Source organism: Brachyhypopomus gauderio, chromosome 8 (genome assembly GCF_052324685.1).
Source record: "Brachyhypopomus gauderio isolate BG-103 chromosome 8, BGAUD_0.2, whole genome shotgun sequence".
Classification (NCBI taxonomy): domain Eukaryota; kingdom Metazoa; phylum Chordata; class Actinopteri; order Gymnotiformes; family Hypopomidae; genus Brachyhypopomus; species Brachyhypopomus gauderio.
The window spans coordinates 1,801,404-1,873,194 of NC_135218.1; the positions used below are offsets into that span (position 1 = coordinate 1,801,404).

At 41.0% G+C, this 71,791-nt stretch overlaps 4 protein-coding genes and 1 long non-coding RNA gene across 10 annotated transcripts; 3 read left to right on the plus strand and 2 right to left on the minus strand.

Annotated features, from left to right (window-relative positions):
• Positions 1–16,813: 16,813 nt before the first annotated feature.
• cyc1 (cytochrome c-1) lies at positions 16,814–21,396 on the plus strand. The gene is made up of 7 exons (XM_077013754.1): positions 16,814–16,971; positions 17,926–18,116; positions 18,501–18,627; positions 19,457–19,614; positions 19,939–20,099; positions 20,264–20,364; positions 20,918–21,396. Exons 1-7 carry the CDS (start codon positions 16,891–16,893, stop codon positions 21,020–21,022), a joined length of 924 nt encoding a protein of 307 aa, XP_076869869.1. The 5' UTR covers positions 16,814–16,890; the 3' UTR covers positions 21,023–21,396.
• Positions 21,397–25,374: 3,978 nt separating this feature from the next.
• On the minus strand, positions 25,375–39,998 carry LOC143521005 (uncharacterized). The gene is made up of 5 exons (XR_013132582.1): positions 39,768–39,998; positions 27,228–27,396; positions 26,000–26,143; positions 25,596–25,747; positions 25,375–25,467 (listed from the first exon to the last, which is right to left on the minus strand). It is a non-coding gene; the product is annotated as an uncharacterized LOC143521005 (long non-coding RNA).
• A 68-nt stretch (positions 39,999–40,066) lies between these two features.
• Positions 40,067–51,882, plus strand: ergic3 (ERGIC and golgi 3). Of its 5 annotated transcripts, none has more exons than XR_013132685.1 (15): positions 40,067–40,226; positions 40,478–40,548; positions 40,676–40,763; positions 41,588–41,707; positions 41,933–42,026; positions 43,592–43,757; positions 43,851–43,908; positions 46,664–46,678; positions 47,065–47,096; positions 47,186–47,282; positions 49,140–49,204; positions 49,722–49,858; positions 50,061–50,116; positions 50,462–50,592; positions 51,124–51,882. XR_013132685.1 is itself a non-coding variant. In XM_077013756.1 (15 exons), exons 1-14 carry the CDS (start codon positions 40,139–40,141, stop codon positions 50,558–50,560), a joined length of 1,167 nt encoding a protein of 388 aa, XP_076869871.1. In that variant the 5' UTR covers positions 40,067–40,138; the 3' UTR covers positions 50,561–50,592; positions 51,124–51,882. The 5 variants fall into 5 exon arrangements, 4 of the variants coding, with proteins under 4 accessions (XP_076869871.1, XP_076869873.1, XP_076869870.1 ...); XM_077013756.1 differs by having other exon boundaries at positions 50,481–50,592; XM_077013758.1 differs by having other exon boundaries at positions 50,462–51,882.
• On the minus strand, positions 47,486–49,067 carry romo1 (reactive oxygen species modulator 1). The gene is made up of 3 exons (XM_077013759.1): positions 48,907–49,067; positions 48,070–48,200; positions 47,486–47,959 (listed from the first exon to the last, which is right to left on the minus strand). The coding sequence occupies exons 2-3, from the start codon at positions 48,198–48,200 to the stop codon at positions 47,851–47,853; spliced, it is 240 nt and encodes a 79-aa protein (XP_076869874.1). The 5' UTR covers positions 48,907–49,067; the 3' UTR covers positions 47,486–47,850.
• An 8,390-nt stretch (positions 51,883–60,272) lies between the features above and the next one.
• Positions 60,273–63,797, plus strand: mych (myelocytomatosis oncogene homolog). Of its 2 annotated transcripts, XM_077013760.1 has the most exons (3): positions 60,273–60,440; positions 61,106–61,666; positions 62,045–63,797. In XM_077013760.1, exons 2-3 carry the CDS (start codon positions 61,117–61,119, stop codon positions 62,569–62,571), a joined length of 1,077 nt encoding a protein of 358 aa, XP_076869875.1. In that variant the 5' UTR covers positions 60,273–60,440; positions 61,106–61,116; the 3' UTR covers positions 62,572–63,797. The 2 variants fall into 2 exon arrangements, with proteins under 2 accessions (XP_076869875.1, XP_076869877.1); XM_077013762.1 differs by lacking the exon at positions 60,273–60,440 and having other exon boundaries at positions 60,529–61,666.
• Positions 63,798–71,791: the final 7,994 nt, after the last annotated feature.

The window sequence follows — 71,791 nt, forward strand, 5'->3', positions numbered from 1 at the left end:
ATGTCAGTCCTAATACGTTTGCGAACCAGCTTAGCTAGCTTAACTCGGGCTAGCTAGCTAAGCCAGCTGGCTAGAAATAGTGCATCTAGCTAGAAAATATGCTAACATGATGTAGTATACTTGGAAATAGTCACTTAAACAAGAGGGTTTATTAAATTATCAAGCTAGGATGATACCTGGCAGTGTAGTCTGAACAAGTAAATCATTTAACAAGTAAACAATGAAACAGTTGAGTAACCTAACCTACCTTACTTGTGAACAAACAAAGGTATATATACAAATAGAGAAGTGCAGACAATACACGGACTAGCTCTCAGTTTGAAACACAACTGCAACGTTCCACTTCACGAGCTGTTTCACGGGCCACAGCAAACCCTCTCTTAACAGTTCACTCTGTTTTCCCCGCCCTCTTTTGGTTACTCGTGTACACGCCAGAAGTCAGCCGAAACATCTAACTTTTAAAAAATCTAGCTGTCGGCAAAAGCTTGGCCAACATGCGGCTAACTGATGCCGAAAGTGAACCGATAGTGCCAAATGTAAGCCAGAATCGGCCCAGATCCTGTTGCTATCTGGGGTAGAACATCCAGGACACAGCAAACAACAAATAAGTCTGTTAAAAAACAACCTTTAAAGTGTGAACAATACACGTCTCTTTATGTTTCAATAAATAATTTAAATAGTTTTAAAAACGCATTAAATCTTCGCATTTTTTTAGTTCGCATGCAAGCGAACTAAAAAATGAAAGGCTGAAAAAGTAGCGTAAACAATTAAACATCGGAGTAATTTTTGTACATTTAATCCTCTGCTAAAACACCTGAGCTTTACAGCACAGTTAGTCACAAGCACACAAAGTTAACTTTAGTTAGAGAAACAAAACCAACCCGGATAATAACGTGTACACATCTAGTAAAGGCGATAACCCAGCAGCAGACTAATGCGTGATTTCGTTGATTTCGCGCATGCGCCGTTTGGGGGGAACAGGGGGAACTGAATTGACCGTAACAACGGAACTTCCCTGAGTGCGCGCACGGACAAGTAGGGAGAAGAGGAGCGTCTTGCAACTCACCTACCTGCCCTGTCTGCATCAAAAGGCTCCAGATAAAGAGATTCCCTGAGCACACCCGCACGTGGGACACATAAAACCAAACTACCCGGGTAGATGAACATTGATGGACTTTATTTATTCGTTTCATTTTATTCAGAGCTCTGATGTTTTTTTTTTCAGACAATTGTTTTCTCACTTGTTCTTATTGAAATAAACGCCGGCAATGTTTTTCCACCTTTACTAACTGGTCAAAAATGTTTTTGTTATCCTCCTCCTTGAAAAGAACCATAGATCAAAGGCGCTCAGTCAATATCTTTTGATAACTTCTAAAGAGCCACCCACACCCTTACATTATTTGGCGAGCCAGCCCAGGAGGTTGGATATATTTATTTATTTTTTTGACTATTTTTATTGCCGGTTGACTGATAAGATACATTGCACTACTTTTTTTTTTTCCCCCCATTTTCTAAGTCTAACAGTGAATTGAATTTACATTTTCTGGGTAACTATGGATACTGAGAATGTAAACTATGGATACTGAGAACTGTAAACTATGGATACTGAGAAATGCTGTGTATATAACGGGTATTACATTGCATGACACTGACGAACAGATTACAGAATTTTGTTCCGCTTTTGGGACGGTGAACAAAGTACTACGTGTCAGAATGACAGGACAAGAGAATGGCATCAAAGCCCTGGTGGAGGTTCAATCAGAAGATTCAGCTAATCTACTGTCTGAAGCAATTGAATACTCTTCCAGTCCACGAAATCCTGAGATATTGTGGCGTGTAGATAAGGCTAATAGAATGACTCCCGCCCCTAAGAAACCCCCCAAGGCCGAACCCCTTCAGTTAGGTAGCGATACCAGCTCTGATAGTGAAGCTGGCTCTGATGACAGTAGCACTTCCCTAGTTCATAGTAAACACATTAGTGCATGTTTGCCTCAGCTTTATTCCTTTGAACGCACCCATAAAAGCAATCACACTACAGGACATTCATTCCAAATTCCCCGAAGAGTATTCAGTGAAGACATCGTCAACCCTTCAGATGTACAGAAGATAATAGTAGAACATGTAATTAAAAACAGCAATGTTGATGTTTCAAACCAAGGATTCAAGCGCCTTCGTCCCTTCTCAGGCAAACTTCCCAAACCTGCTAACGAAGCAGATTTCCAGACATGGTCTCTCCACGTGGAACTCATGATTCAGGACAAAACCCCCCTTGACATACAACGGCGTCAAATCATAGAAAGCCTCCTCCCCCCAGCTTCCGATCTAGTGAGACAGCTAGGCCCACATTCAGCCCCCTCTAATTATGTGAAGCTTCTTGAGTCGGCTTATGGACTTGTGGAGGACGGGCAAGAGGTTTTTGCAAGATTTCTCAGCACTCATCAGAACGCAGGAGAGAGAGCCTCAGAATACCTGCAGCGGCTGCAGGTGTTGATTACTACAGCCATAAAGAGAGGTGGTATTGCCAAAGCTGACGCCAGCAACCAGGTGCTGCGGCAGTTCCAACGTGGATGCTGGGACCAGTCTCTTATTCTGTCTTTACAGTTAGGTCAGAAAACAAAGATGCCCCCAGATTTTTCCGAATTTCTGCTTGAAGTGAGAACGGAAGAAGACCGTAGAGCAGCCAAGCAAGATCGTATGCACCGCCATCTAGGCAGCACAAAGCCCAGATCCATGAACATGCAGCTTGTGGAAGAAACATGTTTCTCTCATGACCTGAGCTCCAATGTTCTCCAGACATACATTAACGAAACTGAGGTTTTACGCAAGCAGGTTGCTGAACTAAGAATGCAGCTCACAAGCAAACGAGAACGGAGAAAGCAAAAGCATGCTAGGCAAAATCCCCAGGCTACAGTCACTGGAGCCCCTCCAGCTAGTGCCGTAGCTGCAGTTCAATCCCATCAGACACTTCCAAAGCCCATGCCGAAGCCCTGGTTCTGTTTCAAGTGTGGCGGAGACGGTCACTTGGCGAGACAGTGTGAAAATCCCACAAACAAACTATTGGTGGACCAGAAATACAGAGAACTGAAGGCTAAACAAGATCAATGGCAAACTCAGTACGGGCATTTAAACTTGACAGGGCTGCAGTAGAGGGACTCACTGCACCCCCACATGAACCAAAACGTCCCCCAGAACACCAAACAAGAGAGACTGCATTATGTGAAAGCCATTCCCCAAGCCAGCCACTGGGTGGCGCTCTTCCAGTAGGTTTAATAGGGCCAAAGTGTACCTCTGCTGTCATCATCGAGGGTGTTCAGTGCGATTGCCTCCTAGATTCAGGTTCTCAGGTCACCACAGTTTCCCAATCCTTTCACACAGCACACCTCTCACGCCTGCCCATTTACCCCATTCAAGATTTATTAGATATAGAAGGGGCTGGTGGTCAAGAAGTGCCCTATTCTGGTTATATCCAAGTTAGCATTAATTTCCCAGAGAACATCATTGGGAAACCTGTGAAGGTCCACACCCTTGCACTTGTGGTGCCTGATCACAGAACCAACATGCATGTCCCCTTGCTAATTGGCACAAACACTTTGGACCCTCTTTACGAGAACTGTGCACCCACCCAGAATGAGAAACACAGAAGCAATAGAGGCAACTGTTCCCCGCTTATAAAGACTCTGTACAACAGATTCAAGATGAACCAGCAGAATGGACGAGTAGGGACTGTGAAGTTACAGAGCAAAAAGTGTGTCATCATTCCTGCTGGAGAAAGGTTGGCTTTGAATGGATATGCCAGACATGTCCCTGTGTCAACTAACGCGACCCTCTTAGTTGAACCCCCTCAGTCCAGCCTACCTGCCGGCCTCCTGTTCTGTAGCTACGTTATGACAAGTCCCTCAGTCCCCTCTTTTAAGTTGCCAGTCTTAGTTAAGAATGAGACTGCACATGATATCAGACTTCCCCGAGGCCATGGCATAGCAAAACTTTCATTCCCCACGGCTGTGTCATGCTTACCTGCGCAGAGCAAAAAAATCACCCAGAGTGAGCCATCACGTCCTCTGCAACTTGCAACACCATGCATGTGTCTGATGGTGGCAAACTCACCTTTGACTTCGGTGACTCTCCTCTGTCTGCAGAATGGAAGGACAGAATCACAAAGAAACTCAATTCAGTGTCAGATGTCTTTGCACTCAGTGATCTCGATTTTGGTCACACAACTGAAATCAAGCACAAGATACGCTTGTCAGATCCAACTCCATTCAAACAGAGACCCAGACCAATCCATCCTTCCGACTATGAGGCTGTTCGGAGACACCTGAAGGAACTTCAAGATGTTGGTGTGATACGAGAGTCCGAGAGCCCTTTCGCCTCTCCAATTGTTGTGGTAAAGAAGAAGAACGGTGACATCAGATTGTGCATAGATTACAGGAAATTAAACAGACAAACCATCAAAGACGCATACGCTTTACCCAACATTGAAGAAGCCTTCTCAGTCCTCACCGGGTCGAAGTGATTCTCAATCATGGACCTCAAGTCGGGCTACTATCAAGTTGACATGGATGAGGATGACAAGTGTAAGACAGCGTTTGTGACACCAATGGGGTTCTGGGAATTCAATCACATGCCTCAAGGAATCACTAATGCCCCCAGTACATTTCAGCAAGTCATGGAGAAATGTATGGGTGGAATGAACCTGAGAGAGGTCTTAGTTTTTCTCGATGACGTCATCATGTTCTCTAGGACGCTTGAGGAGCATGAAGACCGTCTACTGAGAGCTCTTCAGAGGTTGAGAGAATTTGGCCTAAAACTCTCGCCAGAGAACTGTCAATTTTTCAGAACATCTGTGAAGTACCTCGGACATGTTGTGTCTGAGAATGGAGTAAAGACTGACCCCCAAAAAATTGCTGCCCTGACCACGTGGCCCCGGCCTTACAATATGAAAGAGCTGAAATCATTCCTTGGATTTGCCGGATATTACCGGAGATTTATAAAAGACTACTCCAAAATCGCAAAGCCTCTGAATGACTTGACCGCTGGATATCTGCCACCAAAGAGGAAGCTTGTCTTCTCACACAGCAGCTCTCATCGCCCCTCGAGTGCTGATTACAAAAAGCCCTTTAATGAGAAATGGACACCTGTCTGTGAAGATGCATTTAAAACTCTCATTCAGAAACTCACCTCAGCTCCAGTTCTTGCATTTGCTGACATGAAAAAACCCTACGTTGTACACACTGATGCAAGCACTCATGGACTTGGTGCTGCATTATACCAAGAGCAAGAAGGCAAATTGAGAGTAATAGCGTATGCGAGCAGAGGGCTGAACCGTTGTGAGCAAAGATACCCTGCACATAAACTTGAATTTCTCTCTTTAAAGTGGGCCGTCACCGAAAAGTTCTTTGACTACCTTTACGGAGCGAAGTTCACTGTCATCACAGACAACAACCCATTGACATATGTTTTGACATCTGCCAAGCTCGACGCTGCAGGCCATCGCTGGTTAGCCGCCCTCTCCAGTTTTGATTTCAACATCCAGTATAGGGCTGGGAAGAGAAACCAAGATGCAGATGGTTTGTCAAGGCGACCCCATCCTCATAACCACTGCCATCCTGACCCCACTCCTGATGATGAGGCAAATCGTATCCAGCGTTTCCTTGCACAGTTCCTCCTTCAAGATAAAGAAAATGATTTCCCATCTGAGGCTGTGAAGGCAGTTTGTCAGAGGCACCAGCACTTTTTAGCGCCAGACAGTGGGTCAGACCCCATTCATCCACCTGTCCCAATCGAGTGTTTGGCGATGGAGGTTTCTGCTATCCCCGAAGAGTTCTCTCAGACCAATATACCTGGATCCTGTACATTGCCACGGATGTCTCTTGAAGATTGGGCCCGTGAGCAAGGACAGGATCCAGCCATCAGTAGAGTCATTGACATCGTGAAGGAAGGAAAGCGGCTCTCCTACAGAGCAAAGTGCCGTGAAGACAAAGAGGTCCAGTTGATGCTGAGGGCAATGGACCAGTTCGTCTTTTCAAGTGATGTCCTGTACAGAAGACGAGTGAGCCAGGGTGAACATTCTCATCAACTTGTCCTTCCAGTGAAGTACAGAAAAGTTGTTCTGGAAAATCTCCATGATGCTGTCGGACATATGGGCATTGAAAGAACACTGGACTTAGTCCGTGCCAGGTTCTATTGGCCCCGTATGTCTGTTGATGTGAGCGAGAAGATCCGAACATGTGAGCGATGCATCCAAAGGAATGCGCAAGCTGAGAGGAGTGCTCCCCTTGTGAACATTAAAACCAGTCGTCCCTTACAGTTGGTCTGCATGGACTATCTGTCATTAGAGCCAGATGGGAGAGGCACTAAGAACATCCTAGTGATAACAGACCATTTCACTAAGTACGCAGTGGCGGTTTCTACAGCTGACCAAAAGGCAAAGACTGTGGCAAAAGCTCTCTGGAACAACTTTTTCATCCACTACGGTTTTCCTGAACAGTTGCATAGCGACCAAGGACGTGACTTTGAATCAGCTTTAATCAAAGACCTCTGTGAATTGCTCGGTATCAAAAAGACGAGGACAACCCCCTACCATCCCCGTGGGAATCCTGTTGAGCGGTTTAACAGGACGCTGTTAGAGATGCTTGGAACGCTGGAAGAAGGGGATAAGGTTAGGTGGAAGGACTTTGTGCAACCCCTTGTACATGCATATAACTGCACAAAAAACGACACCACACGCTACTCTCCTTACCAGTTGATGTTTGGTCGCCAGCCAAGGCTTCCACTTGACATTGCATTTGGACTTACCCCAGAAGGTCCCAGTAAGATATCCCACACAGAGTATGTCAAAAATCTGACCGAGAGTTTAACAGAGAGCTACCGACTTGCAACCGAAAATAGTCTGAAACATGCTTTGCAAAACAAACACAGGTTTGACAGCAAGGTGAGAGAGTCCACACTGTTGCCCGGAGACAGAGTCCTTGTGCGCAATGTTGGCATCAAAGGGAAGCACAAAATTGCTGATAGGTGGAGTGAAATCATTTACAAGGTCGTCAAGCAAATTCAAGACTCCCCTGTCTATGTCGTAGTCCCTGAGCACACAAATGGACCTGAAAGAGTTTTACACAGAGATTTACTTTTGCCATGTGGGTTCCTCCCATGTACTGTCAACGACGAACAACCTAAAAAAAATAAGTTCCAACAGAAACATGGCAACTTACCTGACAACTTTCCTGCTCCTGAGCCCGATCAACCTGAAGATGAAGAGGAATCTGACAAGGACAAAGAGGTATATTATACCCTCTATGATCAACTGTTGAGGGAGTCAAATGTTCAAGCTGAACAGGAAAGACAGATCCCACAAGTTGAAAGACATGAAACTGACCAATCAGCCAAACGTGACACTCAGCTGAGTGTTGAACCGACGTTAGTTTGAGTTCTGAAAAGTCTGTGCTTGATCCTGAAGCTCCAGCATTTGAGCCTGCGAATGATGAAGCAAGTCTGTCTCAGAATCTGTCTGAATCCAAGTCCGTAACAGCTGAAAGTGTTCCTGAAGTTTCTATAATAGATCTCAGTGAGTATCATAGTCCTGGAAGTGGACGAGAAGATGCATCACCACGGAGGACCAGTGGAGATGTGCTGGGACGGACGGAGGTAGAAGACGCAGAAATCGCCCCCGACAGTGAGGTGCCACCGAGAAGATCTGCTCGAGAGCGAGTAGTCCCCCAAAGACTTACGTACCCCACTCTAGGAAACCCCCTACTCACTGTAATGTATTCCATCTTAGCTGGTTTAGACCAAGCTATCTCCCAGACCCTAGTTGATGCCCCTTACATATGCAACTTGACCCCTCTACCCACTGATATAGTGTAGGGTACACTTTCAGTGTAGTGTAGCGCATGCAAGGATGCATGCAGATTAAGGAGGGGAGGATGTAACCCACTCAAATTTTCCGGTTAACCACAGTTGACAGTTTCCACTATATTTCCTATGTGTAGTTATCTATGTACTTTAAATTCAGTTCCCATCCACTAGGGGCAGTAAGTACACTGTTAGGAAGGGAGATTCATAGATGAAGAGCGTATAGCGTATAGGTTGCTATAGGAACGGAGCGAGGTGCAAAACCTGAAAGGAACATTTACATTGAAGAAGTGTTGAAAGTTGCTTTAATGTGTTAACTTAATTTAATGTTTTAATTTCATGAGTCAGAGGGAAAAAAATAAATAAAAAATAAAGACCCGGACAGCATTATTACTGTGTTTTTACTTCTCCTTTACTCCGGTGAGTTGTATTTATTTATTTTTTCTTCCCGCACTAGACGCGAGATTAGTTTACATTAGTTTGATTCATGGTATTTTGGAAAAAAAAAAAACAAACTGAACATGTAAGACTTATCTTATGAAGATGTATTAAGTTCATGTAGTTGTATGATTTCGTTGTGCAAGCTAATTTTGAGCAACTTTGATGTGTTTCGACCGTAAGTTAAAAAAAACCAACTGGAGTTGAACTGAACTAATGAGCTGCCTATGTTCGTGAATGCCGTTAGAATCCATGTTATTGAGCTAATAAGCTAACGACTGAATTTCATTTTCGTGCAGTTATGGACTGAATCGACTATTACTTTTGAAACACTGCACTTTGAGTTAAGATATCGTAGAGTATGTTTCAGATCTGATAAGAGTGATTAAGAAGAATATTTATAGTACTGTTATCCTGCTATGCAGGTTGGTTTTTTTTTTAGAGATCGATTTTCTTTTCGTACGGAACTTCCCTGAGTGCGCGCACGGACAAGTAGGGAGAAGAGGAGCGTCTTGCCACTCACCTACCTGCCCTGTCTGCATCAAAAGGCTCCAGATAAAGAGATTCCCTGAGCACACCCGCACGTGGGACACATAAAACCAAACTACCCGGGTAGATGAACATTGATGGACTTTATTTATTTCGTTTCATTTTATTCAGAGCTCTGATGTTTTTTTTTACTTTCTTATTGAAATAGACAATCGTTTTTTCACTTGTTCTTATTGAAATAAATGCCGGCAACGTTTTTCCACCTTTACTAACTGGTCAAAAAAAATTTTGTTATCCTCCTCCTTGAAAAGAACCATAGATCAAGGGCGCTCAGTCAATATCTCTTGATAACTTCTAAAGAGCCACCCACACCCTTACATACAGAATTGTTATTATTTGATCTATTATTTGATATTAAAACAAAGTTGTCCTCCAAAGATGGGGGGGTGGAGGTGGGCCAAAAAAAAAAAAAGGGAATAGATCAAAAAACAGTGTATTGGAGAATTAAGGTTTGGTATACACACAACTAAACAGAAATGGCAACACCTTGCAACCAAGTGGCGTGTGTGTGGACAATATAAGGGGTTGAGAATTTGCTGCAAGTGAAATCAATATTCCTGTGACATCGATCTCCTATGATGCATAGATCTCTGGGTAATGGAGTCCAGGGAACTAGGTTAGTGTGACAATATGCAATATAGTTCTGCTGATGGCAGCTTCACGAATGTGCCCTTATGTTGTTTGTTTGTTTTTGTTTGTATCTTGCTCTACTGCATAAATTCATTTAAATAGTGCAATTACTTCATATTCAGTAACTCACCTTAACCATCCTGGTGGAATCCCATACCTCCAGTCAAAAAACCATACCAAAAATGAAAAGAGCAAGGTGATATATTTCACTGTTGACACCTGGAATGTGCATAATTTGAAGGACATATCTGGAAGATACACTTATCATATCTGGAAGACCAGGAAGATACACTGATCTTAGGTGTGGATATTTCTGCCCTTAATGAGACCCAGTTTGCGTGATGGAACACCTGACTGAAGTGCCTGCCATAGGGTATAAGACCCTAAAACTCTCGTTCTTGGGTAAAATAGGGGTGGGTCCTACCATCATTAGTGCCTTCGCTCCTACCATGACCAACTCTGGAAATATCTGCTCATAAGCACAGACTTCCAAGTGCAAAAAGTCCCTCATGGATGCATCCATGTTCTCATCACTGGCACTTGATTGACTATGTAATTGTGAAGAGGAGAGATTGGCACAGTGTCAGATTGACTAAAGCTGCATATGGTGCTGTGGGACTGTCAACTGCCTTCCAGTGGAAAATTGGTTTCTTTAGTTGAGAACCTGACCGATCTCTTCATCTTTTTTAATCAGAAGCCATTCCCCAGGAGTTCAAGGATGCTTTTAAAATCCATCTAACAAGAGGAAAGACGATTGGCAGGCACATGGCAGAAATTATTAAGAAAGTGGCCTTGCTTCAACGTCAAGTCTGTCTAAACAGTAATGAATTCAGTATGACCTTTCTTTATGGATTTAGAGCTTATCACAGCACAGAAGCCTGTGCTAGTTCTTATTGATCTCAGCGCTGCATTTGACACATTGTATACTGCTAAACATCTAAGAGACTTGGTTGGCCTAGGTCTGCTCCAATTCAAATCATATATTATCAGCTGTACATATAATAGTGTTGTGTGACACTGAAAGTCGATCTAAACCACATGCACTATCCTGTGGTATCCTACAGGGCTCACTTTTTGGTCCAGAACACTTTTAAAGCGTGGATGACTTGACCGTGAATCGCTAAAGCTGAGATAGGTTGACCGCAGTAACTAAGACATGTATTATTGTGACTGTATGCAGGAAAAACAACTACGCCGCTTTTATTAAAACTTTTGTTTTTAAATGTGCGTCTGTCCATTGAGTTTACTTATGCACCTTCACTCAGATGTGTCAGCAAAATGTGTTGGACAGCTTTCAAGAAATTAGCTCTTAGCTCTTAGATATGTTAGTGTTACAAGTAAGTCTAGGCGATGAGGTGGAGGTGGGTGTTTGGCTAATAAAAGAAAAATCACAGAGACCCCGCATGGATTCATTCAGTGTATTTGTCCAATCGACTTGCACCAAACCAACAAAAGAATAACAGGCCGTTTCTCCGGGGGATAAGCAAGGCCAACACAACAAACAGAACCCAACACTAACTTCAACCCAAACACTGACTTTACCTACAAAAACAGTCAACAAAAAGACAAGAACCCAGCCTGGCTCCCTAACTAAGCCAAAACCAGGAGAAAATCAGAACAAAACTGGCGCTTACCCCCTTCCAGCCATAGGTGTTTACAGTCCACATAAAAGATAACAAAAAGAACCCAAAATATTTACAAACGAACATATACAAGCCAAGTTGTACAAGGCATCTAGCAAAGAGCACTATCTCAACCATCTAGTGTACACACACACACAGGTTACACAGTTGCCAACATTCCGGGCAACCCATTCACATCATTTTTCCCCTCTCTCTCCCACTTCCTGGATCCTCCATCTTTATACTTCTGAGGGACTGACTCCACCCACAGCAGCCACACCTGGGCACAGCTCCACCTGGATTTGGGGAAGGGAATAGGAGGAAAAAGACAAAGAGAGAAGAACAATAACCAGCCCAACTGCCATAACAGGTAACGTTAAAAAAGGAAGATTGAGGCAGAATAACAATGGAAAGGTAAAGCTGTGTGCTTTGTAGAAAACAGATAGCTGTTTATGGATTACAATGTATTACGAAAGCAAAGACACTGAGAAATACAAGAAGTAGACTGATGCAGAGCAGGAGGTGAGGGTGATAGTGTTGACCGTTTTCAAACGCTCTCACGCCACACTTCCGATATCTCACGCCGAAAAAGAAATCTAGTTTATTTACCTCTGATCCACATCTATGATTCAATGAGTTACTAATTCACTCTGGCGCCAACCACTGGCAATCGATAGATCGCGATATAATACTTAATTTGCGTCCATTTTACACCCCGCCCGGTAACAACTTACGTTCGCCCCCACAAACTCCTAAAATAATAATAATAATAAATATAGCCGCAAGCGGCAATTGGCGGATTCACACACGAATAGTCATTTTGGACTCAATAGGCAAAAGGAAGCCCAAAAGGTCCTTTAGACCTAAAAGTGAAAAGAAGCTGTTTGGGTTTGGCCAGTGTGTGCTCTACAGATAGTGTGTGATGACATCTGCGTGTGTCAGAAAAGGAGACACAGAAATAGCACATCTGGCTAGGGCTACATCTATGTGAACAATATAGGAAGGCCTGCATGTGTCTATACATGATTGGGCCTGTATATTACCGACAGAGAGAGATTGAGGGAACCAGAGACTATGCTTTGTTAATTCACTCCTTGCACACCTAGCACGCCTAACATGACTGTCCGTGTATTCAAAGTATAAATGTAGTCTGCATGACTGACATGACTGACATAACTGATATGACTGGCATGACTGGAATGACATCACTGGCATGACGAACAAAAGTAACATGACTGATATGACTGACATAACTGGCATGACTGGAATGATTTGATGATTTGACTAACATTACTTATATGACTGACATGACTGGACTGACATGACTTATATGACTGATATGACTGCACTGAAATGATTGGCATGACATGACTTACATGACTGGCAGAAAATGACTGACATGACTGGCATGATTGAAATGACTGATACAACTGACATGACTGGACTAACATGACTGGCATGTCTGATATGACTGACATCACTGGCATATACATGTATGTATGTATGTATAGTATATGCTATACATATACTATACATATACTATAGATATGCATACAAACTATACATACATTTAGGTAGAAGTGTGTATGTGTGTGGTAGTGTATGTACTCAAACTATGACAACATATACTAATACATATACATACAATGTATAAGCATACATAGAAACTATACATACATATAGATATAAAGGTGTGTGTGTGTGTGTGTGTGTGTGTGTGTGTGTGTGTGTGTGTGTGTGTGTGTGTGTTTGTGTGTGTCTCATAAAAAAGAAGCCAAATATTAGTTTGTATGAGCACTGATATATGGGCAGTGTTGTATAAAGTATTAGAGACCCATACTTGAGTAAAAGTACAAGTACTCTATCAAAAAATTGACTTGAGTAGAAGTTGAAGTGTTCTTTAAAAACTACTTAAGTAGAAGTACAGAAGTATTCAGCATTTTTTGTACTTAAGTATTGCAAGTAGTTTATTCAAAAATTTATTACTCAAGTACTGAAAGTAAAAAGTACAAGTATTGTGTTTTGAATTAATTAAAGAAAGCTGTCAAAGTTTGATTATCAATTGTTTTATATATCACTTACAAATCAAAGATGTCAAAGACCACAAATACAAGTGTTCTGTATGTACAAACAAGTAGCACCTTAAAAAAACTGGACTTAACACTTCGCACACAAAAAACAGATAACCTATGTCCCGCTACGTCGTAGGTTTGATGCAGAAGTACAAGTTCGCCTTAATTTAGCTGAGAAAACGAGGTGTATTTTGGACGTAAAATCTGTCCGTTGGATTCTAAGGGTGAGCCTACTGCCCTGCGTTTACCCTCAATAAATGCCCTTACCCTATAAAAACACTACACTATAAAAATGGGCACATGATTAGTCAGCATGAAAAGAGACACAGATTACTGTTGCTAAAAACACAATTCACCTTTATGATTGCCAGCTAATGTTAAGTGAATACTGCAGCACGTCATGAACATAATTAGGTTAGTTAGCTAAGATATCTAACCTAACTAACGCTTACTGACAGCTAAAGCTGGTGTGTCTTCTGTGTGTTATATTTATAACTTACATTAATGCTTTTCTTCAAGTTCGAAGATGAATTTTTGAAGGCCAATATTTCACCCTCTTTAGGGAGGCAGAGATGGCACTTCATCCTATAGGAATTTACTTTCACTCTGGCAAACGCAAACACTGTCTCTAGGTAGGGCCAGGATGGTCTCCTTCCTCACCCTCACCGCCATAATCACTCGATGTTGAAGGTGCCAATATATGTACAATAAAACGCCAACAAGCTTATTATGCAGCACTTATGCTGCTCTTCTGCTGTTACCAAACACAGTACCATCTCTTTTAATGCTATAAAAAGTGAATTATTTGAAATAATTTCGAGTATATGTGTATTTGTATAAATATGTAAATTAAATATGAAAATGACCTTCAAAGTGCCGTACAAGTGCATGAATGGCATGACATAGCACAAAAATCGAGAGGTGCACGACGTCGTGACGCGACCGCCCGCGTGGTTAACGCGCATGGGCGGAGCCACCGCGATTGCGTCATTTTTGCCGCGCGGACCCTTGCGGCAGTCACGACGTGTCACGTGATCCTAGATTACGAAGCTCAAGTGTTGAGTGAAGGCAGCAGCAGAGTGAATGAGACACGACCGGAGCATGCGCAGTTTTCTCATAAGACAGCCTGATCGCTTGACCCGGTGACAGCGCCAGCTAACATGTTTATAATTGTAACGAGTAACTATACAGCACGTAAAAAATGTATCGGAGTAAAAGTATTAAACTGATGGAAAATATGTAGTGAAGTAAAAGTGGAAGTAGGAGGAAAAAATAATACTCCAGTAAAGTACAGATACAGCATTTTAGTACTTAAGTACAGTAGTGAAGTAGTTCTACTTCGTTACTATACAACTCTGTATATGGGTGGGTATGGCTAGGGAAGTGTCATTGTGAATGCTATAGGCCTGCTTGCGTCTGTATGTGTGTGTGCCTGGTTAATAGACAGAGAGATCTAGGTAGCCAGAGCAATGTTTACTTAGGGCACAGAGATGGGAGGGGGAATGTGGGTGAGAGTGTGAGAGGGAATGAAAGTTTCAGCCTGCGTGCGTGTGAGAGGGAGAAGGTGACAGAGGCACTTTAACATGCATTTTTATGCATTGTATATAATATTGCACTGTAGAGCCATACAATAACCAATTTGGATGAAACTTGGCAAATTTGTTCAGGATGAGAATGTGAATGGGCTTGTGCATTTTGGTCAGAATTGGATAAAATATGAAAGAGTTTCAAGAATATGAATATTATATGTATCGATGCTGTCCATTAAAAAAATATTTAGCAGGTATAAGTGGCCTAAGATCCAAAATTTTTGGATATTTTTTTAAATTCACACTCTGTAGAGCAGGGGTCGGCAGGTTGGTACGCCGAGGCATAATCACTGGCACGCGACACGCTGGACCAGCATCAGCAAAACAAATTATAATAAAAAATAGAGCACGATCCGCCAATCGAAATCGCTCCTCGACGCTCTGGTCGGCGGAGGCATTTATAGGTGATCGATTGTGATATAATACTCTGTGTCCATTTACACCTCCCCTCCGCTACAATTTATAACAATTTACACTCGCACCCCCCCTCAACAATTATTTAAACTCGCTACACAACCCCACCCCCTCCCCGCTCCAATTTTATTTGTTGATAGTGGCACACTCATTGACTGGACATGTTAAAGTTGGCACTCCATGTCTCAAAGGTTGCCGACCCCTGCTGTAGAGTATTATAAGACTTTGCTTGACATGATAGCATGAAAATCCTAGGAGGAGTATGAAAAGTGATGATTTCAAACTATTATTAACTGTAAATGAGCTGTGCATTTTTTAATAGCACTTGTAATCGGAAAGTTGTTCGCAGTACTGCAAGGAATCAAAAGAGTCCAATTGCATGTTCCCAAGTGGAATTATGTAGGGGATATACTTGCTTTTTTTGCAATAGCGCCCCCCAGTGGCCAATCGACACCCGGCTGGAGTATGTCATAGGGGGTGTGCACTTGCCCACACCCAAGAGGTTTCGTGCAGATTGACCAATGGTAAGCCCATTTTGGAAGTATGGCATGTCTACTTTAGGACCTGTTTCCCAGAGGCCCATAGATGATGTCTGTCAAGTTTCATGTGCATCGGCCAATCTGAGTGCATGGGGCAAATTTTTGCATGTTATAGCGCCCCCTAGCAGGTGAGGTATGGCAACCTTTGCGAGCTGCCCCAGACCCTCAGAGGGAAGCTGTCTGTGAAGTGTCATCTCATTGCATGCAAGTTTTCTTCAGTCAGAGCTCCATAAGCGCAAAATTTACAATTGAGTTTATGCCCCCTCATTTGATTGGCTTATACTGACTAGGTAGTAAAGAAATTAGCATTTTTGTTGGATACATTTTAAAGTTCAGACTCTTCTGAACGTTTTGATACCACATTTGTGCATGTATGTGAAAAATCCAGGGACTAGTTCGCGCTCAAAGATGTGTGTGATTTTGCACATTATGCAAATTAACTCGAAATCTAAGTGGGCGGAGCTTGATGGTTGTATATTAAAAGTCCTATTGAATTTAGTCAAGGAATGTATAGGAACTGGAATTTTGGTTCTAGGACCTACGGTGTAGGAGATATGGACCAAAAGTCAACATGGTCTGCTATAGCGCCACCATCAGGCCAATTTGGGTCCCTGTATGGGAATCTGGTCCTTGGAGTTAACTGAACCTTTTTGCCAAGTTTGGGGTTTCTAGGCATTACGGTCTAGGCTACGTGTGTGAACCCTAATAATAAATCCTGAAAGGCTGCTAAAAGTGTGCCAAAGGTCAGGTGTTCCACAAAAGACAGTGGTGCGCATTTGTACCTGATGTGTTAGAAAGTTGCTCTGCATTTGTTTGAAAGTCACATATAAATTTACAACTATCGTGTTTTGTATTTGTAAATCGCGTTGTGTTTGTTTGCCAATAGTACGATATTTGCGGAATATGTCCTTTAATATTTGACCTCCAAACGCCAGGAGGCGAAACGTTAAGAAATAAGAGCGTTATTTCAAATCATGCAGGAAAAAAAGAATTTTACGCATACATATACAATAAAAAAAATAGGATATATTGTTTTCCGTTCGCATGTAATGCTCAGATGCTATTGAAATTGATAATACGCAGTTAGAGAGTGTGATATACAGTTAGAGAGTGAGATACAGTTAGAGAGTGTGATATATGTGCTGCTGGGGTGAAGGGGAGCGGGGCGGAAGTGTTCCCCACACACAAGATGGCGGCGCTGCGGGTATCACCGCTGTCCTGGTGCGGCAGAGCCTTCCTTAATACTACAAAACCAGCGCATACGCCTCGGGTACGAAACCAGGTGTCCTTCAACTGCTCATGAGTCTTTTGTTCTACCATAAGTGATTAAGAAATTCAGGGTAACAATAGGTCGAGTTAAGCTAGCTAGCTTTGTAGCTAAGTTGCACAGCTAACCTAAGCAAGGTCACGGCGCCTCTTTTACACCGAGATCCGTCTGTTTGTTCTGTTGGGTTTTGAAGTAGCTAGAATTGCAAAGCAAAAAACTAATATATTGTCTGACATGAATGTCGTCCTTAACCAAATGTTTCAGATGTTTGGAAATCTGTTGTTAGCTGCCTAGGTCACAGTGTATATTGCCATTGCTAGTGTCTTTTTGTGTAAGGCGCTGTAATTCTTTGCTAGATTTTACATAGTCGTTCATCTACTTGAGGACAGTATGTCAAGGCAATTTAGTTTATAGCATTCTGTAATATAGACTTTTCCCGGGACACTGAGTTCACGCTATTAGTATCAAATGACATAACCAGCTAGGGTTGTGGTTTGTAACAATTAGCCTATGTCTCAGCAGTTACATGCAAGTTTTAACAAAAATATTTTCAACCTTACTAGGTCATTCACAGTGTAGCCCTAATTTTGACTATGAACATAAATAAATGACACAAATACCTACACGAGACGTTTTGAGTTTGTTCCGAGAGTAGAGGAAACTAGGAATATTCTACTTTTTTCTATCCCAATACCAGAGCTCAGGGTGACTCTTGATACAAAGTAAAGTGAGGTTGACATGTTAAAACCGCATTAAAGATTTTTTTTAGCATTTGCATATTTATAATATACATACTGCATGTGCAGGACTCTAAACCTTGTGCAGTATGGAGGTCTCAAATACATTTAGCATTTTTCATGTGTGGATTCCATTGTAAAGTTTTTAAAGATTAGGTGTGATATGAAATAGTAAAAGGTCAATTGAGTATGTGACTAGTCTGTGTGATATCTCTTCTAGGCCAACATGTCATTTGCAAGCTTACCTCGTGGGAGGAAGGTAGCCCTCACCACACTGGGGCTGTTGACCACAGGAGGGGCAGGACTAGCCCTGATGCTTCATCAGTCAGTCAAGGCTTCAGATCTAGAGCTGCACCCCCCCTCCTATCCCTGGAGCCATAACGGCTTGCTGTCTGCCCTCGACCACGCCAGGTAACACAACCTGCCCTAACACAAAACTGCAGCGTAGTGATGTGATACTGTTATCAGCACTGGCTAGTAATCTTAAAATGGTCAACATCACACTACTGTACTAAAACATTTTTGAAATTTCATTCTGAAAAATATTCCAATAAATAGTTTAAAGACATTAAGTAAGACAGCATGTAATGTTTGTCATTTTAGTTTTCCAGTGTTTTTTTTCTTATTAAATGTAAGTAATTAAAAAACCAAGCATCGTGAGTCATGCATCCTGCAAACTTGAACTTGCTTCATATTACACACTTGACTTGTTCTATAATGTTAAATACAGGTTGTTTTGAAAAGCGTACTTGTAACAAGAAATTTTGCAATGTTGGTGTTACTTCCTTTTGACAGTGTCCGCCGTGGATACCAGGTCTATAAGCAGGTGTGTGCTGCTTGTCACAGTATGGAGTTCCTGGCTTTTCGTAACCTGGTTGGAGTATCGCACACAGAGGAAGAGGTCAAAGCATTAGCTGAGGAGGTAACAAGATTCTCTTTTTCACAGACTACGTTTACATGCAGCCTGGTAATCCGTTATTAAATTAAAAGAGCTCACTCAGAAAAGAACACATCCATGTATACATCTCAGTCTAAGTAGCTAATGACTGAGGCTATTCTGATCACTTTCCTAATTGGAAACTTTAAGGATATTCTGAGCATATGTGGACTTTACAGTATTCACCATCGCAGGAGCCAGGAACACATGCTTCAAACTTAAAAAGACTTTATCTCAATATCTCTAAATATTTATCAGAATGGATGGTCATACAGTTTACAGTATTGAGCTGTTCAGACAACAGTATGAACAAATTAACAATGGTGTACAGGAATTATAAAATAAACCCCGCCCCAGTTTGTTGTCATGGAAATGTGTGGTTTGGATTTGAATACTTGTAGTGTTAACATAAATGGAAATTGGGGTACAGTTTGCATATAAATAGCTCAGTTTTAATCTAATCGAAATTCCACTTATTGGTTTGATGAGTCTTTGCATGTAAACAAAGCGTGTGTGTGGGTGGGTGGGTGGGTGGTTGCACGCATGTGTGCGCAAGCACGTGTGTGTGTGAGAGAGAGAGGTTACTGTGAAGACCCGAGATCACTTTCAGTGTACACTCATTACTGATTGATAACAGTAACTGTTAAAGTACTCTATTTGTGTTTTGTAAAGCATTATAATACCTATGTTGGACTCAAGCCCTAAGTCACGGCAAAAGCCTTTTGTCATATTTGCCAGTTACGTCATTCCTATACTTTGTTTATAGATCACATTTATCATGAGTGTTAATGCAACATCATACATCTTTTATCAGTTTGAAGTTGTGGATGGTCCTGATGAAACGGGAGAGATGTTTACCCGGCCTGGAAAGCTTTCGGATTACTTCCCCAAACCCTATGCTAATCCTGAGGCTGCTCGTGCTGCTAACAGTGGAGCTCTGCCTCCTGACCTCAGCTATATTGTCAATGCAAGGTAATGTTCACCCCAGTTTCAATTAACTGAGTTCCACAGGTACAGATTCAACAGATTTGGGTAAAGCTTTAATGAAAAAGGTTGTGCCAGTTTCATATTGAGTGAATTCAATTTTTAACATTTTACATATTCCCTTTTGCATACTGTTGGTGGGCCACTATTGTCAATATACATGTCTTGGGGACATCCCACTTTAAAACACTCATTTGCTTCACTGCTAATACAAACCACTGTTGTTTAATGATAGCTCTTTGATAGTCACCCATTACCATTCAGTTTACTATTCTCTCTCTTTTGCTCATACTTTTGCTCCTCCTCTTTCAGGCATGGAGGAGAGGACTATGTGTTCTCTCTGCTGACTGGATACTGTGACCCTCCAGCTGGGGTGTCTGTGAGGGAGGAGTTGTACTACAACCCCTACTTCCCTGGCCAGGCTATCGCCATGGCTCCACCCATCTACAACGAGGTTCTTGAATATGAAGATGGTGAGTTGTGGTGGTGAAACATTTCAGATGTGAATGCGGTAAAAAAAAATAAATTAAACCCATGCTTAGGGTCATGCTACATGTTCTCATGTTCTTCTGTTGCCATAGCGAAATTCCCACAGTTGGGTTGCATAAAGTGAGAATCTCATTTTACCTGCCCACAGGAACCCCAGCGACTATGAGTCAAGTGGCTAAAGATGTCTGCACTTTCCTAAGGTGGGCAGCTGAACCAGAGCATGACCAGCGTAAACGTATGGGACTAAAGGTTTGTAGTTCTTTACTACTCCAGCCTATATGTGAAATGTGCCATATTTTGTCAATTGTGATTTTTACACCCCAATCGAAATTTGTCCTCCGCTTTTAACCCATCTGTGCAGTCAGAACACACACACACACAAACTAGTGATTACTAGGGGGCTGTGGATCACACGTGCCCAGAGCGGTGGGCAGCCCTAGCCCGGGGAGCAGTTGGGGTTAGGTGCCTTGCTTAAGGGCACCTCAGTCATGGCCTGTCTGGGAATCGAACCCACGACCCTCCGGTCCCTAACCGCCAGGCCATGACTGCCCCCCGCCAGGCCATGACTGCCCCATACGACGTGACTATCCAGATGATATATTCAGAGTGTGTTCGCACTTTAATGGAATGGTAACAGATCGGAAATGGTATAGTTCAGTAATGTTGGCTTTATTACAGATCACTAAGACTGTATAAACATGATGACAATTACCTCTTCAACACACCTGTAATGATTTAATATTATTGAGTTTGGTCTTTGTCTAAACACTTTTAATTTGCTCCTGTTTTCTTGTTGTTCCAGATGGTATTGGGCTCCATTGTCTTCATCCCTCTGGTCTACTACTTAAAGAGACACAAGTGGTCTGTGCTGAAGAGCAGGAAGATTGCCTACAGGCCTCCCAAATAATGCTGGCTAGCTGCCTTCAGCCTTATTTGACTTCACCACAGTTGATTCACAATTGTCTGCTTTTTCAACATGCATATTGTATCAAGATATGGTTGTCCTAATCTCTTGGATGGAGATTGTGTCAAATAGCGTTCCATTTGCCTTATGGACTTGGGCTGTGGACGCTAACTAAACCTGTATTTTGTTTTACTGTACAAAAATAAATTATCTGAACAAAACAGATGAAGGTGGTTTTAGTATTGATCGATTTGCATTCTTTTTTTCTTTTTTTTTTTTTTGCCTCCTTGTGCATCTTGGTGACTGGTAGGTTCTACCAACTCTGTTGTGTAAATAGTGGTTACTACTCCATGCCCAAATAAATCCCCTTTATGGAGTATTATGTGTGGAATATTTATGCACTATAATCAAATGACTTTTAAGCAAATAATGTTATGTTCTTAACCAACATACACTATGATGAATGCAAAGTATGTGCAGGAGTTCTAAGACCTGCTTAACGTGGGACAATGATGGTTCCCCCTGAATGGTGACAAGTAGTGTAGGGTTGGCAACCATCCTGTCAAATATAATCTTTCCTTATTTGTAGGCTAAACATGTTTTGTGTTGAACTGATACAGGATGCGCTTTGTTGTGTATTTTTATAAATGGCAGAGAAATGCTGCTGATTAAACTGAGATGACAATATGGGGAGGTTTCCCAGACAGGGTTTAACTTAAGACAGGACTAGGCCTTAATCTGGAGTAGTTAATCATGTCTTTAAAAAGGGCTTTCTGAAACACAGATTAACTAATGGTTACTAACACCTGGACTATGGAGTCCTGAATTAAAGTAAATGAGCTTAATTTAAAACCACCTGTGACAGTCTGAATTAGCTGGAGCAAAGTTGCCTATAAAACATGGAATGGACCCAGAAATGTGTAAAATAACATTGAACGGGAGAGTCAGATACAAGTAAAACCATGGCTGCAGAGAAGAGACTCCGATCAAAAAACTTTACTGAGCATGAGAAAACTGTTAAAGCAAATAAGATAAGATAAACAACACACATCAGCTGCGGAATCAAAGAAAAGGAATGCCTGGAAATCTATTTACAATAAATTTAATGCAAGTGAACACACATCTACAAGAACATTACAACAACTCCAAGTAAGAATAATTGGCTTTATTAGGTTTCTCTTTTGTGAAATTAGTGAGTTGACATAAGTTACTTTATACAAGTGTTGTGGAAGAATATAAAAATAAGCCTCAAACAGACTGCTGCTGAAGCCCGAAGAGAGAGGTTTAAGACCGGTGGGGGGGGGGCTGCACATAAAGATCCTGACCAGGTGGATGAGTTACTGACAGGAATAATGGAGAGTCAGCAACCTTTGGAGAACATACCAGATGATGACCATATAGACAGTTCAGATGATGGATCTCAGGCACCTACTTTGGGTAAATTAATTCATTTAAATTAATAAATTTACATTTAAAACTGTATTTGTGTCAGTGTCATGTAATCTGCATTTATCTGAACTGTTGTGGTTTCAAAGAGAAAGTCACATGGTCAGAACTGAAGTGGAGTTGCAAAGTAGTTTTGCAAAGCAAAGTACCCTCCACATCCTCAACAACATGTGTGGCAGCGTCTGCCAGTAGGCCTACTTGTCAGTACAACAAAAGACTCACTATCCATGAAAGGCTGGCAAGTGAATTTCATGAACACAAGTTAAATTATCTTAAGGAGGAGCATGAAATGAAAATGAAGATCCTACAAGTAGAACTGGAAATGAAGATGAAGGAGAGAGGCATGCAAGTGTCTCAAATGCCACAGTAGTACATAAATCTATAAAATAAATATGTTGGATGTAATGGTTATTTCTGTAATGCACCAAACAAAATGTACACATTTACTTTGAAATAAAAATGTATTAACTCATTATATGTGAAATGTATATTTGAGCAGAAGATAAAAAAAATGGATAATGTTGAGAATATCTACTTAAAGTGGCACAGTGCAAATGAATCTGTGTATGCAAGTCCTTCTCTGGCGTCTACTGAAAATGGTGGTACATCTGGATTGTCATTCTCTTCAATTGGAGGATCAGGGCATCCACGCTGTTTCAGGTAGTTGTGTAGAACAGCTGTTGCAATGATGAGTGTTTTTCGAAGGCACTGAGATCGACTCTTCCAAATTCCAAACATGCGCTCTATTAGACCCCTAGTGCGCATGTGAGCCTGGTTATAGCGCCACTGCTCAGCTGTTGCTGGATGCAAGTATGGCGTAAACAAAAAATTCTTCTGGGCGTACCCACTGTCCCCTAGCAATATTCCACCGTGTACTCCTCTTTCAAATTGAGCATACAGAGATGAGTTAAGAAAAATACGAGAATCATGAGTAGCACCTTTCCAACGTGCAACAATGTTTGAAAACAGTAATTGGGGAGTGCATACACCTTGGACATTTATGGAAAACCAATTCTTGCGGTTCCTGTATTCCTCAGCATCTGGAGTAGATGGGCATTTTATGGGAATATGCAGCCTATGACTCCTGGAAAGTGCCCATATTCATAATAGAAATGTACTTTGTGGTTTACCTGGGTTGTAGCATCAGGGAAATTTATGTACTGTCCTCTTAGGTCACAAATGGCTCTGCATACTCTGTGAATGACTTTACATACTGTTGGTTCAATAACACCAACTAAATCCCCAATTTCTCGATGAAAGGTGCCACATGCCAAGAACCTTAAAGTCAAGAGCACTTGGAGACGAACAGGTAAAGGCCGTCCTCGCTGAGTCACAGATGAAAGCTTGTGTTCCAACAATGAGATAATCTCCATGGCATCTATTTTATACATTCTAAAACGATCTCTGAAACTAATGTCATCAAAATGTTGAAATGGGTCACTTCTGTCAGCAAGAACATCTCTAGATGGTGGTACTCTTTGGTCTTCATTGACATAGTCCAAGTAATCCATGTGTCTTCTTTGACAAACAACATTAATCTGAAGTTAAACATGCCTCCTGTCCGGTTTAATTTAAACCTCAATTTAGTCCTACATTAGCACTAATCTTCCTTCAAGAAATGCGATTAGATAATTCAGAATTAGACTAAATGTAGGACTATTTTGAGCCATGACTGAGAAAGCATATTTCTGTTACTCTGAGTTAAAAGGCCAATTTAGTCTAGGACTAGGCTTAATCTCTGTCTGGGAAACCGCCCCAATATTGCCAAAAGTAAGTGACATCCAAATCAAATCAAACGTTTTATTTATATAGCGCTTTTTACAACAGTTGTCACACTGCAGCTTTACAAGTGTCCGAGTCCAAGCCCCCAGTGAGCAAGCCAAGGGCAACAGTGGCAAGGAAAAACTCCCTAAGGGCATGAGGAAGAAACCTTGAGAGGAACCAAGACTCAGGGGGGAACCCATCCTCCTCTGGCTGACACCAGTCATGCCGTCCCATTCCTAAACCATAGGGTTCAATATAACGGTCCACCCTTTGCAGCTAGAACTGCTTCAACTCTTATGGAAATTCTGTCCACAAGGTTTAGGAGTGTGATTATGGGGATTTTTGACCATTCATCCAGAAGCGCATTTGTGAGGTCTCATACTGATACAAATGTCTTGGTATGTTGAAGCATTCAGTTCCTTTCACTGAAACTAAGGGGCCAAGCCTAGCACCACAAAACAACCCCACACCATAATCCCCCCTCCACCAAACTTACACTTGGCACAGTGCAGAAATACCGTTCTCCTGGCAACCGCCAAACCCAGACACATCCATCAGATTGCCAGATGGAGAAGCGTGATTCGTCACTCCAGAGAACGCGCCTCCACTGCTCTAGAGTCCAGTGGCAGCGTGCTTTACACCACTGCATCTGACGCTTTGTATTGCGGTGATGAATGGCTTGGATGCAGCTGCTCATGGAAACCCATTCCATGAAGCTCTCTGTGCACTACTTTCTTGGTCCAGCTTTAGGATGTGGGTGGATGGACCCATGTGAAAAGTTTGTATCCATAGCAAAGGATGATGGCTCAGGCTCAGGCACCACACATGGTCATGGGAGGATGCTGCACCTGGTGTGTAGGATGCCACAGTTGGCGTTGGAGCAGAACTACAAGCACCTGCGTTCACTAAAAGATTCACAGTGGAAGATGGAACCTCTGGCATCACTGCCGGTAGTGGGCAATCGGTGACTAGGGATGGTGCTCGTTTCACCGTCCCTGAACATTATTCCAGTGCATATAAACCCTGCATGAATAGTTGATGGTGTTGCAGCCAGGGGAAGGGCACTTTTCACAGATCATAAATGGTCATTGTGTGACAAGCCTCTGCAGTGGCCCTGTAACAGCTCTCGTCCGTTCCATGTTGTGAGCTATTATAATGGACAGAACCATGAGACAACCTCAGTTTTAAAGACTCTTTTATTGAAACCCACAGGGCTGCAGTTGGACCTCGTCAGAACTCTGAAAAACAATAAACCACTGTGATTATCTTGCACTATTCAGGGTGGCCCACTAGTGGTGTAGAGGATTACAAAATTCCATGCATTTTTAACTGTTTATTGTGGGTTTTGAAAGGTAGTTCAACTTACCTGTTCGTCCCAGCATGTTTGCAGCCTCTTACAGGTCAATGGACCTGAGCCCAGGGGTTTGTGGGGTTTTGTAGTTTGAGGTTGTTACAGGTGGAACGTTCCATTTCGGATGTTTGAGCCGGGGGAGTGGACCTGCTTTTATGGTTCTGGTTCTGAAAAGGGGATTCCAGCATGAATGTTTTATTATGAAATGTTTTATATTCATACTAAAATATTGCTTAAATAATAAAATGTTTGATTTAAGATAAAATAGACAAAGGTAATTATAACTTGTGCATTTTAAACCTTACCTGCGGGCGTGCCGGTCGGTGGTTGAATCCAAGGGGTAAGGTGTTTGTAAAAGGCAGAGCTTTGGGATAAGAGAGAGGGGCTGACTTGGAATGCAGATGAGTTCAAGTTCCTACCTGAGTGGAGCTTCTCTGTTCTCCCTGTGTCTGTGTGAAATTCCTCCAGGGTCTCCGGTTTCCTTCCACAGTCCAAACACATGGAGATTACGTAAATTGGTCGTCCCTGACAAATCTGTCCTGGGTATGTCCTCTCTCCCCTTCCTGCACCCAAATCAGATTCTGGTTAGGGGTATGCTGTGTGCAAATGGATGCCTCTTCTGAGATTTGTGAGAGACTTGTTACCAGTGTTAAAATTGTAAAGCAACCAAATGCGCTATATAAATTGAATATTCAGTCATTCATAGACAAACCTGCTAAACTAAAATGAATAAATTGATGTGAATAAATTAAATACATACTGATTCTACATATAGTCTAGCTTAATATGTACCTTCTTTTGGCTCAACCCATGGTGCAAATCAGCATCCATCAGGTAGTTTTTCAGAAGGATTGTTTGTTCTGAGGAGAAAACCCTCTTGAGCAGGGGTGCCCACAGTTTTCAGCTTGCGAGCTACTTATAAGATGACCAAGTCAGAAAGATCTACCGGGGTAGCGGCGAACGTAATTTGTTGAGCGGGGGGGGGTGGCGAACGTAATTTGTTGAGCGGAGGGGGGGGGGGGTGGCGAACGTAAACGTAATTGAACGTTGAGTGGACTGCAGATTGGCTACCGTGAATGTCAATCAAAATACAACCGTCAGTGCAGATGTGCGATTCATCTACTACTATTTTATGTGACGCGATCTACGCACATTCCTTCGCGATCGACCGACACTTCGACCGACACTTCGACGTAATGAGCACCCCTGCTCTTGAGGGTCTAGTACTCTGGGAAGTGTTTTGGATCCCTGGTACTCAAGCCTCTGCCTCTTCTTGTGAAAGCGGTACAGGGTCACATGACAAATCCCACATGAATTGACCACTCCTCTGACTTATTTGCCAAAATAGAAAGTGAGACCTATCTGTCTCCCTCTTTCTAATACTGACAATCGCATGTGTTTTCACTATTAGCATGAAACTGATTATCATTAACTTAGCAGGTAATCTAGTTTATATAGGCCTAATAAATAAGCTTATAGTAATTAGTTTCACTTATCTGACACTGCCCTCATTCTTTTTTTATAATAAAGAATGGACATGAGAGAACTGTGCTGAATATTACCCCACTTACTGCTGCTCGTTTGATGTGACAGTTTGACACATGCTAGTTTTTTCAATTTTTAGCTTACAAACAGTGATTTTAATACTTGGAGTTTGGATTCCGAGACATTTCCAACCCAGGGCAGTGGGTTTATCCTTCATCCACACTGGTTAGTCAGGGCAACGGGTTGATGTTTCATCATAGCTGGTTAGGCAGGAGGTGGCTGGACCAGGATGGATCTCTGAAAAGGGTCATCTCTCCTCATCTCAGTGTTTCTTGTGTAGACGGGCAGCCATGTAGAAAAATAAAACGAAAAATTTGCTCTGTATGAGGTCATATGCGGGACAGATGAAATTGAAACATTTCTGGAGTGTGGCAGCAACTCCGGCATGAAATTTAATTATTACAGCCTAGCTAAAAAGACAAAACCAGAAGGTAACACAGACTTTCTGAGACATTGGCATCCATCCACTGCACCATGAACAAACTTGAGTGACCATGTGCAGTGTCAAGGATGACAGCACCAGCGCTCCAGTTTTCCATAAAACCCTTCTGTAATGTATTGTTGAAAATGCATATGTGGTGTGCGTTCTGTATGTCCTGAATGGGCACACGTGCTGAGAGGCGGGAAGTGTTCAAAAGAGGCGGAGTTCTTCTAAGGCAAAAAAGAAAGTAAGCGCACGTTGAAAAACCAGCTCCCGTCTCGTTCCTGTTATATTGTACACATTATAAGTACATTACACCTTCGTCCGTGAACCCCTGCATCTGTACCTTTATCTAAGGAGGAACATTATTTATCAAACGCTAAATTGAATAATGACTTAAAGATTGAGACTGTGTCAGAGTCTCAGACACATTGTGGAAGGTTAATCCAAAGTTGGGGGGCCTTATGAGAAGAGGCTCTTCCCCCCGCTGTTATCTTATTAATTGTTGGAACTAATAAAAAGCCAGCACCCTGTGATCTTAGTGGATGTGGGGATTCATAATAGGAAATAAGTTCCTGGAGGTAATCAGGAGCAAGCATGTGCAGTGCTTTATAAATCAGTAGAAGAATTTTTAAATCAATACGGAATTTAACTGGGAGCCATATAGATTCCTATATGAGCATCCTGACAGTAGTGAGTTACAGTAGTCTAGTCTGGAGCTAACAAAGGCATGTACCAATTTTTCTGCATCATCCTGTGATAATGCATTTCCTAACTTGGCATAGTTGCGGAGATGTAGAAAGCTATCTGAGTAGTATTATCTATGTATTTATCAAAAGATAGGTCAGAGTTGAATATGACGCTGAGATTTTTGGCTACTGTACCAGGCATAATTTAGCATTAGATTTGGTATTTTCTGTCTTGTGGCCTTTGAGCCCAGAAGGAGAACCTCCATTTTGTCGTCATTAAGTTGGAGGAAGTTTAGACATCCAGCATTTAACATCTCTTACACAGGCCTCAATTTTTCCTAAAGACACCATGTTTGTTTATAACTATACCCAATGGTAGCATATATAATGTAAATAATAGTGGTCCTAAAATTGAGCCTTGCAGGACCCCATATTTCACTTTTGTGTGCGTTTGGACAGAATATCATTGAGCTCTACAAACTGATAGTGATTAGTTAAGTAAGAATTAAACCATGAAAGGGCTGTGCCTGAGATTCCAACCCAGCTTTCTAACCGTTCTAGCAAGATCCTGTGATCTGTTGTGTCGAAAGCTGCTCTAAGATCCAGAAGCACTAGTAGAGATACATAGCCTTGATCTGAGGCAAGGAGGAGATCATTTGTTACTTTAACTAGGGCTGTTTCAGTACTGTGGTGGGGCCTAAATCCAGTTGGAACGTTTCAAATATGTGATTCCTATGCAGATATGAGCATAATTGCTGGGCTACAGCTTTTTCTATGATCTTGCATATAAATGATATGTTCAAAATGGGTCTATAATTAGATAGCACAGTCGGATCAAGATTTGGTTTCTTGATCAGAGGTTTAATAACCGCTAATTTACAGGATTTGGGCATGTGACCTATTGTAATGGATGAGTTAACTAATGGATCTTTATGATTGGAGGAATTCAAAGTGTTACAACCATCCCATTTTGCAACTGTCTCTGGTCTCCTCCCTCTTACAGACCATAGTTCTTATACTATTTTGCTGCATGATTACATAATTCTTCCGTTGACATGAATTACACAGAGGCAAATACACTCTGGACGACAAAGACTGGGACAGAAACAGAGTGGGTGATAACTTGGGGAACAGACACAGGGTCACGTACTCGGACAGACACTACTACGGGGACAGGAACCAACACAAAACAAGGGATGGGACAGGGGAGCAAGAGGAACATGGGCACAGAGGACAAACAAGCATAGGATGGAGCAACCAATACATTAAGTCCATGCCCACTGGTGGGAAGAACAGTCTCCGGGGAAACAGGAGGGAACTGTGGACAGGCAGCAGGGACTGGCGGGAACGGCTGACATGCCGCTGGGACCAGTGGAGTCCGCTGGCGGGCAGCGGGAACAGGCGGCGACCCCCTCTGGGCCGCGGGAACGGGCGACAGCCTCTTCCGGGTTGCGGGAAAGGGCGGTGGCCACTCCTGGGCCTCCGGCGCATACTCCGGCCTCTCTTGGACCTCTGACTCTCGCGCAGGTCCCTCCTGGGCCTCCGGCACTCGATCTGGCCTCTCCTGGGGAGCGTGGCCACTACTACCCCCCCCCCCCCCCCCCCCAATCACCAGAGTCTCGCTCCCTCGCTGTGTCCTTGTATGATCGGTTGTTATGTAACGTTGCTCACGCTGCAGAGCTAGGAGGCGGACACAAACACTGAGGAGAACGAGATTTATTGAAGGGGGTTCCATAGACGTGGTCGTTAGGGGAGGCATGGGTCATATCAGGAGGGCAGTCCATACACAACAGATAGATAGGCATACTGACAAACATACTAGACAAGGCAGGGAAATGCAGAACCGGCAGTTACACACGCTAAGAGAAACAATACTCATGACTAGACAAAAACAGCAGAGATCACAAAAGACACAGAGCAGATTGAACAGCAAAAGAGCATGAATAACAAATGAACAAAAGAACCGAAAACTGACTAGGGGAACACAGGGACTAAAAATACACAGAACTAACAAGACACAGGTGGAGACACTGATGACACGGCCGTGGCAGACGGAGGGAAACCATGGTAACAGACAAGCAGGAAACAACACAGACACGAGGAGCAGGGGACCTTTCTGACACTTGCATTAATTGTACAATTCAAAATTTGAAACATACATTGCCATAGCAATCAAAGTTCTAATGACTCGCAAAAACACAAACTCCTGTCACGTAGGGCTACGTCCCCCTCTCTAGCTGTAAGTGTTTCATACTTCCTTGATGTCACTTGTATTAACTGGTGATACTGCGACAACGCACTGTAGTTCTGTCTGAAGTGCGAATTAATAAAGGGTTTATAGTAATAACTGCTATCCATTGTGGTGTTTCGCTGCTACAATATGAAACTCGGCGGCGTGGTGAAAGTCAGTGATTGGATATTGCATAACTTTTTGCGTGTCGCGATCATATGTCAATGTTAAACAGATCTGGCAACTGGGGTCCAGTATTTCCCAAAGAGCCATCCAGCATTTCACTGAGGTTGCTGCAAATGTGATGGCTGAGTGGGGAATCAGGGAAAAGGTCTGTGTCAGGGTTATGGATGCAGCCCACAACATTGTTGCAAGCATCAACCAGCTGAACTTGTGACATATTCATTGTTTTGACTACATGCTGAATTTGATTGTGAAAAAGTCCCTTGGTCAAACCTCTGAGCTGGAAAACATTCTAAGTCGGGCCTGTAAAATAGTGGGACACTTTAAATCCAGCACTACTGCAAAGAAGAAGTTGAGTGCTGATCAAATCAACATTTACTGCAACCTTTTAATCAGGAAACTGGTCCAGTCATTACTAGCACTCTGGCCAGCAACTTAAGAATCAGTTTGAATGATAACTTCAGTGGATTGGAAAAAGTCACCTCCCTCTCTTTGGCGACACTACTGGATCCCCGATTCAAGGAAATTTTCTGTCTTGTAGATATTTGAAAGAGCCACATCTGGCTCAAGAACAGGACCCACTAAAATATTGGGCTGCACGAAAGACCATATAGACCTATCCATATCTTGTGGAAATTTTCTACAAAATATTTGTGCATACCAGCATCGTCTGTACCATGTGAATGCATTATTTCTAAAGCTGGAGAACTAGTCAGCCAAACAAAGGAGCAGACTGAAACCGTCAACTGTTTAAAAAGTTTTATTTCTCAATAAAAACCTTTCCTAAATCTTTTGTTTGTGTTACTCATAGAAAGACCATTTATTTAATTTCTGGGGGAATGCTTATAATTATTTTACTTTTGTGTAATGTGTTGTGATGAAAACAAACAAACCACACTATTTTTAACCCGTTATTGTAGATATGGTATTTGAAGCAGTCTCAGTGTTACAGTGAGGTCCGGCGCTTGAGCGGCTGCTATGGCTTCAGATCACCACCAGATGTCACTGTTATTACTTATACTGAAGCATTGATGCTTCCAATCATTTTCAGCACAATTCTAAGGAAAGCCTCATAAGGCCTAATTAGGTAGGACGCAAGTGTGGACTGTTAGGGGTTTTAATAACAACACACAGAAGACACTGATATTAAATGAAGTAAAACGGTAGCCAAACACTCGAATGAACACCGAATGACAATACTAATACATAGAACAAGGGGCACATTAAAGCTAGCATCAAGGACATCAGTACACAAGATTACAGATAGCATAGACACCAGAAGTTAGTGATGTTACCCTTGAATCTTGGTAATCACGGTTCGAATCACGGTGCCGATGCTTGATTCGTTCTACCTTGACCACATGTGAACTATGACGTACGAAGCTTCGTTTCGGCACACAGTCACATTAGTGCTTCAGGGAATGATTCAAAAGCAGCAAAACCTGGTGCGCACTTCGAGGGTCATAGGCCCTTTTCACAACAAAGCGGAAATACGTCACCGCCGGGTAAAGCAAGTTCCTGTACTCGCAGAAGATAGTTGTTGACAATTCACCTCAGCTTGGAGCATGTATTTACTTCATCCCTGCCGTCGCTGCCGAGACTGAATTTTGAAGACGTAGCTAGATGCTAGCGGACTGGAGTTAGATGCTACAGCAAATGTTCAAATCTTCCACAACCTCTGCCTCTGGTGGACGAACGTGTACTCCCAGCTGAGAGCTTGATCTGTCAAACGCGGACAGCAACTGTTCCACTGAACCCGGCTGGGAACAGCACCAACTTTTAGTCGCGAGCTTCCTACTATGTAGTCTGCAGCAGTGAAATGCTGCCTACACACAAAGATGCTCCGTATCACAACGTTTTTCCCTTCATCTCTCCTAATTGCACAAACCCATTTTCTTTTTTGCTCGTCGTCAGCCGGAAAACCATAGAAATTGAGATACGACTGTTTTTGCTTCGAGATCGAGCACCCTGGAACACTACAAAACCTCTTGTTATTGGACTCTGCCATTGTTTAATGTGTAACGGAAGTAGGCCTAACTTTACCCTGCGACAAGAGCTTCCGGAAGAAAAAATGCGGAAGTGTGATACACAGAGAGATCCATTAAATAATGTGACAATTGCCCCTACACAAGCACATTCACTCTACACTGTAAAAAAAAACAGTTTTTTTACAGGTTTTTCCCAATAAATTTTACAGTTTTTTCCTGTATTTTAAAATGACAGGGAAAGTGTATTACAATTACCAGAACAAACTGTTTATTTAAAAATGTCATGTGATTTAACAAGAAAAATCTGTATAAATTAAATACATTATAAATCTGTTTTTTAACAATTCTTAGATAATAATTTTAACTAAACAAACTGTAAAAAGAAAGTAATATTGATTAATCTTAATGAGACAAAGTAATAGAATCTTCTGGAATTAATTTCAAGGAAATATTACAAGACAACATTGATGCATGTTTTAATTTAAGTTTTGACATGTTAAATATGTGATTTTCATGTTATAAAAGTGAGTAAAAAGTAAAATGTTCTTGACTGTGATTTATTTTTATATTTATAACATACATAAAGAGTTAAGGCATTCCAGATCCATCTCATTTTCATGCATTCATATGCACTGTATCTGTATCACTGTATCTACACTGTAAACCCGGATTAGGTTTTAATAAATTATTTTAGTAATCATTAATTATTATTTCATGTTTCATAAAAAATATTGCCATTACTAAATAAAACTAGTTGTTATCATTATTGAGCTGAAATAGGCATTGCAATGATCATGTTAAGTAAAGATAACTGAATATGTTAAGTTTATGATTGGTAGGGGTGGGGCCTGTTTGAATCGGACCACTGCACAGTGTGCATGAAGAGTTGTTCTGGTTGTGCATATTGTTTGAAGAACCTTTCGTTATCACCCCGCTGCAGCCCAAATGCATGAGTTTTGAAATCAGTGTTTCTTCAAATGAGTATTTGCAACGTCAGCTTTCAGTGCATGTAACTTATTTAGTTAACGCGTAATATATTCTTATCGGTTCATATAGTGCTAGAACATGTGTCTGGCATTCCTGTCCGATCATAGTTTAACTATAACCGTAGCGTTGAAATGTGTGTTCTGACGGTTCGGAGTTTATGGCTCATTTTAACTATTAATTAGTGGTGGGACTTTAACGCGTTAATTTCGATTAATTAATTACAGGAAAATTAACGCACTAAAAAAATTAACGCATTTTAACGCATTTAACGGACGAGACACTTTTGCACCGTGGAATGTTTCTCAGTGCGCGAGTTCCGGGCATACAGATTATATGGACGCACAATAAGATCATGATGGAGATGACTGAAGAGGCTACGCTGGTGGATGGGAAATTTAAATATAAGAAACTTCCAGATGGAAGTACAAACAAAAATAGTGTTATTTGCACTTTATGTAGGAAGGAGTTCGCTTATCACAGGAGCACTTCCACCCTTGTTACCACCTCAACGCAAAACATGTTGCGGCTAAAGCTGGGCGTACACTGTGCGATATTTTAAATCGTGTACTCAGCTCCAGCTCAAACTGTACGACTAAATCGCAGGGAGAGTCGGCTCGTGGAGCTGCTTCAACAGTGAGATACTCTCACGAGGAGCGATTTGAATTTCAAACATGTTTGATGTTCTTGCAACGCTGCGATTTCTGATCGGGAGTTGGTCGTGAGGTGTGAATCGTTCCTCGTTTACCTGTGTAAACTATACTATGCACGACACGCGATTGAGCCGAAACGAGTGAAAAATCGGCTGAAAATGGGCCAAAAATCGCACAGTGTACGCCCAGCTTAACGCGCAGGTCAGTAATGGTAACTTAGCTTATTCCTAGTACGATAGGGTGACCAAACGTCCGTAATTCACATCCTGTGAGGAAACGTCCTGGTTTTTAAATTACCTTCATTGGACCATTAAGACTGGATTAAACTTTCGCGAATGGCGCGCGACTCCGCACGCGTTTATACATGATGCGTCACATTATTTGTGTTGTCCGCTCCCTGTGGTCGAAGATAAATCCTTACAAGAAGCGCTGCGAATTGCATCAACTGATGCAAGTTACGAACTACCGTCCAGGGGTGAGTTTCCCAAAACGTATAGCGCCAAGTACTTCTTAACCTCGTACGTAAGAACGTTTTGGGAAACTCACCCCAGAAAGACAATGTCGAAGAAAATCCAGCAGCTGTATGATGAGGAAAGAATTAAAACAGGTTATTGTGAAGAGTGCCACAAATGTGGCTCTGACTGGGGATCACTGGACCTCTGTTAGCAACAAGAATGATCTTGGTGTGACAGCTCATATTATAGATGATGAATCTATAGATGATGAAGATCCAGTCATTTGCTTTGAGCATGCAGAAGACCACTTCTAGGCACTATGGAGATGCCTGTGGCAGAGGCCTGGGAAATTAAAGAAAGTCTACCATCTAAAATGGTATTAAAAAACATCTTCTGATTTACTTAAATTCTTCCAATATCCTGAGCAAAACTCCCTAAATTAAACAACATTTTTGGTCAGAATTTCCAATGTTCTGAACTGTTTTCTGCACACTACACATATATTTGTCTTCGTAGTAGACTGGTGGAAAAATAAACAAGATGTTGAAGTTTATGATTATGTTCATTGATTCATTCATCATTCAAACTTAAATGAATATTTCTCATGTTAAATACTGAAATGCGATTAAAATGCGATTAATTTCGATTAATTAATTACAAAGCTTCCGATTAATTCGATTAATTTTTTTGATCGCGTCCCACCCCTACTATTAATGTTATATATATTTTTATATTGAAGCGTCGGTCCAATGGGGGACGGCGCTACTTCCCATGAGTCTCTGCGACTCCGGTATCGTTATCTGTTAATGTGATGTCTATGCATGTGTTGATTAATTGTGTACTTGATTATGTGCATTACTTGGTTTAAGTCCCCCTTCATCAATTTATGTAGTTGTACTGTGTGAATTATTCTATGCCATGTTTGTGTAGTGTTGTCGTGTTATTGCCGTTCTCTCATGTTTTGTGTCTAAATTAAGTCTCTTCTGCGTGATCGTGGGGTCTGGCGTGATTATGTTGTTGAGGCAGTTTGAATTTAAAAAGCCTTGTGCTGCGGTGGATCTGTTTGCTACCTCTCCTTCCTACACCACACTGCAATATTGTTATAATTGAATGTGAACTAGAGTAAAGACCACATTCAATTTTAGGAATATTTCCTTTAAAATGACAGTGTTGCATGTTAAGTGTTATAATCACCGTTTTTTTACAGTTTATGTATGTTTTTAAATTTACAGTACTTATCTGTTTTTTTACATAAACTGTAAAAAACGGTAATTTTCTGGAAACGGGGGCGCCAGAAAATTGCCGTTTTTTTACAGTTTGTGTATGTTTTTAAATTTACAGTACTTATCTGTTTTTTTACAGTAATTTTCTGGCGCCCCCATTTCCAGAAAATTACCGTTTTTTTACACTTTTTTTTTTACAGTGTATACATAAAGTTCTTTCATACAATTATTCCCGTCATATAACCCATGAAGCAAATCTACATTTGTCTTGCCTATAGAAAAATAGGTAGGATATGAATAATAGTGAATATATAATCAATAAAATGGAGAAGAGAAACAAGCAACAATGTGCAAATAGAGTTATGAGTGTAGTTTCTCCAGTGTGCCTTATCAAGAAACATTCTGAGTGTATTATTAATTCAAAATATATTATGGTATTTTAATATATTACATTAAATTACCCAGACATCAAAGTATTCTGCCATTTGTTTTATCAGTTTTTTTATTATTATTTAAAACTCAAATGTCATGTCCATGCTCTGGAACAGTTTTAATAACTATATTTTTCTTAAAATTACGTCCGCTAAATACACAAAGCACTTTCAGGTTTTGGCCACCAGATGCCGCTAATGTATACTGTTTTATGAAGCTCCGAGTAATGAATCTTTTTTCGATACAGTTAGGAAAAAGGCTTCAGAAAACCTCGGTTTGCCATCACTACCAGAAGTACTTACAATAACCAACATGCCCCTGCATGCCCATTGGGAGTCATTCAGTATAAAGATTTTATATGCAACTGGTATGTACATTAAGCATTTATTTGCAGGTTCTTAAGAGTTTACCTCTGGTTAATACTTATGGAGATGTACCACCAAATTAATGTAGGCTACATTTTATACTTTTTTTTTTTTGCATTGTGAGAATGGTTTCTTCTGTCTACAAGGAATTCAAACTGTACTTGCAACTAATTTAACAATTAATTCTTTTTGCTTTTTTGTTCTTTTTGCTTTGCAGCTGTTCTCCATAATGTACCTATAAAACAGGAAATGTATAACTCTAATTTATAACTCCAACTGTACTATCTAATTATTGACCCATTTCGAACATATCATTTATATCCAATATCATAGAAAAAGCTGTAGCCCAGCAATTATGCCTATATCTGCATAGGAATCACATATTTGAAACGTTCCAATCTGGATTTAGGCCCCATCACAGTACTGAAACAGCATTAGTCAAAGTAACAAATGATCTCCTCCTTGCTTCAGATCAAGGCTATGTATCACTGTTAGTACTTCTTGATCTTAGTGCAGCTTTCGACACAATTGATCATAGGATCTTGCTAGAATGGTTAGAAAGTATTTGTGAAATGAAATGAAATGAAATGTGCCAATTTGTCAATTGTGATTTTCAATTGTGTCCTACATACCCATCTGTGCAATTAGAACACACGCAGAAACACACACTAGTGATTACTAGGGGGCTGTGGTGCACACACACACTAGTGATTACTAGGGGGCTGTGGTGCACACATGCTGGGATGTAGCAGCATACAGCATGGGCCCTGTATACTCTCAATGTCAGTGGGCCTCTATAAATGCCAGTAAATGAGGCACATGAGCAAAATGGGCCTCTCTCTCTAATCGGGCCCTGGGTAGTCAGGTCCACTTTTCCCTCCACTACCACGCCCATGCACACGTGCCCAGAGTGGTGCGCAGTCCTAGCCCGGCACCCGGGGAACAGTTGGGGTTAGGTGCCTTGCTCTAGGGCACCTCAGTCATGGCCTCAGGCCTGGGAATCAAACCCACGACCCTCCGGTCACAAGACCAGTTCCCTACCACAGGACCATGAAGCTGGGTTGGAATCTCAGGCACAACCCTTTCATGGTTAAATTGTTACTTAACTACCAGTAATCGCTATCAGTTTGTAGAGCTCAATAATATTCTGTCCAAAGTCAAACACACAAAAGTGAAATATGAAGTGCAGCAAGGCTCCATCTTAGGACCACTGTTTGTGTCCCTCCTTTGAACGGGGAACAGCCTGCCCAAGGGTATGAATTCACACCAGATATGAATGAGCCAGATGTAAATGGTGAATGTGGGACTGATCTGGGCCAGAATAGTTTTACTGTCTGAAATGAGTCTGGTGCAGATCTGTTCCAGATATGGCCCAAAACTTGTTGTCAGCTTCTGGTTCAGATTTGGCCCAAATGTGTGCTTAACTTTTGGCTGATATGTGGTCCTAATCTGGTGCATATGTGGCCCAAATCTTGCAACCAGGAGTTGTCCACTCAAGTGCTGTCAATCCATGTGGCAAGTGTGCCAGATGAAAATGGGGAATGTGGGCCAGAATAATTTTGCCATCTGGGTACAGCTGATGTGGTTATAAAATCAATGTATTCCAAAGGGAGGATGGAGGGATGAATAAAGTGGTGAAAAATAATTGGACCTTTATTGATATCAGACCAGGTGTACTATATATAGGTATTTTGGTTGTAATATTCATATAAATCATACGAGCTAGAAGGCAGTGAAAAATGAATTGAAGTGAATGGGTGAAAAGCAAGGGATGGAAAATAAGTTATAAAAGAGTGATAGAGTTGTGAAACGTGGATGAATCATTTCTATTCATCACTGGACCATGCATATAAAGTTTGATGGATTTATCTTGAAATCTGACAAAATGAGAGCAGTTTCAAAATTGGCCCCATTCTATGGACAAAATGGCTCGGTTGGAGGCATAAAATAGGTGGATGCAGGTGGTGTATCTGTCTAAAAAGCACGAGCAACTCATTCGGGAATAGGGCAGAGGTTCCTACAAAGTTCCTACAAAGTAAGAAGAAGTAAGAAGAAGATTAAGAAGAACAGCAAGTTGGCTTTGTCAAAACAACTTAATAACACTAAGATGGCTTTGTCAAGCTAACTTACTAACTAATACTGAGAAGTGATGTTATTGCTCCAGGCCGGAGAATTAAAAATATATGTTGTTTTCGATCCTCCTGAGTGCTACGGTAACAACCGATCTTTGGTACATTACATTTTATTAAAAACACTTTACCCTTGAATCATGTGTCTTTGTTTGGATATAGGCTAGATAATGCTGTGCCGTTTGCTGCGATTTATAATTAAAGTTTAACCCATATTTATGCATAGAAATACGGAAATCACGAATATCATCTGTAGTGTCCATGCGAGGGGATTCAGATGTGATTCGTTGGTATCTCAAAATAACTATCTCGAAATAATTATGTAGTATATCGAAATAATGAGACAGCAATTTACGTAATGATATCTGCTAGATTGGTCTTTTAATTTTAGGTGGCGGGAATTGGCTTCCACAAATATAGCAAGTTAAAAATGATTACATTTCTTTGTTTTTATATTGATTTTGTACTTTAATAATATGAGATGTTTGGAAGTTTGGACGCTGATTGTGACGAACTCACTTTTTTATCAGCCCTGTGTCGTAATAGTGGTATTTTGCATACCGATCTCTAAACTCTTTTTTTCCCTGGTGGCGTTTTTATGAATTACTCTACCGGAAAATACCGGAAAGAATACATAGTGTGTAAGGAATCACGTGGGCGTAAAATATGCTAATATACAATTCTCAGGAATGCAAGAGTCATTTACATAGAGAACCTGAGTTTTTGCTAAATGTGACGTGGCCCATTGTGAGTGATGATGAATTAGCGATCTCTGCAGTTTGTTTGGAAAATAGAACAGTATAAATATAGTATAATATAGAACAATATAAATATTGGATTCATTGTCCATAAACTTATTTGCAGATGTAGACGTAAAAGTCCTCACCAACCTGGCTTGCACTAATAAATCCAGCAAGCTTGAGTAAAATCCTGGGAAGGAGTTTTTACTTTCTGAACCTGGAATGCCCACCGCTGTTTATTTGTAGGTTTTTAAAAGTGTGTTCGTACAACGTTTTTGAAAGACTCCTAAAAGATATCCTTATGTGTCATATATATAATACTACAACATTCGAAACAGTAGTTAATTTTTATATATTTATAACAGTTTTAAAAAATGCAAGAGAAAGTAAAACATCGTCGGTGAGCAACGCGGTGTAATGTTATTGGCCAACACGTTTCCTCTGACCCTGTGTGAACCGGAAGTGAACCTGGGAGCTGAAGGGACGGAACCTTTAGCTAGCTGCTTGGATAAAGAGGAGCGATGGATGCGTTGCATAAACTTAAACAATTTGATGCTTACCCGAAAACTCTAGAAGATTTTAGAATCAAAACATGTGGCGGAGCAACGGGTGTGTATTGCTGAACCTGTACCTAAGTTAAAACTATAAAGCTTCAAGCAGAAGACGTTTAGTCCCGGGTGGCTAGTTTGAGTGCGGCTGCTGGTTCTCTCAGTAATCTCGAGTCTGTAGCAGCTTCAGTTACTACAGTTAGAAATGCAGTTGGTAACTCGGCCAACATGTTTGTTATAATGCTGCTTACTTCACATGGTAGGTCTGATTATGCCCGGTTTTATAATGACTGCATTTTCTTCACATGACAGTTACTATCATCAGTGGACTTATTATGCTGATCCTGTTTTTCTCGGAATTGCAGTATTATCTCACCAAGGAGGTACGTGTACAAGATACAGTGTTGGAGATCAAGATACAGAGTTTCATATCCATACGTTTGCGTTTGAGTGAACAGACATTTTCACTCCTGTATCGTTAGTTCTATGTTCAACTATTCATTGTTACAGGTCCATCCTGAATTGTTCGTGGACACGTCGAGAGGAGACAAGCTCAAGATTAACATTGATATAATATTCCCCCACATGCCATGTGCCTGTAAGTGTATGATTTCATTGGCTCTCACATGCTTAAAGAGTGGCCTAGTTTTCATTGTTTTGGCAGCAAAGCAAAGCTACATCTCCAATTTGCCAATGCTGTAGCTGGTAAGATTGAGAATAGTAGATTTAGTTTGAAAAATTCAAGTACAACTACCAATAACAATCTACAGCATTATCTATGCGGTAAAAGAACTAGTGATTTGATGTTTGTTTGATAACAGAAACTGCAAATATTGTGAAATGAGTAACCCACTTATGAAATGCTTAGCTGTGAGAGTACAGACAAATATCAGAAAAAAGACCAAACCAGTCAAGCAGGGGTCACTACCTGTCAAGTAGAAACATGGCTGTCTTGGTATCAATGTTGATTTCTTTCAGGACCTGTAGTTTATTCCACCTCTGAGGGCTTGGTCTAATTGTTTTATTTTTTATCTTGCTTTTCTTCATACATCATATTCTATTTACATCTTTGTTGTGTACGCTGTTGTTGGGAAAGGAGAGATGGGCACTCTTCATTGATACTTGTTGTTTTTCCACCATTGCGTTTGGAAAGTTCCCAAAGTTCACAAATGACTGGGAGCATGCGTGTGCACAAGAGTGATTTACACTCGATCAAACAGTCCTCCTAGCTCTGATTGGATGCTGTGATCTGAGCAAGATTTATTTATTTATTTACATTATCTGTTTCATGTACTCCTATGAGGACATAAGGACAGTTATTTTTATACAGGTCACCTACTACTTCTTTAAGCAGACGGTACTCACTCTGCACATGAATGTGTTCAGGGCTTCTGTGTAATCACTGTCAATTGTGGCTTACAGATCTGAGTATTGATGCCATGGATGTAGCAGGAGAACAGCAGCTGGATGTGGAGCACAACCTGTTCAAAAAACGACTAGACAAAGATGGCAGTCCAGTCAACACTGAAGCAGAGAAACATGGTTGGTATCCGTTTGATTAGATAAACTGTATTCTTCTTAGATGAAACATGTTCTTTATAACTGCTGAATTACTGCTTTACAAACAAATGTAGCATTTTACTATTATAACATATGTAATAGAGCCAGTGCACAACCATCCATCTTTGCTGTGAGTGTAAAACAGCAGTTATTCAGAATATTTTTGTTTGTTTTGTTGAAGCACATTTTATGTGTTTTTTTCTACAGATCTGGGCAAAGATGAGGGTGAAATATTTGACCCTAGCAAGCTGGATCCAGACCGCTGTGAGAGCTGCTATGGAGCAGAGACTGAAGATTTAAAGTGAGTGTCTTTCTGGCTCCAAAAAACATTTGCCAAGTCTCTGTGTGAGAGTGTTCCGGAGTCTTTATTTTTCTTCTTTGATGTTTTTACCAAGCCATATCATATACTCAATCCTATTTTCTTAAGGAATTAATTGGTTGCCTTGTTTCATTTGTAAGGTATACATCATTTTTTTTATTTTAACAGCCTATTAATTAGTAAGATAGCCTATTGCACAGACTTAATCAAGATTTCTAGTTTCAATCTAAAATCATATATATATATCCTGATATTTTCATTGATATTACATTTCACCTCAATCAATTTATACATTTTTGATATACAAAAATAAATGGCAACATTTTGCAGGTATTTGAAAGGTTGCAGGTGAGGCAGTACCAGAAGATGCCATTCACCACCTTTTAAACGTATCTTTAGGTGTAATATATATATACACTACCGTTCAAAAGTTTGGGGTCACTTAGAAATGTTCTTATTTTTGAAAGAAAAGCAGTTTTTTTTTCCAATTTAGCTAACATTAAATGCATCAAAAATACACTCTATACATTATTAATGTGGTAAATGACTATTCTAGCTGTAAACATCTGGTTTTTAATGCAATATCTACATAGATGTATGGAGACCCATTTCCAACAACCATCACTCCAGTGTTCTAATGGTACATTGTGTTTGCTAACTCTGTAAGGAGGCTATTGGATATTTAGAAAACCCTTGTGCAAGTAGGTTAGCACAGCTGAAAACAGTTTTGCTGATTAGAGAAGCTATAAAACTGACCTTCCTTTGAGCTAGTTGAGAATCTGGAGCATTACAATTGTTGGTTCGATTAAACTCACAAAATGGCCAGAAAAAGACAACTTTCAATTGAAACTCGACAGTCTATTCTTGTTCTGAGAAATGAAGTGTATTCCATGCGAGACATTGCCAAGAAACTGAAGATTTCCTACAATGGTGTGTACTACTCCCTTCAGAGGAGAGCACAGACAGGCTTACCAGAGTAGAAGGAGAAGTGGAAGGCCCCGCTGCACAACTGAGCAAGAAGACAAGTACATTAGAGTCTCCAGTTTGAGAAATCGACGCCTCACAGGTCCTCAACTGGCAGCTTCATTAAATAGTACCCACAAAACGCCAGTGTCAACGTCTACAGTGAAGAGGCGACTCCGGGATGCTGGCCTTCAGGGCAGAGTGGCAAAGAAAAAGCCATATCTGGCTAATAAAAGAAAAAGATTAATATGGGCAAAAGAACACAGACATTGGACAGAGGAAGATTGGGGGGAAAAAAGTGTTATGGACAGATGAATCAAAGTTTGAGGTGTTTGGATCACACAGATGAACATTTGTGAGACACAGAACAACTGAAAAGATGCTGGAAGAGTGCCTGACACCATCTGTCAGACATGGTGGAGGTAATGTGATGGTCTGGGGTTGCTTTGGTGCTGGTAAAGTGGGAGATTTGTACAAGGTAAAAGGGATTTTGAATAAGGAAGGCCATCACTCCATTTTGCAACACCATGCCATACCCTGTGGACAGGGCTTGATTGGATACCACCTTTTAAACATATCTTTAGGTGCTGTAACACCTGTGAGGACGTGCGGGAGGCATACCGGCGGAGAGGCTGGGCTTTTAAAACGCCAGACTCCATTGAGCAGTGCAGGAGAGAGGGCTTCAGTCAGAAGATGCAGGAGCAGAAGAATGAGGGGTGCCAGGTCTATGGGTTCCTTGAGGTCAATAAGGTAATGTGCATACACACGCAAAGCAATATTGAGATGATTGCCGCTCCTCTGGTGGATGTTATGTGTTATGAGTTGTTTCCTCCATTACGTTAGGTGGCAGGTAATTTTCATTTTGCCCCTGGAAAGAGCTTCCAGCAGTCCCACGTACACGGTACGTATTAAAAACCCATGAAGTAGGATTACACGAATAATTACACCTCTGATCTGTAGCAACAACTCATCATTTGCCATAAAATTTAGGCCATGACTCTTTTTAACCTTCAAAGTTGCACTTCTAAGGAGCCATATAATTAGGTAATTGAACTGAAATGAATGATTGGAAAAGCTGCTTTAAACTGTTTGGAATCTTTTATGGGACATTTATGAGGTGTGCATCAGATCAGAGGATATGTAAGCCTTTGCTTTTAAACATGTTGGATTACTTAGTGCTTGCCTGTGGTGCTTAATGCATGTGATCATCTCCATCTGTCCTCCTGCCATGAATCTGTCTCTGCTGTTTGACTATTCATAGTCTTTACATTAAACTATCTGGTCTGAATCACTGCCCATAACTCGATATTTACAGTTATTTACATTTGTAAATTTCATGCAATTTGTCAAAAACAGCTTTGCATAAATACAGGCATGAAAATCTGTCACCTTTCGGCGAAATTCGCCGTTTTGAAGTTGAAAAGGGTGACCTACGTGAATCGTGTAGATCCGATGAGTTTTTTGTTTGGGGGGGGGGGGGGGGGGGGGGGTTCGGGAGATTATATGTATTAATTATCATATTGACTTAATAAGCAAACAGAGCGCTTCCGAAATCAGCAATTTCAATGACAGTGGCCAGCAGTTTCCGCCCAGAACCTTCATAGAGGCCAAATAGCGTTTCAATCTTACGAACGTTCTTCATTCATGTTATTCATTTACTGCTAAGCGGGACGAGAAGCAGGACCTAGTGCTTTCTACACCGGGGACAAGGCAGAAGAGCGTACATTTACCACTACATTTACCAGATCGTACATTTACCACTACATTTACCAGATCGTACATTTACCACTACATTTACCACATTGTACATTTACCACTACATTTACCAGATCGTACATTTACCACTACATTTACCAGATCGTACATTTACCACTACATTTACCAGATCGTACATTTACCACTACATTTACCAGATCGTACATTTACCACTACATTTACCACATTGTACATTTACCACTACATTTACCAGATCGTACATTTACCACTACATTTACCAGATCGTACATTTACCACTACATTTACCAGATCGTACATTTCCCAGTGGATTTAATTGGGTTATTAATGGTTTCAATCATTTTCATATTTTGCGGTAAAACAAAGTTACTGCCGTTCGCTACAGCGTTGAATACTGTCAGAGCCACAAGCTCTTGTGATAAATAGGTAGATAGATAGGCCTATTAAGTTCGCGTCAACCCCGTGTAGTTAACGGTGACATAAAATAAGAATCAAGATTTTTTTTTCTAGTGTGTCTGTAGTTGTAACTGGTGAATCCAGGGACGTGTGAGGACATTCGCGCCAGGGCTGAAAAGGTTGAAGATGAAGTTGTAAACGCTTGTTGTTTGAGTCTACCCTGTGCTTTAGCCCATGTTAGAAAATAAAAACACGTGAACCCTGGTATTTTACACTCATTTTCGCCGCTGATGTATTTATTGGTTCATTAAGCATTGACTGAGCCATCTGGAATGGCGAAAGCGGCTTCTCGCGTTTACGGATCTGGCTCGTACATTGAATCCATTGACATGACAGTCAAAAAATTTTTTTTATGGATTTTACTATATTTTACGGAGCCCGTAAGGTGACATCATGTAAAAAAAATTAATAACGCGTGGCCACGACTTACTAACGCGTGGGAACGAGATACTAATGTCGCCTTTCACACGCGGCAACAAAGTTTATTTTTTCACAGCAAAGCAAGCAGATCCCAGGGATGTTCGCGAACTGACTGCCCAAGGAAGGTAAACCTGGCTTTATATAAAGTAATACTTAATTATCTTGTTCGCACGCGTTAATTATCTCGTTCGCACGCGTTAGTAAGTCGTTCGCACGCGTTATTATATTTTTTACATGATGTCACCTTACGGGCTCCATAATATTTGGCATCACCTGTCGCTGTATCCCCGTACACCAGCAGCCACCCCCCCCCCCCCCCCCCCCCCCCCACCCCCCGTATACCCATGACGTCACATGTCAACGCCCCGTCGCCGTATCCCCATGACGTCACATGCCCCGCCCCCCGGTCTTCTCACCTTTTTAACCCCTGACCCATTTTCATGCCTGATAAATAGAGGATGAAGTTATTTCATTACTAAATTATGGAAATATTAAAATAAATAAAAAGTTGGACCTAATTGGGGTATTTAATTTTATAAACAGCACTGATAATCCTAAAAGAAAATGTGCAGAACTTTATCATATGTGTAAATTAAGAATGCACTGTCTGCACTGAGGAATGATCAAGGAAAGTTGTGATGGTTTTCAAATAAATACAGAACTTGGTTACTTGGAATGAGAAAGGAAAAGTATAATTTAAATGGGTGTACACTTTAGAAATTTGGATGTAGTGCAATTTTACCTCGTCACTGAGATCATTGTCTTAAATAACAAGGTATATCACTACCAAATTGTCTTCACTAACAAAATAAATCTAGGTTTTCTGTAGAGAATAACTTAGTGTCATATTGCTACTGTCTGCTACAGAAAAAAGAGATGACGAGCCCTTTCATAGCTGACTAAAAATAATCAAAATTTGGCCATTTTAAGAAATTCAGCATTCCTATTGTCACTGCAATAAATTGATGGGACTATGGATGTCCTCTTTATATCGCCAATAAATACATAAATAGCCCCTTGGTGACTCTTTTCTCTTCTTTCTGCAGTGCATGCTGTGGAAAGTAAGTCAATCTTTCACTTTCATAGAATTTTATTTCCCCAAACAGTATGGAATATATTACTTCTAATATGAGAGTTAGGATTTACCTTGTTAATAAATCAATGATAGCCAGTTTTATTTCTGAGCTCAAGTTCTTAGTCTTAAGCAAATAATGATCTGATCAAGTGCATTGACAGGATTTTCCAGTGGTTCTGCATTCATAGAATCCGTTTTCTGTGGACAACAATTAGTTTTCTTAATATGCTATGCTTACATCCTAAAATTGTGGCTAAATTTATAGGCTAATCATACACAGTCAATTTGATTGCACAGTCAAACTACATATACAATGTACAACTACTTGTATAATTGTAATTCACATGCAATTAACTTCATTTCCCTCCTCAGTTCATGATTTGCAGAGCTTTGGACTGGACAATGTAAGTTGGTGTGGTTGTTTTATATATTTTTTCTTGATTGTGTCATCCCTCCAACTAATTTGTCTTGGCTATTTCTTGGACTCCCCTAGATCAACATGACTCATCTAATTAAACATCTGTCATTTGGGAAAGACTATCCTGGAATTGTCAACCCTCTAGATGGCACCGACGTTGCTGCACCCCAAGGTAGGTTGCTTCAGTACAAATAGTGCAAAGTGCTTTCTTTGTTACACCCTTCCCATCGTGATTACAACTGCATGAATTTAGGAAACAATGTTATTTTTGCTTTGGGAAACATTCATCTGCCCAAATGAGTCTAGGATTTAAGTGTGAAATTAAATTTTACTGCCTGTCTAAAATAGTTTGCCTTCAAGCATGAGACCTCGCTGTGAATTGTAGGTAATGTTCATTTCAGCTAACCACCGTGAACAAGACAGCATAACTACAAAACAGTATTTCTTGTTTTTAAAAGGAAAAGCATCTGTAGATTCACAATGTATACACTGACCAATACACAACATTCTGGCTCAAACGATTAAATGTGTACAAGATTTTCTGTACAGCTGACTTTGACAGTGAAGAGAGGATTTCTGGAATCATATAGTCTACAGTACATTCCATAGTGCCAGTCTCGGTTATATCCCATGTTTTATAACAGGTTCTTGTGGTATTTTTCAAATTAGTTTTTATTCACACACTCCCAATTTGTAAAGTTGATATTGGAATATAGATTAAATTAGTCCTGATGTTCATCTTAGCAGCGAATGCCCATTCCGATGGCCATGAAGGTTCCAAATGTGCCACCGCTTTGCATCATGGTCTTCCCCACTCCACCCATGAGTTCTCGACCTCTCATGCCAAGTCTGTGAATAAGGGGATGGAGAGCTGATTTTAAAACCTTGTGGGCACTTCATACTGCAACTCTTGCCACCTACAGAGGTCAGCTTAAAGTAACTGATTAGTGATTAGCTACCTTAGACAAGAGAAGGACCCGAACATTGCTCCTGCGGCCATTCCAACTGCAAAGCCCATCATGAAACCCATCTTGACTCTGTCAAAGCAGTTGGGTTGCGCCTGTCCATATGGTCCTACAGAAACCGGCATCTGTGAAGAGTTGAAGGTTCTATGAGATATTGTTAAACATACCCAGATAGCTTGCAACGAGTAGTAGTAGTAGCTTTAGCAAGCTAGCTGTCTACAGCCATTACTAGCTGTAATCGGTGATGTGCTACGATGTTTTCTTGAGGTCGAGAGCTAACCTAGAGCGCCAGTGAGGTAGAGCGAGCTACAGTGAGGTAGAGCAAGCTACAGTGAGGTAGAGCAAGCTACAGTGAGGTAGAGCAAGCTACAGTGAGGTAGAGCTACAGTGAGGTAGAGCAAGCTACAGTGAGGTAGAGCTAGTGAGGTAGAGCAAGCGACAGTGAGGTAGAGCTATAGTGAGGTAGAGCAAGCGACAGTGAGGTAGAGCAAGCGACAGTAAGGTAGAGCTATAGTGAGGTAGCTATAGTCAGTTTCTCTATCTTAAACTATAAATGGCTAGCTAACAAATGGCGACATGTTAAAACACCCGCGTTAGGTATTTAAACGTAGAATTTGTTCATACAACTAGGTTAGTAATCACACAATACTTATGTAAACTAATTGCGAAGGTACATGTACACTCGCCATTTCGGCACATAAATAAATGTCCAGTTCGCAGAGTTCACTAGATAGCTAAACTAGCATTGTTAGCTTGGTCTGACTTTGAACAAACTGCGAAGCGGAATTCGATTTCGGCTTGAAATAAATTCAGCATGTTCGTACGTCTTACCTTTCCAAAATAAACGAGCGATGGCTGTAGAGAAAAAGAGAAATGACTTGAGACTCAGACTTGATCCAGTGCGTGTTTCCGACACAAACGCTTTACCAAGACGCCATTACTCAGGAGGAGGGAACATGGGGGCCGGCCCCGCTGTCGGGTGGGCAGCGCCCCCTACAGGCAGAACCCGTCCACCTGTATCACAGGTTGTATATCTTGTTCTAAAATACATTGTTCTCTTTTAGCGTCGATGATGTATCAATACTTCGTGAAAATAGTGCCAACAGTTTACGTTAAAGGAGACGGTGAGGTAAGTGTACTAAACTTGAAAATATTAGAGTACGTTTGTGTGGGCAGTCATGGCCTAGCGGTTAGGGAACTGGTCTTGTGACCGGAGGGTCGCAGGTTCGATCCCCAGACCTGAGGCCATGACTGAGGTGCCTCTGAGCAAGGCCCTTAACCCTCAATTGCTCACTTGTATAAAAAAAAAAAATTAGATAAAAATGTAAGTCGCTCTGGATAAGGGCGTCTGCCAAATGCCATAAATGTAAATGTAAATGTACTTAACTTTGTTTCCTTTTGTTTAGCTAAGGCTAAGTCTGTTTTGTGTGTCAGCGTTTATGTATGTATTACACGAACGTAGGCATGGGCAGTATTGGTAGATTGTTTAATAGTGAAATCATCCTCAAGAATGTTGCCTGTTTAAACCTGAGATATAATCTTGAATAGATCTTGCATTCTGTTGATTTGTGTTAGTGATGTCTTAAGCTTTTAGGTCATGTTATTTATTGGGCAGCGTACTGATGATGAAACATTTGGTTCCTCAGGTGGTTAAAACAAATCAATTCTCAGTGACCAGGCATGAAAAAGTGGCCAATGGACTGATTGGAGATCAGGGTTTGCCTGGTGTATTTGTGCTTTATGAGCTCTCTCCCATGATGGTCAAATTCACAGAGAAACAGCGGTATGTTTTCAGAGTGCTTATATGTTTGCGCAGAAACAATGTTTCTGTTTTTTGGCTTTTTTAAGTTTACCATATTTTTTCTTTAACTGTGAGTGCAGTTTAGCTGAGTTTGCATTATGTAATAAAACAGACAATTATAAAGACATATTAGTGTAAATGCGTATAGAACAGCACTCTGAAGCCATTGTTCTTGTCTTCTCAGGTCATTCACTCACTTTCTGACAGGAGTATGTGCTATTGTAGGTGGTGTTTTCACAGGTGAGCTGCTTCAGAATTAGACTGTATCTGTTTGCTTACAGTTATCCCCTTATTATTGTGTATGTGTGATTTAATCACTGCACTGTTGTCACTACACTAAAGTGTTTAAGAACTACTTCACTGGGAAGTGTTAACTTTGCTGCAGTCTATGTAAGGTAGACAGATATTTTATCATTAAGCATATTGTATGCTATTAATAGGATTTTTCAGTAAGGCATTAATCTAGAGTCTAAAGCCGCCATGATGCATTGATCAAACCTGTGGCAACAGATTTTTAAAAATAATTTAAACTAAGAAGAGTGTTCACATCAGTAGTTGGCACTGGCTGTTTTATAATTCATTTAGTGTATCTCTTCTATTCTAGTTGCTGGGCTGATTGATTCTTTAATATACCACTCTGCCAGAGCCATTCAGAAGAAGATTGAGTTGGGAAAAGCTTCCTAGCAACATTTCTATCCGTACCATGAACATTACAGGTGCATTACAGACTCCAGGAAACTTGTATCAGTTGGAAGGGAAGATACCCACCGACTGTGTGTGTGTGTGTTGCCACAGAGATTGCTCTTTCAACATCCTCCACCACCACACATGCAAGCACCTCAGCAGGATTTCCAGTTTACCAGAAACACTGGTTCTCTGGATTTTATCAGTAACTGGACCCCTGCAGGGTTAATTTGTAACAGTAACGCACTAGTGAACATACTGATTTCTTGGAAGAGAAAGAAAATTGGTCTCCTGAAAGTCTGTTGTCTGAAACATGGGTTTTCAGAACCACCTAATCTCACCAAAATTCTGTTCCAGTTCTTAAATCTGAGACTAATCAGCATTATTGAAACCAATTGTGTTTTAAGCTGAAATAGGACAACATTGTGAATAATGTGAATTATCTGGGAGTCCCCATGCACTGGTCTAAATCATAGTTTGGTTTGAGCCATTCTCTTTTATGATTACTTGATTGAAACTAGGAAAAAATCTCTACATAACCTCTTTTGTGGACATTTCTGCAGGAATTGGCAGCTGTAACTGATGTCTGTTCTACAGTTGTGCAGCGGTCATTGTGACCAGGATGGTGACTAACTCTTAAGTACAATCTGATCATGACAGTTAAGCAGGTGATACTTCATCACATCACAAACTTTGCAAAAAAAAATCCTCATGAAATGCGGAGTAAAATTGATTAGTATAATGTATACCTAAAATCATGAGTAAGGCAAGTGTTTTATATTCACAATATTAAATAGCAGTTTCAGCTGCAGTCAAGACAGTTGAAGATCCTTAGATTGAGCTCACTGAATTTGGTCTTGTAATCCGGGATCAAATGTAAATAGAGCAAGTTGCCTTTTGCGCAATGAAGAGAAAAAGGGTACCTTCTAAGTCACATCTGTCTAAGGTAAAGGATGAGTGCTGGTCTAACATAGGATTTTACTTGTCATGATTCTTTGAATACATGAATGCATACAGGAAAGTTGTTCCTAGATTGTCCTGCATAAACTTTATCAGTAAACTTGGCAAGTACAACATGTACAAGTATCTGGTGTTACCATGTAATTGCACCTTCAACTAAATTCAGGGGCTGGGGTTTGTTTGTTTGTTTGTGTGTGCGTGTGATGAAGAGAGAGAGCGAGAGAGGGTGCTAGTGTAATAGTGTGACTGTTTTTGTCATGCGCTGTGGATGGCCTGTCTTGTGCTTGAGAGAGGGGTATTTATATTTTGATTGTCCATGGCGGTTTTTAAAATGACAAATAAACGTCACACTGTATACATCTTCTTATCATTCATTTGAAGTCATGAATGTGTACTTCAAACAAGCCATCACCATAAAAACAATGTTTGCTTTATTTGCAGAGCAAATCTTACTTTGCATAATTACATTTTAAAAAGGAAAGCTGTAATTAATGCATTAGTGCAGAAAATACTCTATCCTTAGTTACATACCAAATTAAATTAAACCTTTCCAGAGCATAGGCAGACAGTCGAGGCTTTTATGTTCTCTATGGAATGCTGCTCCACAGGCACCAGAAGACCCTAGTTCATGTATTCTGAGTGTAATTCTTAATTATTTCATGTGACTGATCCAGTGACCTTATTACTCTTTTATCAGCATGGAGCACAAAGGGAGTACTGTATAAATTTCACACATCCTTAGGCTGTTTTGCAATAGAAACATTTTGCCACTAGAGGGAGCGTGATTCACATATTTACAACAGACCAGCACATCCCACTCCATCTGTGTGGAAACCTTAAATGAAAACTGATATGAAATAGGGAACATGTGTGAAACAGACAGAACATTTTGCAATGAGTAATTTTCAGGATGTGTGTCATGAATGCTTCTGTATTGAAACAGACTCTGAAAAGGTCATTTTAACTGGGACATTTATTTTGCCCAGGGATATCTACAGCCTAATTGGATCTGAGCAAGATCTATTACCCCAGTCTAACACAGCTCAACCAATCTGGTCTCATATTTATCTTACTTAGATGTTTCACAGTGCTGACTTGGTTCTGTTTGCAGTCATGAAAACATCACTGTATAATTATTTGAGAAATATAGGCCTGGGAAAATAAACATACAATGTGGCTGCTACAGTAAACATGGTCCAAACTGTTTGGACACTCACTTTGAAGTTGTTAACAATAAACATACATAATGGAAGCTTTACGCTACACTAATTGGCAGATCTTTTAGTGTATCTTTACGCTACACTAATTGGCAGATCTTTTAGTGTATCTTTACGCTACACTAATTGGCAGATCTTTTAGTGTATCTTTTTGTGCCCCTAGTAAGCTAATGGGATAGATTGACAGCAGCAAATAAGTAATCCAGTAACATGTAATCCAGTCAAATTTCAATGAAAATCCATCATTGATCCTGGTAAGAATTACTCATTTTACTGTTTTCATGTTCTGCACACTTTGTAAATGTCATGAAAGTTTGTCAGCTTATCTACTTTAATGTCTCAATGCTTTTGTGGACATATGCACATTTTGTAGGACAGTGCATATAAAATGTAAACTTGATAAGACTTCCCAAATAAAAATGATAACACCATGGATTTGTTTAAAGAAAGTACAAAGGATGAATCAAACACCCGCTGCTGACTAGAGATGCTGCCTGGTGTCCTTATCAGGTTTCACTAGGAGCTGCCTTGGATGTTGGGTGTTTCAACCAAAGGGACTATGTCAGCATTCATGTCCTACATGAGCCAGTCAATAAAGCAATAATGACTTGAAAGACCATGAATACTGGCCTTATTGGAAATCCATGATACCTTATAGTGATCTATGACGGCTATCTCGATGATGATAGATTAGCGAAATCTGAATTTAGAGTGCTGTTTGACTTCTTTGCTCTTGCTAATCTACGGAGGGAATCTCATAAATTTAGTTAACTCTGCTATGTGTTAGACAAGATCCAACCCATTACATCATGTTCAAAGAAACAAAGTAGATGGGTGGGCTACATGAGAGAAAGCACACTCCCCCTGATACTTAATGCATTCTTCATTGATTGGGGGATATTCTGGAAGGGGAGGTCTAGTGATGTTGTATACATCAGTCTTGTCTAAGCTTTGGGAGGTACAGGGCTGTATTGATCTGACAGTTCTGGACATGCAATACTATCCTAACAGACCTCAGATTACAAAGAGATATAAAGGCCTGTGTTTATCAGGCAGTCAGCAAGCTGTGTATCGTGAGGCACAACCAAAATGCACTTGTGATTTTGTTTATATAAAGGTATGTATGAAACAGGTGATACAAATATAAAATCGGTAATAAGTACCATGTAAGAACAAATTACATATAAAACACAATGTAGCATGAGCTTTCATTATTGCGATGGGTAAACAGCCCTAAATGTGTCCTCATGTATAGCAGGTAATGGTGGTAATAGTACGAGTCATTGAATGGAGCCAATAATTAAGTTGTTTTAACACCACATCCAGTATCCCTTCTAGGACCTTCTAGGACGTCCCATAGCAACTGAGGCTGCTGCACGCTACCAGCAGCTGCAATCACCCAAGTGGCAAAGGAGTGAGTTCAGGCAGTCATGGCCTGGTGGTAGGGAACTGGTCTTGTGACCGGAGGGTCGTGGGTTCGATCCCCAGACCTGAGGCCATGACTGAGGTGCCCCTGAGCAAGGCACCTAACCCTCAATTGCTCACTTGTATAAAAATGAGATAAAAATGTAAGTCGCTCTGGATAAGGGCATCTGCCAAATGCAGTAAATGACTTCAGAAGTTTTGCTGAGTTTGCAGCCTGGGGCTTCTTATCACAAGGATTTAGTAGTAGTCACACCCTGCCTACGCTACAGTATTTAGAACAACATTAATTTCTTTCAAATATGTTGCAGCATTGCATGTTACATTCTCGGTGCAGGTCTTAGATTAGACTCCATGGTGTTAATACAGAGCCCACACAGATGTTGAAATCACAAGATGCATTTTGGTATGATTTAACTGTCTGCCCATTCTGTTTAATGTGGTTCTAGATTATAAAAAATTATTTTCATCATATACATGGCAAATTTACAATATGGAGGTATTCTGTAATTCTAAACTCTTAAAACATTTTACAGAGGTGAGTGGCCACCTATGACATCAGTCATTTTCCTGGTTGATAGTATGGTATGTCCTTTGAAAGAGCACTGTGTGTTCAATGGTCATGTGACATCCGTGGCCATGGATGAGTTTTGTAATGTGGGGTAGAAGTGAAACCAGGTTATGTAACTCACACGGGGAAATGAAGAAGACATACAGTACGGCAGGAACTCAAACACAAGTGGTGTATCAATGATGTCCTAATCACTCATTAATATAATGCTCCTATCATATTTGATCACAAATCAAAACTACTTAACAACCTAGCTGCACATTCATTCATTATATGTTTCGTGTCACGTGTTCCTATATTTGATCTATTCATGAGCATACAATATTTACTTATTAAGTGCACAAACTATTAAGTTTCTTGAAAGGCCAGAGGTCTGAACAAAATAATGGTAAGAGTGATTTAAACTACCAGTGGTGGTTAAGATCATATAGCACTGTGCTGCTCTGAAAGTAAATCCTATCAAACGTCACCCATGAACTCAGTGCTATCGTCAGTTAAATTCAGTCTGTTGACCTCACTATCAGTTGCTACTGGGTTGCTCCTTCCTGCAAGGGATATGCTCGAGTAGCTACTTAGTGCAACTGCATCTGAATATACTTACAGTATACTTTTGACAGTTATTTAACTTTTTAAGGAAAACCTTGCAACTGAATCTAACTGTAGGACCACTCTGTTTTACTTTTGAGGCTGACTGAACAGCACAGTATCCATCAAAACATTCCTACTCCTAAACATTTTAGCCCCACCAACAGAGGAGTAGCAGAGAAAATGGTTGGCAAGTGTATCAGTGCTCCAGTGTGAATTGGCCATATAAAGCCAGCCAGGTCTGAGGAAGTGCTTCTGAGAAGCTGGTTCTGCTCCTCCAGTGAATGGTGGACTCTGGGAACGCTGGGTGGCTCGTGTGGCATCAGGTGGCAGGTCATATGTGAGCGCCAACTGCCGACAGAAGACGTGCGCCAACTCTTTGCCCTACAAGGCGAGGAGGAGTGGGAGCACGATGCCCTGGACTGCTGAGAGCATTCCGTCACCTGACTCCTTTGGCATCTGGCGTAGTTTGACACCATGGTGACAGCACTTTTACACACACATGTGCTCTCTCTGCACACCCTAAATATAGACTTACTCAGGCAATGCCTTGGTGCTGGCTTTCTATTCACTGTCCTTTCCACTTGATCCACTTTAGCTTGACCTGAGTCATGATTCTCTGTCTCTCTCTTTCTTTCTTTTGCTCCTCCTCTCCCCATACTGTCCCTGTTTGCACAGTTGCACACTGTATCCTCGAGTTCTGAGAAGTGTACTCCCCTCTGTTTCATGGAGGAGGCATTGCATTCCCCAAAAACCGTTCTGCCAAGATATTAAACACATGCGATCCATATGACTCATCTCAGACACTTTATCTCTTTATTTACTTCTTTCTTATTTTTTATTAACTTTTTAAGTGGTTATGCTAAGCTTGCTATATTTGGTATTTAATTAATGGCTAATGGCAAAATCTTTAAAGAGCGACTATGTGATATAGATACAGACCTCTTAGATATGCAAAATAGTGATAAAACAGGGAAGCTAAATGGACTCAAAGTGACTGATGTTTGAATTCCCAGCTGTAGCCTGAGCGCTCAGATATGAGGGAACCTTAGGGGCACCGTCAGCTGGGAGAGACTCTGAACTCAAAGAAACAGATGTTCCTTAGAAAGACCGGAATCCTGGTGCATGTGTGTGGGTGTGTGTGAGTGAGCGTCTGTTTCTTATTCTAACACTAAGCTCCTTCTGTTCCTCCGATAGTGTCCATGGTAGATAGACCTCTGTTTGTGTGTTTGTGCGTGTGTGTGTGGTTTTGAGGAAGCTGTAGGGGATGACTGTAAGGCTCCAATTTTACACCCCCCTTCCCCTAACACACACACTCCCCCTTTACATTCAGAACCTTTACACAAGCTCTTTCTGTTGCTGCTCTTGTCATTCCTCTGACTTGATCGAATGATGCATTGTGAAGTGAAACATTTAAAGAAACTTTTCCTAAGATGAATGGAGAAGGATTTAGGTCCATGATCAGCATATTTGGTTATTAGATAAACAAGACATATGTTTTATGGTCATACAGAAATTGTTGCTATATAATTTTCTTACCAAAAAATATATATATTTTTAATAATAATTTTTTTAATTATTTTTTTTATTAAATTAATAATAATTATAATATTTTTTAAAGAAAATACTGATAGTGTAGTACATGATTGATAGACTAACTTGGTAGATTAACTTTATGTACTGTACACCATTCTGTTTAAAATATGAATATACCACCAGTTAATAATAGTTATTGTACAAAAAAATTACTAATAACAATTTCCAGTCAAAAATATTTGATAATGTAAAACAAACTAACAAAAACACAATTATCCAAGTGCTATGTCAGTTGAGTCATAGGCCTTAGTTGCTGTGGCCCCTGGATACTGAAGGCCCTGTGTGAGGCCCTGTGTGAGGCCCTGTGTGAGGGCCTGTGTGAGGCCCTGTGTGAGGGCCTGTGTGAGGCCCTGTGTGAGGGCCCTGTGTGAGGGCCTGTATGAGGTAAAGACTTACATGCCAAAGCAGAAGTAAAACTTGTTGTGTGCACTTATGACTGTTAGAGGGGTGCATGAAAACTACCCACTTCTTCATAGACATAAATGTGCTTTAGGAGGGACATTTGGGAAAGTTTGGCACCTGGAATAAGCGATTCCTGATTGAATGACTGCAATTCACATCATTCATCAAACACATTGGTTTATGAGCCAGAGATTTACTTTTTAGATTTTAGAGGATGGTAACTAGTATAGGATCATATTCCAACAGCCTATGATATCATCTTTATTAATACATGAGCTGATGGAGAAACTAAATCAAGATTAAAACTTTTTTTCAAGAAATTTGACACATGCAAATCCTGGCCTCAAAGGTATTTTTGTCTCAGAGATGTGATTACTTTAGATAATTAATTGATTATTGATGGAGTATTCAGTCTTTACTTATATAAGTCACTTTGGATAAATAGATCTGCTAAAAAACAAATGTAATGTAATGTTCCTGTAATCTTTCTACAGGGAGTTACTCTCAAAGACAGGCCCTAGTTAGTTGTTATGTGTGTATACATTCAGATGCAGACTAAGATGGGCTGAGGTTGCTCACTGAAATGCAGAACCCCCAACAAGTATCTGCTTAAACCCAACCCCAACCACCACCACTCCCCCACACCCACCCCACCCAACCCCAACCACCACCCCTCCCCCACACCCACCCCACCCTCCCTCCTCAACACACCCCTCATGTTGTGCTCCCACTCAGGAATCAGTTGCCCTCTGCAACCTGAGATAATGGAAATCCTACAGGGACCATCTTCACCACATAACAAGACATCGTTGTAAGGACTTTGTGTGCTCTTAGAAGCATCCCTATCACCCAGCTACAGGCAGTAATGTGTTTCCTAACACACACACCTCCTCCTCCCCACCCCCCTACACACATATTAAAAACCACTAACCTCCTAGCACTTCTTAGGAAAAATGTGGCTAGTGTTGAAATAGCTGATTGCCTAAGGAAGGCAAAATCGTTGCAGTACATGGGGGGGCTTTTGGTCTGCACATTACCCCCCTATAGCCAGCAATATCAGAGAGACCAGAGGACATGTCATAACCCTGTAAAGGCGTACAGTAAACCTGTGCTTACCAAACCTCACTGCAGACCTGAAGGTGAGTGACCTGGCCTAGGTTCACCAGACTGACTTATCTAGGCCACGGCTCAAGCTCTGAGGTTCAAGCTATGACAGGTGAAGCAGCAAGCCGAATACAACAGTACCTGGAGCACATATACACTACAACAATTCATTTTGTCAGATTACAAAAATCACTGAATGGTTCAGTTACGTACAACACTTTATATACCACATATTCTGTTTTGCTATACCATGAAGTCTCTGTGGCATGTTTATGTGCATCCAGTGTACAGTGTGTGGTTAATAAATTAATCAATGAGTTAATATATGTCTAACCATCCACAGTATTTTAGATATTGTGTCTAATGTAGAAGGTTTTTGGTCATCTGATTTTTAACTTGTGTATGCATGTATTTTAAACTCACAGCTACTGTAAGTCAGTGACTGCAATATTTAAACTTGCTCTTTTCTAGTAAACATTCTAATATGTGTCTTTTAAAAAACCCACATAGAATAATGTCTCAAGAACAACTGGTTCAAAACAAACCCTCCAAATTCGACACAAACATTGATTTTATAAACAAGACGAGACATTAAATACACAATGTACTGTAAATAGGTGTTTATAACATATAATGACATCGTCCCAAGCTCAAATAAAGTCTAAATCAAGGGTATTGGTGATGAAGCGCCGAAGTTAAAGAACCGTCAAAACCATAATGGAACGTCAAAACTTCGTTATTGTCGTTGTATTTAACACGTGATGTAATATGCCCTGCGCGTGATCCTGCTCCTATTCAGTACAATTCTGTTCCCATCCAGTGGCCTCTAGGTGGCACGTTAATTCACACTCCTTGCAGTTACGATTCTACTAGGTCATTGAGCTACGTGCTATACAACTGCAGCAAATTGAACGAAAATGCAACATCACACCAACGACTTATACTGTATAACAGTAATCAGAATTTTTATAAACATTGTAATCTTTGCAAATACATCTCTGGTTTAAAATGTGCATCTCTTTCGCATCTGTTTTAACGTCATGATCCTCTTCCGCTTAATTGATTTGATATGTAAAATTCTCTACTTTGCTTTCTGTGTATGCATGTAAGAACAAAAGCTTCGAGCGCTAATAGGCTTCATCTTCTTTGCCACCATATATGTCTCAGGAAAGACACAGGATCGCATATATGGTGCGGGAAGAGTCGTAGTAGAGATCTCTGTGATGTGATTGGTGGATGCTACACACGTGGTACCTTTTTCACGTATCGTCACAATGGAGCCTTTGTTAGGTAACGGCTACGCTGTCTACTTCTCACCGGTGGGCTCCCAAATCTTGCCTACTCCACGTGATTTAGTGAGCCGCTGTACCGATTGAATGTTTTTCCCAACGTTTTGTTTTTTGCATCAGAAAGCACGGGCACAAATATAATGTGCCTGACAAATTCCCCGAAGCCCAAAATGCAAAATATTATTTCATTTCCCCCCAATGTATAGGCTGCTGCTAGTGCTACGGGCGTGCACGCCGGCTAACTGTACCCGGCTTTGTGCGCGAGGACACGTGTAACTCAACTCAACTCCTCCTGTTCTCATTTTTCTTGGAATTTCGTGTTTGACCCCCCCTTCTCTTGGTATCACTCCGCGCACGCACTATTCTCTTCATCTCATATATTTTGTTTACAGAATTGTAATGGTTAACATATTTTATGAGAATAACGCTTTGATAAAACCGCATGCATAGAATAATTTGGCATATCAAAGACAATCGTTTTGATTCAACATTTTCCTGTATGAATTTGGCGCGAATCTTCATGTGGAAGGACACAGAAAAGCACTTCGGTGATATAAAGTTAAATCCCTTCGCTGCCACACCTACTGCCTGCACCGCATGGTCTTTTGACATGACTCCTAGGCATTCAGCAGTTTCTCTGTCTTTGCTTTTAAATATTTTGTGCAACTAGTAGCTCCTTTTTGACAACGGTTACTAGTATTGTTTTATTGTTACCGTCATCGCTGAGAAATACGGTAAGAAGCTTTTCATTGTTAACGCAACGTACCGTAAAAGTCCCTCATTTGCCGGTATGCCGGTTGAATCTTCTATTTCTCTACATGCGGATTTCTATATATATAATATTACACATACACAAATGCTTATGTGTAATATTATGAAACTTATAGAAAACCTATTTGGCATTTTTGCTTTTATTAATCTTTTTGAAAAGAATAATTGGTTTTCTAACTCGACGGCTGAGAGTATAGCGGGGAGAAAAGGCGTGAGGTTTAAACATTAATACATGTGAAATAAGACTCTAATCACCTGCGGTAACGAGTGGGAACTCAATATACCCTAATTTTTTTATTTGAATGATTGATGTTTAATATGCAACTGTCATTTGGAAACTTAGGAATTAAACCAATATATTGGTCTTTCCAGCTGTTAAACTACTGATGTCACCATAGAGTTTGAGTGGGAGGTGGAGGGAGAGACCGGCTGAAGACCGCCCCTCAAGTTGGGCGGGGCTTTTATTGTAAACAGTAATAAAAAGTTGTGCTTGCCGGGAAAAAACAATTTGAGCAGGCTTGGCGGAAAACGTATTGGTGGTTCAGTGACGGTCCCCTTACTGGGTACATTTAAATAACGTCTAAACGAGGGATCGTCTTTACAGCGTTGTTCGTATTTTGCCTTGCAGGTTGAGTCAACATGTTGCCCAGTTATTCCCCCTCGCATGACTGGCTGAACGAGTCGGAGCCGCTGCTCTTTGACGATGAGTTTTGTCAAAGTCTCATCAAGGACTTGCAGTCCATCCCCACACCGCCCCAGTCTCCCCCGATGAAGACTGGGCCGGCAAAGCCTCTGTCCAATGTGGATCAGCTGGAGTTGGTATCGGAACTTTTGCTCGAGGACGACGATCTTTTCCACTTGAACTGGAATAGTGACTTCACTGGTGCCAACGCGAGCCACTCCAGTACGAGCGACTCCTTTTCGGATGATTGCTTGTGGCGTTGTCCTGAGGAGAAATCGATCGAGGATAAATTGTCGTCCGTACTCTCCACTAGTCCCCTTCTCTCCGACATTGACACCCAAATCTTTGCCGAGATTGCCGGTTCTACTTTGGACTGCCACAGTGCGGCGCTAGCGTGTCAGCTCCTGGAAGGCGAGGACTTTCTCCCGGACGGCTCCGAGCAGTGCGAGTCGTCCTCCGATTACGGTTCACTTTCTGCTGGTGGTGAATCTTCTGCAAGCGATTCTGGTGAGTAACATTTATCTTTTCCCATATGATTCTGTAGTTTTCTAGCTAAATATGACTCCTATCTGTAACACAACGCAAAAATAATGGTTTATGTTTTGCAGATTTAACTTTAAGCCAAATATAAATTGCATCTCTCATATATATATATATATATATATATATATATAGTATGTATGTATGTATGTATGTATGTGTGTGTGTGTGTGTGTGTGTGTGTGTGTGTGTGAGGTAAAAACATCAATTGTCTGAGCAAATTAAATTCACTGTTGTTGCAGTTTACTGTAACAAAACAGCTTTTCCTTTTGCTTGATTTGATTTTATCTGTAGTATGTCTTTGCTGACTTGACTAATCTTGTGTGGTTTCTCTGTGCTCAACAGAGGAGGAGATTGACGTGGTGACGGTTCGGCGTTGCAGCTCTCTGACCCGATCGCAGCAGGACAGGAGAGACCAACAGCGTGCTCTGAAACGATGCCATCTGGAGATTCAGCAGCAGCACAACTATGCCGCCCCTCGCCCCGCCTCCCCCCCACCTCCTTCGCCGTCACAGAAGCGGGCGCGGGGAGGCGGTGAGCCGGGCCGGGCCGGACAGCACGCGGGGCGCTCACGCAGCCTGGCCTCACGCCACAGTGCCGACACAGAGGATGAGGAGGAGAGACGAAGAACCCACAACGTGATGGAGAGGCAGAGGCGTAACGAGCTGAAGAACTGCTTCCTGCGCCTGCGCGACAACGTGCCCGAACTGTCCAACAACGACAAGGCCTCCAAAGTGGTGATCCTCAAACGGGCGAAGGAGAGCATCCGCAACCTGGAGTCTGAGGAGCAGAGACTGAGTCAAAAGCGAGACAAGCTGCGAGAGAGGCAGGAGCTGCTGGAGGCAAGACTGCAGCGGCTGAAGAGACTCTGAGACCTCTACTGTAGGGGCTCTGGGACCTCTACTGTAGGGGCTCTGGGACCTCTACTGTAGGGGCTCTGGGACCTCTACTATAGGGGCTCTGGGACCTCTACTATAGGGGCTCTGGGACTGGAGACTAGCTGGTTATGCTGGCTGATTGTGCAGTTCAAGCATGTAGGCTGGGACACAGTGATGTTCTGCAGAAGCAACGCACCACTTAATGTTAATCTCTAAGGAGATGGCTAGAATGTTGGGGTTTTTTCACCTTTTAGATACTTGCATGTTTAATGCAAAATTGTTCTCAAGATTAGTTTTTTTTGGAGCTATGCCAAATCCGTAGTCTTAATGAAAGATGTATTTTATATACTATATGTTTAGCTGATTTCATTGACAGTCTAAACCATCAGTAGTCTGGGAAAAATGTAACCCTTCATTAATCAATCATTTCCCCTTTGTAAACTTGCTACTGTTAGACTATTTTGGGCTGGATCCAAAAGTTTTGTCATATTTCTGGGGAAGAATGTTCTGTCTGGATTACTTTATTAATGGAAATCATCTTCATGACATCACGATCATGCTGCCACTTGTTAGAATTTCATCTAGGCATATTTAAACTGGAAAGACATGGCCAGCTGGTTGAAATTTGAGCATAGCTTATCCTGTTTAGTTTGGAGTGTTAAATATAAAAGGAGTGTTTTTACTTGAATCCCACTCTTGTCTTTCAATGTAATTTTTTTATTTTTCATCTACCTCCACCAAATAACTATAATTTCTATTGCCTTCAAAATGGCAAATGTACAGAATCATATTTTGTAAATATCAGTCTATTAATTATTATAACTTATTTAGCCATTTTATCTCTTGAATATTTGCATTTTTAGCAGCACTTTGTTTTATACTATTATAAAAAGTGAAAAAGCCTATAATGTGTAACTCCAGTTATTTCCTTCACATTATTTATACACATTCACACAAACTTATTGATTTAATGGTTATATTTGGGCAGGTAGAATATTGTACTTGGTGGAACTTGGATCGAAATGATGGGGAGGTTCAAGTCACTGTTATATCATAAACTAGTAGGGATGTATTTTAATACCAGACTCGCATGCTCTTTACTCTTTCCTACATAAAGTAAGGAACGGAGGAGTTTATCCAATAGCTCAGCTTTTTGTAGTAATGCTTTGCCAGTTTATGGTTAAATTAAGTAGAGAATAAAGGATGCAACCTTAGCATCATTTCTTGCCTTCCACAAACACTCCATTAAAGAATAAGTTATGCAAAACATGTTATAGCTGTGTTAGGTGGTGACTGAAGATACTTCCAAGTGTTTTTCTGCTGCATGGACACACAATTTGTAGTTCCCTAAGGGCTACCGACAGATTTTGTGTGATCACCCAAAATACAGCTATACCTTTGCAGTGCTGGCATCACAGAAAATCACAAATCCCCAAAATTCCACATATACCAAGTAGATGTTCTGTGGATATTCATAATCATTTGTAAATACTTTTGCTTAAAGTATTGAAAGCCAACGTTTACCCATGCCATATCAAAGGGTCCAGATTATTGAATGGATCCAGAATACTCCAGTCTTTCTGTATAGTTCTCCACTATAACATTATAAAGTTGGCAGTTGCTCTGAGTAGTCAGGCGCCTGACTGGAAGCTCTCCAAAAAGAAAAGTATGCAGTGTTTGCAGATCTGTGGCACTCAAAACACTTGTTAGAAAATGAATTTATGCTGTGGTTGTAACAAAATGACTTCAAAGAGGTGCCATCACTTTCACTTTACCATGTTTTCCATGCAAAAGCAAGTATTGGTTCAGTAGATCAAAGAAAGTGCATTTGGACTTGCAGTTTAAATAGATTTGTTTATTATACCTGAAGCCATAAATTGTTGTAAAACATTTATAAAAATCCCTTGAAGTACAGCGAAATATTTGCATTTATGATATACAGCTCATTTATGGTTTTATAAAACTAATCTAAGGTTGTTAGCTTAGTGATAGGGTCCAGTGATTTTGAAGTTTTATCTTAGCTATTTCTTAGTCATTTCTACCTCTGGTCACAAGAGAAGCTAAATACCCTATATAGGAACCACAAAACCCTATAATAATTCACTGCTCAGCTCTCCCTCAGTAGTGAAGTGACTACTATCAAGTCCTTCACATAGCATGGACAAATGGGCTGGTGCACTGACGGCTCTTGAACAAAAGTGTCTCAACGAGTTTTAGACCTCCATTGTTCCCTTTGATCTTTTGTGCTGTTAGCCATTGGGCAATAGATGCTATCAAGCTGCCTAAAGAGGGACTAGTCTCCATGCAGTCTGGGTTGAAATGACAGCATTCCTGTCTGAAGCTCAGCCGTCTTTTAGAATGTAAATATTCTATCACCTGAGTAATTTAGAGCACAGAGGTGCTAAACTGATGAAACTGGTCCAGGTCAAGTCATAACTGTTTTAAGTAAAGCACACTGGGACAGAGGTTAATTCCCTTCAGGGTCAGATACAATCAAATAAGTGCTCATTCAAATCTAGTTCAATGGGAAAATCATAATGTAAACTGAAATCTTCACATTTGGGAATAGTGAAAATACTAATATATATGAATCCACAAAAAAGTAAGCAATACTTCCCTGAGCAAAAATGAACTATTATTTAAACAGCAACAAAGCTTGCCAATTACTCAAGTGTATTTGCTCCTCTCTATATGTTATGAAGGTATAACAAAATATGCTGGAGTCCAGTTCAAGAAAAAAAGGTATCAAGTTAGATCAAAGACATATTTTAAAGAGGAAGCAATATATGTATGTCCATGTCACACACCCACGTTAAAGAATGTTTACCTCACACCCCTTGGGGCAGCCAGACTAGCAAGATCACGATAGGGTTCCACAGTAACAATTTCACATTACAACCAATATTTTAAAGACTAACACAAGTCTCCAGGCCTTATCACAACTGATAAGAAAGCAACAATGATCAGACATAATCTTTTTTTATGGTCTCTATCTGCAGTTTGGTCAAGCCCATACTAATGAGTGACACCTTCAGACTAATTGGCCAAAGAGTGACAGACAAAGAAATATATATAGAGGATGCACGTTCAGGAAAACCTAAAGCTCTCCTGTTTCCATATCAGCTTCTTAAATGGGAGAAGAGCAGACTTTGTGAACTGCCCTTACCTAGCTGAAGCTTGGGGACTTAGCCACGGTATTTATTGAATTTCAGCAATCCACAAAGCAAACAAACAAAACAACAACAACAACCAAAAAAAACCCCAAATGTTTCATCTCCATATTTAGTTCTGAAATGGCCCTAAAAACAATAAAACAATATTGCCTGTATTTTGTCTTGTCAATTTCATTATTCAATAGAAATCAGGAAACATTATGAAGCAGTCCACTAGTACATTTTTTGTGTCTAAGAATGAGAATAATTATCTTGGTTCCAGAAGTTTACAGTAATTGGCTTCCTTTGACTTTGATGTAAAGTTCTTCTTTAAAATACCCCAAAATGTATTTTTAACTAACTTCATTGAAATATTCTTTCTACGAGATCCCACAAATCCCACCCACAAGAATTTTGGAGTTTCAGGGGCCAATGCTGACAGGAACACAGTTCCTATCAGCAATTGTATAAAAGTTCAAACAAATTTACTGTCATTTCGACTAACTGTCAAGTGTCTACTAACATGGCAAAAGTGTGAGTAGTTTTACCTTGTAAACGAATATTGCCATACAATAAAACTACTCCTATATAAATAATTATTAATATGGTCTCTCAAGGGAAGGTAAAGAAAAATGGAAGGTAATGATTGTATTACCATTTCTCCTATTCAGTAAAAAATGAAGGAATGTTTGAAGATTGAAGTAGAAATAGCTACTACAGAACTGATACAGTGAATCTCAGGTCCTCAGCACAGACCCCTAGGGAAAAATCCTCACTTAAACTTTTGAATGACACCACCAACACCTTTTTATAAATGTTTGACAATAGAAGAAACTCAGTAGAACAGCTATACCTTCACATATGACTAAAGCCTTACATAACTTGTTATATCACAGTTCAGCTCACTCATACCATCAAACAATCATAGGATTATGTATTATCTGATGTTTAAATGTCTACCATGTGAAAGATTAAAGATGAATGATTTTCTATGATTATGTAAACCATAAACTTGCCAGTAATTGTCAGACTACTAAACCATTGAATGCTACCTGCTTAAGACTGGAAAATTGTTGCCTGACAGGAAAGACTTCTGTGAATTTATAAGAGGTGTTTGTCAATGGCGGACAAAAAATGTCAATGGCGGACAATGACAGGTGTAAGGTCAGTTTGTGACTTAACCCCTTCAGTCAGGGTGTGTGAAACAGCCCAAAGGGTGTAGTTTCACAACCAACTTCAGACAAGTCTTTGTGTGTGTGTGTGTGTGTGTGTGTGTGTGTGTTTGTCTGAGTGATATATGGATATAGCCCTTGCAGGGTAGGCATGTTAATTCAGGTCAGTGAATTCCAGGAGACTTCATCCTGAAACCTAAACACACAGTTGAATCTAGACATCTGGCCATCACACCCATCACATATGGTTTTGTTACAACTAAACAATAATGAGCAAAAATTTAACAATAAAGAACCAATAATGTTTCCTAAAGTAGAGGGCATTTTTTGTAATCATGGATATTAAGTGTTTTAATAATAAAATAACTTTAAATTTTCATGACGCTTCTTATTATGAAAGCCACCCAGGAAGAGAGGAAATCTTTGCATGCACTTTAATTAATAGACTGTGTATTAAAAAAAATATTTTATTAAAAGATATATTTTATTATTATACAATAATGGCCTCTCCATATTTATCATGAAACAAGAAATGGAATAGTTTTGGAAAGACAGCAACTCAGCCACGAAGTGTTAGGCCAAGTAAACTGATGGAGTGGGGTCAGCGGATGCTGAAGTGCATAATGTGAAGAGGTCGCCAACTGCAGAGTCAATCACTACAGACATCCATGTGGCCTTCAGATTAGCTCAAAAACTAAAAATGGCAAGCAACGTAATAAAATTAAATTGTCACACTACAGACGCGCCCTGCCGACTGCCCCCGTCTGCAGTGGCATGTTGTCCTGTTGTGACGTTGTGTTCATCCCTCAGGTGAGTGGGGCACATTAGGAAACCTGGCACCTGAGGGTTGTTTGTCTATTTATGTCTCGTCTTTATACCAGTTGACTGCTGGTTATCGGATCCTTCATTTGGATTCGTCATGGGTTTTACTGTAAGGATTGTAGACCAAGGAGCTCAGGAGGCAGACAGGGAGGAACGGTATTTACTCAATTCTAGGAGAAACACATGCAGCGAAATGAGAGAGACAACCAACCAACCTGAACATCAGATCTAGACACACAAGGGTTGTGGGATCGACGGGGCATAATTGTATCCAGGTAGAACACATTAACTAACTAAAGAAAAACAACTGAACTAAATGAACTATGTAAATGTGACATTTACATTGGTGTAGTCTACAAACAAATAGCATAGTTAGCTCTTGTTACCTGAAGTCTTATGCAAATAGTTTTTAACCCGTCAAAAATCAGGCTTCAAGTTTTAATTTTTTTGAAAATTCATTCTCACTGTGTCAAATTTATCATCAACCAACAAAGCGACACAGTCGCTTAACACAGGGTAATGTTAATTACCCTGCTTCCTACTCTGAGTATTTGCAGGAGTTTTCAGACATCCTGTTTCAAATAGTGTTATCAGCTGATAAGGTGATTGTAGTTGGCGAATTTAACATAAATTTTGAAAATTTACATGGCTATTTTAGAATAAACATTCAAGCAATTCTTGCTTCAATGGGTCTCACTCAGAATATGGTGGGTCTTATCGTTTGGTATTGACATAGCCAATTTAGCAGTACTTCCTCAAAATGAGCTGCATTTCATTGGCCACCCCACTACCAAATTAAATGAACTATAACATGAATGAATGAATGAATGTTCAACTTATGTAGTGCCTTTCTAGATACTCAAGGTCGCTTTACAATTTTAACACAGGTACAACTCTTACACTACCAATCACACGCCGGCGAGAAGTGGCAGGCAATTGCGCACAGCGTACTCTCTACCGGGATCCACAGCCCCCTGGGGGACTGAATGGGGTGCAGGAAGGGGAGAGAGGACAGACCCTAGTGACAGAACACCATCCACCACTGGGCATACAAGCACACACACATTCATGCACAGACACTCAGACAAGTGCTTTTGGCTGCTTCCTGCCGACGCTGTTGCGGAGCGAATTTTGAAATTGTTTTCTAAAGTACAATAATCTATTTACGTGCTAATCTTTTACTTTTTGCCTTCCTAGATACATTTTACAGGTTTTATTCCGGCCGCTGACCAACTTTCTGCCTCCACAAATCAGCTAGCGTAAGTTTATATATCGGCCTTTATATATCGGGACTCTGACACAGTCACAATCTTTAAGTCTAGGTTGAAAACCCACCTATTTAGTTTAGCGTATGATAATTAATATCCCCCCTTAGATAAAGGTACAGATCCAGGGGTTCATAGACGAAGGGTTTTATGGTAGACTGGGGCGCTGGTGCTGTCGTCCTGTCACTGCTCGTGGTCACTCAAGTTTGTTGACAGTGCAGTGGATGGATGCCATTGTCTCAGAATGCCCCCAAGCCTATGTTACCTTCTGGTTCTGCCTTTTTAGCTAGGCTGTAATAGTTTAATTTAATGCCGGAGTTGCTGCCACACTCCAGAAATGTGTTTAATTTTATCTGTCCTGTATATGTCCTCATACAGAGCTAATTTTCCCTGTTTTATTTTCTCCACATGGCTGCCCGCCTGCTCGAGGAAAAATGAGATGAGGAGAGACAAGCGATCCATCCAGTGCCAGCCACCTACTGCCTGACCGGATGAGCCTACACCATGATGGACATTACTATATCTTTTCCTTTTCTTTATTTCTTTCTGTTTAAATTGTTGTTGTTGTCATGGTGACCGGTGTCGGCCAGAGGAGGATGGGTTCCCCCCCTGAGTCTTGGTTCCTCTCAAGGTTTCTTCCTCATGCAAAAAACTAGGGAGTTTTTCCTTGCCACTGTCGCCCTTGGCTTGCTCACTGGGGGCTAGGACTCGGCACTTGTAAAGCTGCTTTGTGACAACAACTGTTGTAAAAAGCGCTATATAAATAAAATTTGATTGATTGATTGATTGATTATTGAACAAAGAGACACAGACACACACTCAGGGAGAATTTGTCAGGGAATCAGGGAGGGCCAATTTACCTAACCTCCGTGTCTTTGGACTGTGGGAGGAAACCGGAGACCCCGGAGGAAACCCACGCAGACACGGGGAGAACATGGAAACTCCACTCAGATAGGACCCCAGTGCTTAGAAGCAAACGTGCTCACCACTAAGCCACCGTGTTCCGGAAGGGCTAGAGCGTTTTACCGAGCACATTGAGTATTCTCTCCGTACAGCTTTAGACAAGGTTGCGCCATTGCGATATAAGATTTCGTTGGTAAAATCTGTCAAGCCTTCCACATGCATACTAGATGCATACCAACTAATCTACTCAAAGAATTACTGCACAATAATGAAGAACCTTTGCTTACTATAATTAACTATTCTCTGAATCTGGGCTACATCCCCAAATCACGTAAACTTGAATCAAGCCACTAATTAAAAAATCTGGTCTTAATCCCCAGGAACTATCCAACTATAGGCAAATCTCTAATCTGTCGTTAATTTCCAAAATTCTAGAGAATGGAGGTTCTTCGCAAATCTCTTCTTTCTTACAGACAGAAGATGTCCTAGAGTCCTTTCAGTCTGGATTTCGATCCCATCACAGCACTGAAACTGCACTGACTAAAGTAATAAATTATCTCTTAATATCCTCTTATACAGGACACATTTCTTTTCTTATACTGTTAGACATTAGTGCTGCTTTTGACACCATTGATCACAACATTCTACTGAATAGGCTGGAGACACTCATTGGCACAAAAGGTCAAGCACTCTCCTGGTTCAGATCCTATCTGACTGATTGTTACCAATTTGTACTTGTAAATAATGAATGTTCAGAACATACAAAGGTAAAATATGGTGTCCCACAATGATCTGTATTGGGCCCCATATTATTCTCATTATATATGCTACCACTGGGCACAATCATTTGTAGGCATGGTATTAGCTTCCATTGCTACACAGATGATACTCAGTTGTGTGACGATGGGTGCAACGTGAAGGACGAGACACAGAATCCATCTATAGCAGCAAACGTCACGTTTAATTCTGACAATGATTGCGCAATAGCGCACGGAGAACAATACACATAAACAGCAACGTGCAGACTTTAGACAATGACGAGCACAAGACACTGCGCAAACGCACATTAAATAGACAGACCACATCAACCCCACGTGATGACGAGACGAGCCACACACCCGCACCCATGGAGATACACTGACGCAGACGATTAGACGCAGACAATGTGACAGACGCCCCCTTCAAGGACACTACCCGTCCCGGGGTGCCAACAGGACCGAGTGCCCCGAACCCATGTCGATGGGCGGATCCGAAGCACCCAGTCCTGCGTCTGGGAGATGACCGCCCTCGGAGGAGAGTCCGCTACGAACAACCTAGAACACCCTCCCTGGGAAGACGGGGGAAAACACGTTAGACAAATTTAACAGGATGTTTACAAACACACAAATAGGAACATTAACACACAGAGGCACGAAAGAGAAAAGGAGATTAGGCAGACATACGGGAATACATACGAACACAGGGACAGACACACATGCAACAGGCGCCAGGCTACGCGCCAGTAGGAGGGCGATCAGGGGAGAGAGACCGGGAGTTGCTGGTGCTGCAGGCGCTGCGGTGGGCGGTGCTCCTCCTACCCTCACTGCAAACCCTCCACCGGGTGCAGCGCGGCTGGCGGACGCACCAGGTTCAGCGCGGCTGGACTCCTCCCGGCTGACCATATGGCACGCCCCACTCGCCTCACGACCGCCCTCTGGAGTCGGCAGTGTGAGCGTCTTCCTCCGTCTCCATTGCCTCACTGGCCTGGCTCCAGCTCATGGGCTGCTCCAGGCTGCCGCCCCGGGAGTAGTCCATCTCCTCTCCTTCGGAGCGCTCGGAGTCCACCTCCCCTTCACAGTTCCAGCCAATAGCTCCGAGGGGGGAGGGCTCTCTTCCTCCTTGGTGAAGGAGCCCTCCGAAG

Coding starts and splice junctions, on each gene's coding strand:
- mych (XM_077013760.1), top strand. CDS start 61,117: ATGTTGCCCAGTTATTCCCCCTCGCATGACTGGCTGAACGAGTCGGAG. Junction 61,667..62,044: donor ATCTTCTGCAAGCGATTCTG/GTGAGTAACATT, acceptor TGTGCTCAACAG/AGGAGGAGATTGACGTGGTG.
- romo1 (XM_077013759.1), bottom strand. CDS start 48,200: ATGCCGGTTTCTGTAGGACCATATGGACAGGCGCAACCCAACTGCTTT. Junction 47,960..48,069: donor GGGTCCTTCTCTTGTCTAAG/GTAGCTAATCAC, acceptor CCTTATTCACAG/ACTTGGCATGAGAGGTCGAG.
- cyc1 (XM_077013754.1), top strand. CDS start 16,891: ATGGCGGCGCTGCGGGTATCACCGCTGTCCTGGTGCGGCAGAGCCTTC. Junction 19,615..19,938: donor AGCTATATTGTCAATGCAAG/GTAATGTTCACC, acceptor CTCCTCTTTCAG/GCATGGAGGAGAGGACTATG. Junction 20,365..20,917: donor GTAAACGTATGGGACTAAAG/GTTTGTAGTTCT, acceptor TTGTTGTTCCAG/ATGGTATTGGGCTCCATTGT.
- ergic3 (XM_077013755.1), top strand. CDS start 40,139: ATGGATGCGTTGCATAAACTTAAACAATTTGATGCTTACCCGAAAACT. Junction 42,027..43,591: donor GCAGAGACTGAAGATTTAAA/GTGAGTGTCTTT, acceptor ACATATCTTTAG/GTGCTGTAACACCTGTGAGG. Junction 50,117..50,480: donor TGTAGGTGGTGTTTTCACAG/GTGAGCTGCTTC, acceptor CTTCTATTCTAG/TTGCTGGGCTGATTGATTCT.